This window comes from Coregonus clupeaformis, chromosome 18 (genome assembly GCF_020615455.1).
Source record: "Coregonus clupeaformis isolate EN_2021a chromosome 18, ASM2061545v1, whole genome shotgun sequence".
In the NCBI taxonomy this organism is placed as follows: Eukaryota; Metazoa; Chordata; class Actinopteri; order Salmoniformes; family Salmonidae; genus Coregonus; species Coregonus clupeaformis.
This window is the reverse complement of record NC_059209.1, coordinates 12,608,791-12,680,879: the sequence shown is the minus strand read 5'-3', so window position 1 is coordinate 12,680,879 and position 72,089 is coordinate 12,608,791. Positions and strand designations below refer to the sequence as shown.

General features: G+C 44.1%; 2 protein-coding genes across 4 annotated transcripts; both read left to right on the top strand.

Annotated features, from left to right (window-relative positions):
- The first annotated feature begins 31,917 nt into the window (after positions 1-31,917).
- On the top strand, positions 31,918-42,920 carry plpp7a (phospholipid phosphatase 7a (inactive)). Its single transcript, XM_041904156.2, has 2 exons — positions 31,918-32,514; positions 41,867-42,920. Exons 1-2 carry the CDS (start codon positions 32,025-32,027, stop codon positions 42,250-42,252), a joined length of 876 nt encoding a protein of 291 aa, XP_041760090.2. The 5' UTR covers positions 31,918-32,024; the 3' UTR covers positions 42,253-42,920.
- Positions 42,921-67,622: 24,702 nt separating this feature from the next.
- On the top strand, positions 67,623-70,406 carry LOC121587244 (endothelial differentiation-related factor 1 homolog). Of its 3 annotated transcripts, none has more exons than XM_041904158.1 (4): positions 67,637-67,714; positions 68,057-68,188; positions 68,353-68,446; positions 70,345-70,406. In XM_041904158.1, exons 1-4 carry the CDS (start codon positions 67,637-67,639, stop codon positions 70,404-70,406), a joined length of 366 nt encoding a protein of 121 aa, XP_041760092.1. The 3 variants fall into 3 exon arrangements, 2 of the variants coding, with proteins under 2 accessions (XP_041760092.1, XP_041760091.1); XM_041904157.1 differs by having other exon boundaries at positions 68,057-68,197; XR_006004023.1 differs by lacking the exons at positions 68,353-68,446; positions 70,345-70,406 and having other exon boundaries at positions 67,623-67,714; positions 68,103-68,193.
- Positions 70,407-72,089: the final 1,683 nt, after the last annotated feature.

Sequence of the window (72,089 nt, the reverse complement as noted above, 5' to 3'; positions counted from 1 at the left end):
TTGTCTGGCTTGCCGTTCCAAATAAAATTGAATATTTTTTTCTCATATAATTTAAAAAACTGTTCGCTAGGCGTAGGCAAGACCATAAGCAAATAGGTAAACTGGGATAATACTAAAGAGTTAATCAGGGTGATTTTTCCACAAATTGACAGGTATTTTCCTTTCCCATGGTAGTAAGATCTTATCTATTTTTGCTAACTTTCTATTAAAATTTATTGAAGTGAGATCATTTATTTCCTTTGGGATATGTATTCCGAGTATATCCACATCACCATCAGACCATTTTATTGGTAAACTACATGGTAATGTAAAAATTGTATTTTTTAGTGATCCAATACGTAATATAGTACATTTGTCATAATTTGGTTGTAATCCAGAGAGGTTAGAAAATGTATCTAGATCCTCTATGAGGCTGTGGAGGGATTCTAGTTGTGGATTTAAAAGAAAACATGAATCATCAGCGTACAATGACACCTTTGTTTTTAAGCTCTGTATTTCTAATCCTCTGATATTATTATTGGATCTGATTTTAATAGCTAACATCTCGATGGCCACAATAAATAGATATGCCGATAGTGGACAACTTTGTTTCACTCCTCTTGACAGTTTAAAACTTTCTGAGAAATAGCCATTATTTACTATTTTACACCTAGGGTTACTATACATAATTTTGACCCATTTTATAAGAGATTCTCCAAAATTGAAATGGTCCAGGCATTTATATATAAACCCCAGTCGAACTTTATCAAATGCCTTTTCGAAGTCTGCTATGAATAGCAGGCCTTGTTTCCCAGATTTTCCATAGTGTTCTATTGTTTCCAATACTTGCCTTATATTATCTCCAATGTATCTTCCATGTAAAAAACCTGTCTGATTAGAATGAATAATATCCGACAATACCGTTTTAATTCTATGCGCTATCCATTTTGCTAGGATTTTTGCATCACAACACTGAAGTGTAAGGGGCCTCCAATTTTGTAAATGGACTGGATCTTTATATTTTCCACTTGTATCCTGTTTCAGTAATAATGAGATCAGACCTTCTTCTTGAGTGTCAGATAATCTACCATTTACATAGGAGTGGTTAAAACATGCTAATAACGGTCCTATGAGTATATCAAAAAAGGTTGGTATACCTCGACTGGTATGCCATCCAACCCTGGAGTTTTCCCAGACTTAAAGTCTTTAATTGCATCCAGAAGTTCCTCCTCTGTAATTTCACCTTCACATGAGTCTTTCTGTGTGGCTGTTAATTTGACATTATCAATAGAAAAAAAATCTCTACAATTAGCTTCAGTTAGAGGAGATGGAGGCGACTGAAAAGAAAACATATGCTTAAAGTACTTTGTTTCTTCCTTCAAAATATCATTTGGTGAATTATGGGTGACTCCGTCAATTGTAACCAGTTTCATTAAGTTCTTTTTGGTAGCATTCCTATGTTGAAGATTAAAAAATAATTTTGTGCATTTTTCCCCATATTCCATCCCGTTTGCTTTATTTTTATAATATATTACACTTGATCTTTCTTGAATAAGTTTCTCCATTTCTTTTTGTTTTTCCTCTAATTTATTCTGAGCCTCTATGTTACAGTTTTTATTGCCATCTATCTGTTCTGTTAGACTTTCTATTTCCTTTCGTAGTATAAACTCTTTTGACCTAAATTGCTTTTGTTTTCGAGATGAGTACTGAATTGCATGGCCTCTAAAGGCACATTTAAAGGTGTCCCATACAATAAGGGGATTCTATGTTATGTTGGAAAAAGTCAGTTATAAATTCCTTTGTTCTAATTATAAATAAATTATTATCCAATAGGCTTTGATTACATTTCCAATATCCTCGCCCACGTGGAAATTCAGTAAGAATAATGTATATGCCTATTATATGATGGTCCGACCGCTTTCTGTCCCCTATCAACACTTTTTTTTTACTTTTGGTGCCAACGAGAAAAGATAAGAAAGAAGTCAAGACGACTAGCTTGATTCAGTCTCCGCCATGTATATCTCACTAGATCAGTATATTTAAGCCTCCATATATCTACTAGTTCTAATGTATCCATGACATACACAATTTCCTTAAGAGCATGTGGGTGATTGTTTGTGGTGTGATTTCCTTTACGGTCCATTGAGCTATTTAAAACAGTATTATAATCCCCCACCATAATAATATTGTCTTGAGTTGCTTGCAGGCTTGATAATTTATTATATATATTGTCAAAGAATTGTGGATCATCATTATTTGGTCCGTAAAGGTTAATGAGCCATATCTGTTTATGGTCCAATAACATATTTAAAATAATCCATCTACCTTGTGTATCTCTTTGTACAATTTGCACATTCGGATCGAAATTACTATTAATTAATATCATCACCCCTTTTGAATTTCTTTGCCCATGGGAGAAGTATATTTCCCCCCCCCATTTTTTTTCCCACGCTACTTCATCTCGAATTGTTGAATGAGTTTCCTGTATACAAGAGATATTATATTCCTTCTCTTTGAGCCATGTAAATATTGTTCTTCTTTTGTTATTATCAGCTAAGCCATTACAATTATAACTGGCTATACTTATTTCACCATACACCATAATGAGATACAAGTTTCAAGTCTATTTATCATTATATATGTTTGTAAATTTACCAATAAAAAATAGCGTAATGATTGAGTGTCCATATAGCTGTACCGTGATATTTGCATTGCTACGGAGTAACCCTTCAATTGTTCTCCACTAATTCCCCCGCTAAAGCCCCTCCCCATCCCAAGTTGAGCCGTCATCCCAGTGATCAGCATCCCACCCACGTCCCTCCGTATCCCTAAGGCCCCGAGAGGCCAGGACCCATCCATCGAAAACAGCACACAGTGCCACCCACAAAACAGAAGCAGATTAACCGCCAAAAGCATTTCCAATGCATTCACCTCTATGTATATATATCTATATAACTATTTTTTTTAAATTATGCATATCCTATTTTCCATCATTATCAATTAATATGCGTAATAATGTCGGCAGTTCACGCGTAGGATTCTAACATATAACCCGGATTGCCATTGTATTACATTTAATTCATTGACAAGCAATTATTATCCGAGCAAATAATTCCCGTGGTCCATCCCATACCCTCCCCCCAACATCCCCACCCCCACAACAGATGCCAGACAAGCACACACGCACATACTCACATACTCCAACACACTCAACCCCCCTCCTCCACAGTCCACCATAAAATCAGATACTCAACGGCTGTTATATCCCAGAGCCCAACTCGAGAAATAACTTGATTTACGAGTGCACATACAGTTAAAGCTGATTAAGAAAGCATGCAGATTGAGCAGAAATTGATAACAATGTGAGATTTGATTAATCTACTTAATCTATGTCAAGTCCTAGGTGATGGAGATCAAATCCACGCTCTTCACCTGAGACACAAACACTCTGATCCCCTGTTGTAACCATTTTCCAAAGCATCTCCAGTCAGACCTTTGATTATTTTGTGCCACCTGGGCTACAATGATAAACCCCCTCTCTGATTGTCCGAGTGTGACCCCCTCCCCATGGGTTACTGCAGCCAGTGTTGCCAGCACTGCCACTACCTGGGTGGGCGTACCCCACCGGAATCCCCACCGGCTAGGTAAAAGGTCGTCAAGGTTCTCATTAGCAGCTTTGAGAATTTCCTTGTATATTATGCTCTCCCATCAGGGGGCTCTGGCTTTGTAGGACCTACCCTGCCAGGCAGGCTCAGAATCTTGAGGGGGCGGTGCTGCTCAAGTAGGTCTCTGACCGCATTTATTTCTCTGTTTAGGCTGCATATTCACAGCAGGTCCATAAAAGAGATGGGAACTTCTCTTTGGTGCATGGGTCGCTCAGGTGGGTGTCCAGGTTATAGGGTTAGGGATCTTTCCATCATGATAGGACAATGAAAAATTAGATTAGATGTATACTATATTTAAAAATGTATATCCCTCATCTACACAAAATTGAAAGCTCTCTCTCAGTACCCCTGCTCATAGACCCCCGGTCGGCTCTGGGATATGCAACCATTTCCCCTCTCACTCACTTAACGCCGCACCTTTTCAAACACAAAAATGCACACCACATGGTTGACTGGGGAAGAAATGGGCCGAGCGTGCAAACGCACCCGGATCCACATCTGCCGCAAGGGGAAAAGGACGCCAGAGAGAACACAGGACCAACCACAACAACCATCCGCCAAAACAACAACCTCCCGCCAAAAAAGCCATGTTCTAATTATTTGTATTAAAATATGTATTATTCTGCTTGTTATATCGTTTTATCCTTTTATAAAATACTATACTTACTATAAATGTTATTTAATATTACAATCCCTATCATTGCTAGTATCAGGTGCTCCAATATTTGACTCTATTACAACTTTTAGAATAGCCATGGAGTAGTCTTTGTGTCTCTGAACATTTGGTTGTCAATATATAATTTATCCACCACTAGTGCAACACGTTTCCCTTTTAATCTGTTTTCCTTGAAGATTGGATACAGAACTTTGCGCCTTTCTACAATCTCCCTCAGGAACTGATTATTCATGCCTATTTTCGTGCCAGCAAGTCTTTTTCCTAGGCTTTTCACCATAGCTTTATCCTTAAAAAAAGAAAATTTGGCAACGATTGGGCGCTCATATTTCTGTCCTCTTTTTCCGAAACGATGTACACGTTCGAGTTGGATTTTATCGACAGCCTCGAGTGGGATTTGTAGCGCTGTATGCAGGAAGTCCTTCATAATATTCTCTGTTATTTCTCCCTCCTTTTCCTGAATACGCGTAAGTACTAGATTTTCCCTCATCGATCTAGTTTGGATGTCTAGTAAGGCTTCTCTCAGAAGATTGTTCTCCTTTTTTAGTTCCCTAACGTCCGTTTCCATTTTAGAGACTGTCACTTTTAATTCTTTGGTTTCTTTCTCCATTACCAAAGCTTTTTCGTCACTCATTTGAAGACTCGCTTTCAACTCTTTTACGTCTTTATTGACCAATTCTAGTATGCCCAATTTGTCATTTATCGACTTCAACAGGTCGCTTTCCACACTTACCATACCCAGTGGTGAAAAGCATATATCATCTGTATCAGTCGATGAGTCGCGTTTCCTTTTGGGGATCGGCTCTCCACGCTTGTCTTCAGTCATGTTTGGGTGTTGCGTGTTGTTGTAATATTTGTCGATATATTTCTCTAGCCTTATGATCTGTTTTGTGTTATTATCCAGATTGAATTATATTAACTGCAAATACATGAAATGCTAATATTTAGTCTAACTTACTGATTTTGAATATTATGTTTTTAACTTGAGGTGTTTCGTACCGATTTCTATTCAATACGCCATCTTGTCTACGCGTGCCCCGCCTCTCCAGCAATTGTTTACAGACAGATTATTTCACTTATAATTCACTGTATCACAATTCCAGTGGGTCAGAATTTTACATACACTAAGTTGACTGTGCCTTTAAACAGCTTGGAAAATTCCAGAAAATGATGTCATGGCTTTAAGAGCTGCTGATAGGCTAATTGACATAATTTGAGTCAATTGGAGGTGTACCTGTGGATGTATTTCAAGGCCTACCTTCAAACTCAATGCCTCTTTGCTTGACATCATGGGAAAATCAAAAGAAATCAGCCAAGACCTCGGAAAACAAATTGTAGACCTCCACAAGTCTGGTTCATCCTTGGGAGCAATTTCCAAACGCCTGAAGGTACCACGTTCATCTGTACAAACAATAGTACGTAAGTATAAACACCATGGGACCACACAGCCGTCATACCACTCAGGAAGGAGACGCGTTCTGTCTCCTAGAGATGAACGTACTTTGGTGCGAAAAGTGCAAATCAATCCCAGAACAACAGCAAAGGACCTTGTGAAGATGCTGAAGGAAACAGGTACAAAAGTATCTACAGTATATCCACAGTAAAACAAGTCCTATATCGACATAACCTGAAAGGCCGCTCAGCAAGGAAGAAGCCACTGCTCCAAAACCGCCATAAAAAAGCCAGACTACGGTTTGCAACAGCACATGGGGACAAAGATTGTACTTTTTGGAGAAATGTCCTCTGGTCTGATGAAACAAAAATACAACTATTTGGCCATAATGACCATCGTTATGTTTGTAGAAAAAAGTGGGTTGATTGCAAGCCGAGGAACACCATCCTAACCGTGAAGCACGGGGGTGGCAGCATCATGCTGTGGGGGTGCTTTGCTGCAGGAGGGACTGTTGCACTTCACAAAATAGATGGCATCATGAGGAAGGAAAAGTATGTGGATATATTGAAGCAACATAAGGACAACAAAGTCAAGGTTTTGGAGTGGCCATCACAAAGCCCTGACCTCAATCCTATAGAAAATATGTGGGCAGAACTGAAAAAGCGTATGCGAGCAAGGAGGCCTACAAACCTGACTCAGTTACACACCACCTCTGTCAGGAGGAATGGGCCAAAATTCACCCAACTTATTGTGGAAAGCTTGTGGAAGGCTACCCGAAACATTTGACCCAAGTTAAACAATTTAAAGGCAATGCTACCAAATACTAATTGAGTGTATGTAAACTTCTGACCCACTGGGAAGGTGATGAAAGATATAAAAGCTTAAATAAATAATTTGCTACTATTATTCTGACATTTCACATTCTTAAAATAAAGTGGTGATCCTAACTGACCTAAGACAGGGAATTTTTACTAGGATTAAGTGCAGGAATTGTGAAAAACTGAGTTTAAATGTATTTGGCTAAGGTGTATGTAAACTTCCGACTTCAACTGTATATATACTGAGATCATGTGACAGATCATGTGACACTTAGATTGCAAGTTAACACTGCCCGTCTCATTGGTGCGTTATCATGTCAATCTTTGGTGGGCTAATACCTTTTGTTTAGCCAATGCGTCATGCAGAATCATGAAACTAGTTCGGTCGCCTTCTAGAGTATCTGAGGATTGCAGAAAAAACGATCTTGACTGGGTGAAACAACGTGTAGCGTTTATATTAAGTTGAAATATTTTGTTGCAAGTTCACCTAACGGTGACTTACCCCAATCCATACACATTTGCGCAACCGTGGCATTCAAACAAGGCTGCAATGAAAACTAATGGGACTGTAGCGACTGTGTTGGCATCGAAATCCGGGGTGTGAACTACGTTTCTATTCAAGTGTTGATTGACATGGTAATAGCCCAATAGCATTGGAGTAAAGTTGAAAAAACGGACCCCTCTGACCCTGTACGTTAAATTGTGGTGTCACGATGTAATGTACAGCACGCATAATGAAACTCATTCTGTGCCGTACAGCCTCTTTCCACCAGGTGTAGCGCTTCTCTCGCAGATTAAAAACAAGAAATGATCACTGGTGAGTATAATGGTGATTTGTAAAGTTAATTGTGATTTGTGGAGTTCATCAATAGTTGATTAAATCAATTTTTTGCGTAATCACTGCGAGCCATCATGAATCTCAAAAACCGTGACAGCCGCAGTTTAATTGTGAATATAAATTTAGCCCCGCCCTAAAAACCCTATTCAAATTCGACACAAACCTTCAAATAGGTATCAGAGAAAGACACCTCCGATGACTACATCCCTCATTTTTGTGTGAGGTAGGTCTAAAAACCTTGTTTGTTTTTTGAACATTATATTACCTACTGATTGAGTAAATGCTTTCCTTATTAAAATTAACTTATGAGCTTCGTTCAAGTGTTGTACCCCTTCAGAACCCAAAATATACGCTTGTTTTACTCCAATGTTTGAAGAACTGACAGTGCCTCAGCAAAGGAGGTGCAATTATTCCCAGTCCTTAGCCTCAATAAGTCTGTGCTCTCTGAAGACACATGATTTGCATGGGAGGATGATGAAATGTCACAAATTCCCGAGTATCAGGTCCTGTGCGAAGATGACATTGTTTGAAAACATGCATCTATTGCATATGACCTGAACTTGAGGAAATTGGTGACATTTCGCAGACTTTCCCTTTCTAATTGTTAGAAGAGGGCAAGCCACAGCACCCTTCGAAGTGAGAGTTAGATCAAGGGGCACAGCAAATGTGATAAAATGGGTGAGAATTCCTTTCTTTGGGAGTGACATGTTCAATAACAATGCCTCAAAGATTTCAGATACGTTCTGATGGTCACACAGTATGGAAGTGGAACTTCCAGACAATGTTTAAGTTGTGGATGCAGGCTGGGGATTTCATGCTGGCGTTCAACATCCTGCTTTCTGGGAACAACTACGGAAAGATCTCCCTATTGTTCAAATTCATGAACATGGGGGTTGTTTTCAGAGACTCCTTCTTCAAGGGAGAGCAGCTGTACTGTGTTGGTGCCATCAATGAGTTTTGGCAGCACAAACATAATGAAATCATCGACTGACTGAAAACAAAATATGCAATTGTCATACTTGGTAAGTTAACAATTTAAATAAAATAAAAAGTAAATAAAAAGTAACACAATAAAATAACAATAACAAGGCTATATACAGGGGGTACCGGTGCCAAGTCAATGTGCGGGGGTACAGGTTAGTTGAGGTAAAGTGACTATGCATAGATAATAAACAGCGAGTAGCAGCAGTGCAAAAACAAAGGGGGGGCCATTTGATGAATTGTCCAGCAGTCTTATGGCTTGGGGGTAGAAGCTGTTAAGGAGTCTTTTGGACCTAGACTTGGCGCTTCGGTACCGCTTGCTGTGCGGTAGCTGAGAGAACAGTCTATGACTTGGGTGACTGGAGTCTTTGACAATTTTTTGGGCCTTCCTCTGACACTGCCTAGTATATAGGTCCTGGATGGCAGGAAGCTTGGCCCCAGTGATGTACTAGGCCTTACGCACTACCCTCTGTAGCGCGTTACGGTCAGATGCCGAGCAGTTGCCATACCAGGCAGTGATGCAACCGGTCAGGATACCCTTGGGGGTGCAGCTGTAGAACCTTTTGAGGATCTGAGGACCCATGCAAAATCTTTTCAGTCTCCTGAGGGGGAAAAGTTGTTGTCGTGCCCTCTTCACTACTGTCTTGGTGTGTTTGGACCATGATAGTTTGTTGATGATGTGGACACCAAGGAACATGACACTCTCGACCCGCTCCACTACAGCCCCATTGATGTGAATGGGGGCGTGTTCGGCCCTCCTTTTCCTGTAGTCCACGATCAGCTCCTTTGTCTTGCTCACGTTGAGGGTGAGGTTGTCTCATCGTTGTCGGTGATCAGGCTGTTGTGTCATCAGCAAACTTAATGATGGTGTTGGAGTCATGCTTGGCCACGCAGTCGTGGGTGAACAGGGAGTACAAGAGGGGACTAAGCACGCACCTCTGAGGGGTGCTTGAAATGTAGATATTACAGACTCGGTCAGGGAGAGGTTGAAAATGTCAGTGAAGACACTTGCCAGTTGGTCCACGCATTCTCTGAGTACATGTTCTGGTAATCCATCTGGCCTGCGGCCTTGTGAATGTTGACCTGTTTAAAGGTCTTGCTCACAGTGGCTACAGAGAGCATGATCACACAGTCGTCTGGAACAGCTGGTGCTCTCATACATACTTCAGTGTTGCTTGCCTCGAAGCGAGCATAAAAGGCATTTAGCTCGTCTTGTAGGCTCGCGTCACTGGGCAGCTCGTGGCTGGGTTTCCCTTTGTAGTCCGTAATAGTGTGCAAGCCCTGCCACATCTGATGAGTGTCAGAGCCGGTGTAGTAGGATTCAATCTTAGTCCTGTATTGACGCTTTGCCTGTTTGATGGTTCGTCTGAGGGCATAGCGGGATTTCTTATAAGCTCCCGGATTAGTGTCCCGCTTCTTGAAAGTGGCAGCTCTAGCCTTTAGCTCGGTGAGGATGTTGCCTGTAATCCATGGCTTCTGGTTGGAATATGTACGTACAGTCACTGTGGGGACAACGTCGTCGATGCACTTATTGATGAAGCCGGTGACTGAGGTGGTATACTCCTCAATGCCATTGGATGAATCCTGGAACATATTCCAGTCTGTGCTAGCAAAACAGTCCTGTAGCATCCACGTCATATGACCACTTCCGTATTGAGGGAGTGACTGGTACCTCCTGTTTTTGTTTTTGCTTGTAAGCAGGAATCAGGAGGATAGAATTATGGTCAGATTTGCCAAATGGAGGGTGAGGGAGAGCTTTGTATGCGTCTCTGTGTGTGGAGTAAATGTGGTCTAGAGTTTTTTTTCCTCTGGTTGCACATGTTACATGCTGGTAGAAATTAGGTAAAACTGATTTAAGTTTGCCTGCATTGAAGTCCCCGGCCACTATGAGAGCCGCTTCTGGATGAGCATTTTTTTGTTTCCTTATGGCCTTATACAGCTCGTTGAGTGCGTTCTTAGTGCCAGCATCGGTTTGTGGTGGTAAATAGACGGCCACGAAAAATATAGATAAACTCTCTTGGTAAGAGGAAGGATGTTTGTTAATGTATGTATAAAATAGGTAGTATCTTCAAAAGTTCATGATTATCTCAAATTGTTTGTGATACAAATGTAAAAAGCATATCAGACATCCTTCCTCCCAATTACGTTTCAATGTGAGAATTGCCAGAACAATCTGGAATACCAAAATATATTCAGGGCCTTTCTGGTGTGAAATCACCCTTATTACATACAGAACAATAGACATTTTAAAATCTTATTTGGTGTTGCAGCTGATTTGTCATATGGACAGTCCTGGACATTGTGCCCAGTACTGTTCTTATACAGCAATGGAGAATGAGACCAAGGAAATCCTCTCCATCGTGACCATCGACAAAAGGGAAACGCAGCGGAGCTCCTGCAAAATGGAGAAAGAGGGCTTTATAAGGACGATGGACAAGCTGGTGACCCAAGTCCCACTGACTGAAGTCTGTACTGATGCCCACACCCACATTTCTGCCCTAATGAGTAAGTTCTGTTTATTTTGAATTTAACAATACACAAACACAACTAGACAACAGACAATACATGGCTCCAGTAGTATCAACTCATAGTAATTCAACAATAGTAATTTCATCTCTGAATGGAATTCAAAATCGTGTAATTGCACAGACTTGAGTTCTCAAACATCATGTTTTTTTCCTCAGAACCAGAGACAGGCCGATACAAAGAAGTGAAGCACTCGCTTGATATGTGGCATGGGGCAAAGAACTTGGGCAAAAATATTTATGCTGCAAGTTATTTATATTGAGGAAGAAATGCAATCCCCACTTTGCTTGTTTTCTCTTAGTTTGTGTTTCAATTGAAATGCCTAATTGAGAGAATTCTCTGTTAACCCCCTCTCAAAACATTCGCTCAAAAAAGTCTGGGAAGCAGGCAGAGTACTCCATCCGTCTCCAGGGGAGTAAGGACATTGTCAAACATTTCTGGTGGTGCTGTAAGAAGGTTGGGACATATGAAGATTTCATTGTAAGTGAAATACTGTGGCACTAAGAACATCCAACTATTGGATGATTTATATTTGAAATGTATATTTGTAATGGCTGGTATCATACTTGACTGTAATCACAGCACTGTCATTACAGGGATTAATCATATGGCAGGCTATTGTGTAGTAAATAAATGGTTACTGATAAATGGTTCTCACTGCTATAGAACATGTGGAGAGGCATCCTGCACCATGTTGTAGGGGTACACGAATGGGCCTTCGGGCAGCTGTCAGCATGACAGTTTGCCTGAGTTTTGCCAAAATCATGGATGGAGAGAGATTCAGCAGCCCACAAGACTCTGGCTGAAATTGTGCTCAACAAGACGTGGCTTAAAGATATCCCCAAATACCTGGCTTTTAGGTACTGTAAATCATATACAATATGCGTCATATTTTTATATGTTTGATGAGACGACACACAAGTGTCACGTTCGTTGTGTACAGGATCAGACCAAGGTGCAGCGTGGTATGCGTACATGTTTAATAAAGAAGTAAACACTCTACAAAACAACAAAAGCAATGTAACGTGCAGTTCTAATGGCTACATAAACAAGCCGAAACAGAAACAGAAACAAGATCCCACAACTAAGGTAGGCAAAATGGCTGCCTAAGTATGATCCCCAATCAGAGACAATGATCGACAGCTGCCTCTGATTGGGAACCACACCCGGCCAACATAGATATACACATACTAGAATTACACATAGATATTCACACCCTGACCAAACCAACTAGAGATCTCTATGTCAGGGCGTGACAGTACCCCCCCCCAAAGGTGCGGACTCCGGCCGCAAAACCTGACTCATTAGGTGAGGGTCCGGGTGGGCATTTAGCCTCGGTGGCGGCTCCGGCTCCAGGCGCGACGTCAACCTTACTGTCCTTTCCTTTTCTGGCTCCCCGTTGCACACCTGGTCCGGTCTGGACCCCGGTGCGATGCTTCCCCTCTCAGTCCTCCCACGATGCACCAAGCCCTGTCTGGACCCTGGTGTGGGAGGCTCCGACCCTAGAGAGGGGCTGACGTCTGGGCCTGGACCGGCAATCCTCCCGTGATGCACCAAGCCCTCTCTGGACCCTGGTGTGGGAGGCCCCTACCCTGGAGAGGGGTTGACGTCTGGTTCTGGCTCTGCAGTCCTCCCACGATGCACCAAGTCCTGTCTGGACCCTGGTGTGGGAGAGTAGACGACCGGACCCGGACTAGGCACCGGTGGAGCGGACACCTCTGGCATTGGATTGGAGCAGCTAACCGGAGCTGGGGAGACGCACCGCTAGTCTGGTGCGAGGAGCAGGTACGGGGCGTACCAGGCTGGCGACACGCACCACTGGTTTGGTGCGAGGAGCAGGTACGGGCTGTACCGGGCTGGGGATACGCACCACTGGTTTGGTGCGAGGAGCAGGTACGGGGCGCACCAGGCTGGCGTCACGCACCACTGGTTTGGTGCGAGGAGCAGGTCTGTGAAGGCGCACTGGCGGCACAGTGCGTAAAGCCGGCACATAGTCAGTGTTGTACTGGATAGTACAATGGAAATGAAATATTAAACACACTTTGCTATTTCTTTTTCAAATTGGCAGGCATTATGCATACTCAATCATGAAAATTATAATGAATTCGAATTTTGTCACAAAAAATGCATACTTATTTAGGAAAAGGAATTGCAAACATAATATTGATCTATCATTTGCCTATTAAAATGAAAGATTGAATTAAGTCACTCATAGACTTACATACCCTATCCTTTGGAATGACTTTGATAGCAACAGTGAATCTATTAAGTGGAGATTTCTCAACAATCACTCTCTTGATAGCACATTAGTTATAGTCAGTGACAACTGTCAAAGCTAAGCAGGACAGGGCTTGGTTAAAACCCCGGATGGGAGACAGAAGGGATAGCTGTACATAGATCAACTCTCCAGATCTGATGTTGTTCCAAAGGTACAAATTAAACATGTTTTGTCTAGGTTATAAATTGGTTACCATGATGAGAATCCTGTGGTTGAAATTTTACCCTCAAAACAACAGTTTACATTGCATCCAGTGCATTTTCCACGTAGATTCCACGTCACAATACGTTGACAAATTATGTTGAAACAATGTTGAGTTAACCAGTTTGTGCCCAGTCAGCATGTTTAAGAAGTTTATTTCTCCAATATCTGCAAAATGTACATTATTTTCATTGTTTAACAATAGGCTAAATTCAATGAACAGTAATTGAAAGCCACATTCACAATGCTTTTGGTGTAGTGCAAATTTAAGTGAATATAAAAATAGTATTTTACATAAGAACTTCAGTCAGTTTAGTCTAGTGACATATCTGTTGCTGGTGTCTGACGTCCTTTTATGGCTTGGAAAAACTGTCCAAATACAGCTATGAAACTATTGTTAAATGAGGCAGTGTGGGCCATCTCAGCCACCCTGGCTGCCCTGCTTCTGCTGCACTGGCTGCTGAATCATCTTCACACAGCTGATTGAAGTGCTGATCCTGCTGCTGATGCTGGGCCTCAAGTGTCTCCAGATATGAGGCCTCGGCCTCGAAATTCAGGTATTCACTGATTGTGCTCGCAGTGTGTTTTCTCTTCCCTGGGAAAATATATAGGCAGAAGTAATGACATGTACAGTACAGGAATGATAAGACTCAAAAGCAACCCTGAGGGCAGCCAGTGTGAGTGCAGTTTTCTTCTCCAACCATGTATTGTTTCATAAAATGTATTCAATCTTATCCAGCAAAGGCCGGTGTGGGGCCAACCAGATCTACCAACCAGATACACCAATGATGCAAATAATAAAGGTCTTGGGTCAGAATATGATTAATTGAATCAGTGTGACAGTTTTATATATAAATATAAATTCCTAGATCCACACTGTCGTCTTGAAAAATGGCTGTTGTCGTTGGCTAATTACCATTGCCCCTTAGCAAGCACCAGTTAGCCTTGAGCTAGCCTCGAACCAGGCCCATCTCCCGGCTATCTACCTCTCTGTCAACCAGACGGGACCTCCTAGTGTTGACACGGAGCTCCGCCGATCCAACACGACTGGTTTGTCGACGAAATCATCTGATGTGGTTTCAACAGGCTTCCCGTTACGACGTCGACCACGAAGATCCATCTGCTAGCTCCGGCCCGCTAGCACACGCAAGCAGGGCCTCTTGCTCGCCAGTGCTGTAGCAGCCCCCGAACTACCTCCGAACTCTCCTATTGCTGTTCACCGGACCTTATGATAACTCAGCTATACAGTTGATGCCTGCTGGACTGTTCCTTTATACGGTACCGCATCCTGTTTATGTTTAGCCTCAGCCCAAACTTTGTCGCCATTACCAGCTGTTGTGTTAGCTCTCTCGAATAACACCTGTGATTGCTTTATGCCTCTCTCCCATGTCAATATGCCTTGCTTATTGCTGTTTAGGTTATTTCTTATTGTAATATTTCACTGTAGAGCCCCCAGCCCAGCTCAACCTGCCTTAGACAGCTCCTTTGTCCCACCCCCCATACAGTGAGGGGAAAAAAGTATTTGATCCCCTGCTGATTTTGTATGTTTGCCCACTGACAAAGTCTATAATTTTAATGGTAGGTTTATTTGAACAGTGAGAGACAGAATAACAACAAAAAAATCCAGAAAAACGCATGTCAAAAATGTTATGTATAAATTGATTTGCATTTTAATGAGGGAAATAAGTATTTGACCCCTCTGCAAAACATGACTTAGTACTTGGTGGCAAAACCCTTGTTGGCAATCACAGAGGTCAGACGTTTCTTGTAGTTGGCCACCAGGTTTGCACACATCTCAGGAGGGATTTTGTTCCACTCCTCTTTGCAGATCTTCTCCAAGTCATTAAGGTTTCGAGGCTGACGTTTGGCAACTCGAACCTTCAACTACCTCCACAGATTTTCTATGGGATTAAGGTCTGGAGACTGGCTAGGCCACTCCAGGACCTTAATGTGCCTCTTCTTGAGCCACTCCTTTGTTGCCTTGGCTGTGTGTTTTGGGTCATTGTCATGCTGGAATACCCATCCACGACCCATTTTCAATGCCCTGGCTGAGGGAAGGAGGTTCTCACCCAAGATTTGACGGTACATGGCCCCGTCCATCATCCCTTTGATGCGGTGAAGTTGTCCTGTCCCCTTAGCAGAAAAACACCCCCAAAGCATAATGTTTCCACCTCCATGTTTGACGGTGGGGATGGTGTTCTTGGGGTCATTGGCAGCATTCCTCCTCCTCCAAACACGGCGAGTTGAGTTGATGCCAAAGAGCTCGATTTTGGTCTCATCTGACCACAACACTTTCACCCAGTTCTCCTCTGAATCATTCAGATGTTCATTGGCAAACTTTAGACGGGCCTGTATATGTGCTTTTTTGAGCAGGGGGACCTTGTGGGCGCTGCAGGATTTCAGTCTTCACGGCGTAGTGTGTTACCAATTGTTTTCTTGGTGACTATGGTCCCAGCTGCCTTGAGATCATTGACAAGATCCTCCCGTGTAGTTCTGGGCTGATTCCTCACCGTTCTCATGATCATTGCAACTCCACCAGGTGAGATCTTGCATGGAGCCCCAGGCCGAGGGAGATTGACAGTTATTTTGTGTTTCTTCCATTTGCGAATAATCACACCAACTGTTGTCACCTTCTCACCAAGCTGCTTGGCGATGGTCTTGTAGCCCATTCCAGCCTTGTGTAGGCCTACAATCTTGTCCCTGACATCCTTGGAGAGCTCTTTGGTCTTGGCCATGGTGGAGAGTTTGAAATCTGATTGATTGATTGCTTCTGTGGACAGGTGCCTTTTATACAGATAACAAGCTGAGATTAGGAGCACTCCCTTTAAGAGTGTGCTCCTAATCTCAGCTCGTTACCTGTATAAAAGACACCTGGGAGCCAGAAATCTTTCTGATTGAGAGGGGGTCAAATACTTATTTCCCTCATTAAAATGAAAATCAATTTATAACATTTTTTACATGCTGTCACGCCCTGGCTCTGGGGACTTTTATATGTTGAGCCAGGGTGTTAGTTTCTATGTGTTAGTTTCTGGGTGTTAGGTTCTATGTTTCGTTTTCTATGTTCTTGTTCTAGTTTATGTGTTTCTATGTTGGCCGGGGTGGTTCCCAATTAGAGACAGCTGTGGCTCGTTGTCTCTGATTGGGAACCATACTTAGGCAGCCTGTTGTGCACTTGTCATTTGTGGGATCTTGTTCCATTTAGGTTTGTGTTGTATGACCGAGGACTTCACGTTTCGTTTTGTTGTTTTGTTGTAGTGTGCAAAGTACGCATTAAAAGATGTACGCATATCACGCTGCGCCTTGGTCCACTTATTACGACGATCGTGACAGAAGATCCCACCATACAAGGACCAAGCAGCGTGTGCAGGAGCAAACGCCGGGTAAGGAGCTGGAGAGGTTGGCGATGGCCCAGGTGGGCCAATGGTGGTCCTGGGAGGACATGTTCGCGGGCAAAGGGCCATGGGCTAAAGTTAAAGCCCTGGCGAGAGAGTAGGTACGGCGCCAACAGTGTCGTCGTCGGACAGGCGAGAGGCAACCCCAATAATTTTTTTGGGGGGGGCACACGGCATGGACGACGGGGCTGCTGGAGGCAGCTACAGGGCGAGATTGTGGACTAGGAGAGAAGGCCACCAGGTTACGGGGGCCATTGGTCATTAGAGGGAAGGAGAGTGTAGAGGCACGGCGAGAGGTACTGGGGTGTGTTACCAGTCCTGTCCGGCCCGTTCCTGATCCCCGCACAAGGCCAGTGGTGTGTGTTCCCAGTACGGTCCGGCCTGTTCCTGTCCCTCGCACCAAGCCTGTGATGCGCGTCGCCAGCCCGGCCCGGCCTGTTCCTGCCCCTCGCACCAAGCCTGTGGTGCGCGTCGCCAGCCCGGCCCGGCCTGTTCCTGCCCCTCGCACCAAGCCTGTGATGCGCGTCGCCAGCCCGGCCCGGCCTGTTCCTGCCCCTCGCACCAAGCCTGGGGTGCGCGTCGCCAGCCCGGCCCGGCCTGTTCCTGCCCCTCGCACCAAGCCTGGGGTGCGCGTCGCCAGCCCAGCCCGGCCTGTTCCTGCCCCTCGCACCAAGCCTGTGGTGCGCGTCGCCGGCCCGGCCTGTTCCTGCCCCTCGCACCAAGTCTGGGGTGCACGTCGCCAGATCGGCCCGGCCTGTTCCTGCCCCTCGCACCAAGCCTGTGGTGCGCGTCGCCAGCCCGGCCTGTTCCTGCCCCTCGCACAAAGCCTGTGGTGCGCGTCGCCAGCCCGGCCCGGCCTGTTCCTGCCCCTCGCACCAAGCCTGTGATGCGCGTCGCCAACCCGGCCCGGCCTGTTCCTGCCCCTCGCACCAAGCCTGGGGTGCGCGTCGCCAGCCCGGCCCGGCCTGTTCCTGCCCCTCGCACCAAGCCTGGGGTGCGCGTCGCCAGCCCGGTCCGGCCCATTCCTGCTCCCCGCACCAAGCCAGTGGTGCGCGTCGTCAGCCCGGCCCGGCCTGTTCCTGTCCCTCGCACCAAGCCAGTGGTGCGCGTCGTCAGCCCGGTCCGGCCCATTCCTGCTCCCCGCACCAAGCCAGTGGTGCGGCGTCGTCAGCCCGGCCCGGCCTGTTCCTGTCCCTCGCACCAAGCCAGTGGTGCGCGTCGTCAGCCCGGTCCGGCCCATTCCTGCTCCCCGCACCAAGCCAGTGGTGCGCGTCGTCAGCCCGGCCCGGCCTGTTCCTGTCCCTCGCACCAAGCCAGTGGTGCGCGTCGTCAGCCCGGTCCGGCCCATTCCTGCTCCCCGCACCAAGCCTGTGGTGCGCGTCGTCAGTCCGGCACAGCCCGTGCCTGTTTCACCGGTGCCTGGTCAGGTACCGGTCAGCTGCTCCACACCAGAGCCTAAGCAATCCGCTCCACCGATGTCCAGTCCAGCTCCAGCCAGCGGGACCAGACCAGGGGCGCTACGGGGGGTTAGTTAGAGGGTGGTGGTCACGCCCGGAGCCGGATCCGCCTCCGAGGCGGAATGCCCACCCGGCCCCTCCCCTGTTGGGTTTAGTTGGCGCGGTCGCAGTCCGCGCCTTTGGGGGGGTACTGTCACGCCCTGGCTCTGGGGACTTTTATATGTTGAGCCAGGGTGTTAGGTTCTATGTTTCGTTTTCTATGTTCTTGTTCTAGTTTATGTGTTTCTATGTTGGCCGGGGTGGTTCCCAATTAGAGACAGCTGTGGCTCGTTGTCTCTGATTGGGAACCATACTTAGGCAGCCTGTTGTGCACTTGTCATTTGTGGGATCTTGTTCCGTTTAGGTTTGTGTTGTATGACCGAGGACTTCATGTTTCGTTTTGTTCTTTTGTTGTAGTGTGCAAAGTACGCATTAAAAGATGTACGCATATCACGCTGCGCCTTGGTCCACTTATTACGACGATCGTGACACATGCGTTTTTCTGGATTTTTTTGTTGTTATTCTATCTCTCACTGTTCAAATAAACCTACCATTAAAATTATAGACTGATCATTTATTTGTCAGTGGGCATACGTAGAAAATCAGCAGGGGATCAAATACTTTTTTCCTTCACTGTACACGCGGAGACCGACTCAATCGGTGCCTCCAGTGATGCTATCTCTTTCATCGTTACCCAACGCTTAGGTTTACCTCCACTGTACTCATATCCTTCCATATCCTTGTCTGTACATAATGCCCTGAATCTATTCTATAATGCCCGGAAATCTGCCCCTTTTTTTCTCTGTACCCAACACACTAGAAGACCAGTTCTTAAAGGCTTTAGCCGTATCCTTATTCTACTCCTCCTCTGTTCCTCTGGTGATGTAGAGGTTAACCCAGGCCCTGTAGCCCCCAGTATCACTCCTACTCCCCAGGCGTTATCATTTGTTGACTTCTGTAACCGTAAAAACCTTGGTTTTTTGCACGTTAACATCCGAAGCCTCCTCCCTAAGTTTGAGTTATTCACTGCGTTAGCACACTACGCCAACCCTGCTGTTCTAGCAGTGTCTGAATCCTGGCTTAGGAAGACCACAAAAAATTAAGAAATGTCCATCCCCAACTACAACATTTTCCGTCTCGATAGAACTGCCAAGGGGGGTGGGGTTGCAATCTACTGTAGAGATAGCCTGCAGAGCTCTGTCATACTATCCAGGTTTGTGCCCAAACAGTTTGAGCTTCTACTTCTAAAATTCCACCTTTCCAGAAATAAGTCTCTCACTGTTGCCGCTTGCTACAGACCCCCCTCAGCCCCGAGCTGTGCCCTGGACACCATATGTGAACTGATTGCCCCCCCATCTATCCTCAGAATTCGTACTGCTTGGTGACCTAAACTGGGATATGCTTAACACCCCGGCCAACCTTCAATCTAAACTAGATGCCCTCAATCTCACAAGAATTATCAACGAACCTACCAGGTACAACCCAAAATCTGTAAACATGGGCACCCTCATAGATATCATCCTGACAAATGTACCCTCTAAATACACCTCCTGCCCTGCCTTTCGAAAGTTTTTGAAAGCCAAGTTAACAAACAGATCACCGACCATTTCGAATCCCACCGTACCTTCTCCGCTATGCAATCCGGTTTCCGAGCTGGTCATGGGTGCACCTCAGCCACGCTCAAGGTCCTAAACGATATTATAACTGCGATCGATAAAAGACAGTACTGCGCAGCCGTCTTCATTGACCTGGCCAAGGCTTTCGACTCTGTCAACCACCGCATTCTTATTGGCAGACTAAATTGCCTTGGTTTCTCAAATGACTGCCTCGCTTGGTTCACCAATTACTTCTCAGATAGAGTTCAATGTGTCAAATCGGAGGGCCTGTTGTCTGGACCTCTGGCAGTCTCTATGGGGGTGCCACAGGGTTCAATTCTCGGGCCGACTCTATTCTCTGTGTATATCAATGATGTTGCTCTTGATGCTGGTGACAGTCGGATCCACATCTATGCGGACGACACCATTTTATATACATCTGGCCCTTCATTGGACACTGTGTTAACAAACCTCCAAATGAGTTTCAACGCCAAACAAAACAGTCCTTCCGTAGCCTCCAACTGCTCTTAAACACTAGTAAAACTAAATGCATGCTCTTCAACCGAACGCTGCTTGCACCCGCCCACACGACTAGAATAACTACTCTCGGCGGGTCTGACCTAGAGTATGTGGACAACTACAAATACCTAGGTGTCTGGTTAGACTGTAAACACTCCTTCCAGACTCACATTAAGCATCTCCAATCAAATGCTAGATCTAGAATCGGCTTCTTATTTCGCAACAAAGCCTCCTTCACTCATGCTGCCAAACATGCCATCGTAAAACTGACTATCCTACCGATCCTTGACTTCGGTGATGTCATTTACAAAATAGCCTCCAACACTCTACTCAGCAAATTGTATGTAGTCTATCACAGTGCCATACGTTTTGTCACCGAAGCCCCATATACTACCCACCATTGTGACCTGTACACTCTTGTTGGCTGGCCCTCACTACATATTCATTGCCAAACCCACTGGCTCCAGGTCATCTATAAATCACTGCTAGGCAAATCCCTGTCTTATCTTAGCTCACTGGTCACCATAGCAACACCCACCCGTAGTCTGCGCTCCATCAGGTATATCTCACTGGTCATCCCCAAAGCCAACAACTCCTTTGGCTGCCATTCCTTCCAGTTCTCTGCTGCCAATGACTGGAACGAACTGCAAAAATCTCTGAAGCTGGAGACTTATCTCCTTCACTAACTATAGGCGTCAGTCGTCAGAGCAGCTTACCGATCACTGCACCTGCACACAGCCCATCTGTAATTAGCCCATCCAACTACCTCATCCCCATATTGTTATTTATTTTGTTAATTTGCACCCCAGTATCTCTATTTGCACATCATCTTTTGCGCAACTATTATTCCAGTGTTAATACTAATTGTAACTATTTTGCACTATGGCCTATTTATTGCCTTACGTCCATAATTTACTACATTCGCACACACTGTATATATATATATTTTCTGTTGTATTTTTGACTTTATGTTTTGTTTACCCCATACAGTGGGGGAAAAAAGTATTTAGTCAGCCACCAATTGTGCAAGTTCTCCCACTTAAAAAGATGAGAGAGGCCTGTAATTTTCATCATAGGTACACAGACAAAATGAGAAAAAAAAAAAAAACAGAAAATCACATTGTACGATTTTTAATGAATTTATTTGCAAATTATGGTGGAAAATAAGTATTTGGTCAATAACAAAAGTTTCTCAATACTTTGTTATATACCCTTTGTTGGCAATGACACAGGTCAAAAGTTTTCTGTAAGTTTTCACAAGGTTTTCACACACTGTTGCTGGTATTTTGGCCCATTCCTCCATGCAGATCTCCTCTAGAGCAGTGATGTTTTGGGGCTGTCGCTGGGCAACACGGACTTTCAACTCCCTCCAAAGATTTTCTATGGGGTTGAGATCTGGAGACTGGCTAGGCCACTCCAGGACCTTGAAATGCTTCTTACGAAGCAACTCCTTCATTGCCCGGGCGGTGTGTTTGGGATCATTGTCATGCTGAAAGACGTGTTCTTTGGATGCAACTCAGCATTCTTTGTCCTCCAAACACAACGAGTTGAGTTTTTACCAAGAAGTTCTTTTTTGGTTTCATCTGACCATATGACATTCTCCCAATCCTCTTCTGGATCATCCAAATGCACTCTAGCAAACTTCAGACGGGCCTGGACATGTACTGGCTTAAGCAGGGGGACACGTCTGGCACTGCAGGATTTGAGTCCCTGGCGGCGTAGTGTGTTACTGATGGTAGGCTTTGTTACTTTGGTCCCAGCTCTCTGCAGGTCATTCACTAGGTCCCCCCGTGTGGTTCTGGGATTTTTGCTCACCGTTCTTGTGATCATTTTGACCCCACGGGGTGAGATCTTGCGTGGAGCCCCAGATCGAAGGAGATTATCAGTGGTCTTGTATGTCTTCCATTTCCTAATAATTGCTCCCACAGTTGATTTCTTCAAACCAAGCTGCTTACCTATTGCAGATTCAGTCTTCCCAGCTTGGTGCAGGTCTACAATTTTGTTTCTGGTGTCCTTTGACAGCTCTTTGGTCTTGGCCATAGTGGAGTTTGGAGTGTGACCGTTTGAGGTTGTGGACAGGTGTCTTTTATACTGATAACAAGTTCAAACAGGTGCCATTAATACAGGTAACAAGTGGAGGACAGATGAGCCTCTTAAAGAAGAAGTTACAGGTCTGTGAGAGCCATAAATCTTGCTTGTTTGTAGGTGACCAAATACTTATTTTCCACCATAATTTGCAAATAAATTCATTAAAAATCCTACAATGTGATTTTCTGGAAAAAAAATTCCAGTTTGTCTGTCATAGTTGACGTGTACCTATGATGAAAATTACAGGCCTCTCTCATCTTTTTAAGTGGGAGAACTTGCACAATTGGTGGCTGACTAAATACTTTTTTCGCCCACTGTATGTAACTCTGTGTTGTTGTTTTTATCGCACTGCTTTGCTTTATCTTGGCCAGGTCGCAGTTGTAAATGAGAACTTGATCTCAACTGCCTTACCTGGTTAAATAAAGGTACAAAAAATAAAAAATGAAATGTTTAGGAACGTAACCCTGCCATGACAAAAGCCCTCTGCGGATGAGATTGCCCACCCATGTTGAAGACAGCTAAATTGATGATGATTAGGGCTAAACAAGTGAACATGACAATCAATTGACATTGAACTGTTAACCAACTGAGAATGGTCTCTTGGCACCTGGGAGTGCAGGGCTCAGGGGTTGCAGGAGTATTGATTGTGTCGATGGACCCTGGATGTCTGCGTGTGCAGGGCTTTGGGGTTGTGGCTTCACTTTTCGATCATGCATCTTCCTCTGAGTCCCTTGGTTCAGGAATGTCCTCTGAAAAGTATACGTTTGTTTGTATAGTGTAAAGACGGATACTCCGGCTAACGTCAAACATGTAGCTAAGTCCAAGGCGTTGGCCTTCCATGGATGTTTATATGACAAGTTATTGACCCTGGTTCATGTCTCGTGCAGAGCTCACTCTCACATGCTACAGATAGCTACGCTGAAGACATTGGTAGCTAGCTAGATAGTAATTTGGCTAAAAACAATGTATTACCGTGCTGATCATCGCTGCTCTGCGTTATCATGGTTTCAAATACCGCTGTTGGATTTACTTTTGTTGTTGTGGTCTTTTCTCTTTTTATATTCTTGTTTGAGTTTCTTATTTTTTTTTACTGACCAATGGATTCCCATCTCGGCTAACGTGTACAATCTTTTTTTGAAGACTTTTAAATTCCTGGTAGAAGAATCAAGTTGCCTCTGGATGCTGGAGTCTGCCCAGATGCTCAAAAGTGCTTGGAAGTCTCCAACTGACCAATTTGATGTGTACATTATTGGTTTTTAGCTTTATAATTATTTGTTAGTGTAGCTGTACTGTTCGTAGTCAGTTTGACCTTCTCTTATAAAAATGGTGCTAGTGACTCGTGCATGAGTATCAACAACATACATGACACTGTGACATCATTGCATGAGACCAGTTATTGAGTATGGACATTTGTAACCCCACCCACCGGCCTACTTGGTTCGAGGTCAGTACTAGATATCAAACGAGGCTGAATATCAAGCGATCCATGGGCAAATGGAAATGATATATGAACCGTGATATTCATGGCCCAGCACAGCATGGCCCTGCAGTGGAAAAGCACCATAACTAGCCCCAGAGATTGGCAATCCAATGTCAAACCAACTTTGTCACTGTCGCACACCATCCGGCTGAAGCTAATTGGCGAAAGAAGTTGGCTATCCTAGGCGACTTCAACATACATGACCTGGTTAGGCTGTTTCAAGTTATCTAGAAGGGTGAATGACTGTAACAGTGTACTGTTTTGGCAGAGTGAATGTACAAACGCTTGCAACGTGAGAATACATACACAAGAGACCCACATTAAACCACCCCCCCCACCCCCCCAAGACAACTATTTTTTGGCTTCAGTCATGACCGCTGCATTTCTTAATGACCAAGCCGAAAAGCAAGGCCAAATCAAGGAGTTCAGATCCAATGCAGATGTTTTTATCTCAATATCAAATCATTTCTATAGAAAAATTAAGTACCTTACTGTGATTGTTTCAATTAAAATGGTCAAAAAGAAACAACATCAAATGTGTTATTGGCAGAGAGGTTTGGATCTCTCTTTCTTATTGGTCTGTTAACTAATTTACCGCATGGTGATGTCATCATCGGGAAGGCCAAAACTCCATCCCACCAAAACAGGCTGAAATTTTCAAACAGCTCTTACACTAAAAGGGCATTATCATATTTTTCACAATTTCACAGTATTATTCCAACCTCATAGTGTGGAAATATATCTAAAACACAGGAAAATGACGTTTTTGACTGCACTGTGACCTTAAACTGATTAGCCACTCTTTAAGGGCAGCAAAAGTCCCTCCAGGTTCCCTTGGAGAGTTCATCAATGAGCTTGACGCCTTGATAAGTTCCTTTCCTGAGGATGGCTCACCCCTCACAGTTCTGGGGGATTTCAACCTCCCTACGTCTACATTTGACTCATTTCTCTCTGCCTCCTTCTTTCCACTCCTCTCCTCTTTTGACCTCACCCTCTCACCGTCCCCCCCTACTCACAAGGCAGGCAATACGCTTGACCTCATCTTTACTAGATGCTGTTGTTCTACTAATCTCACTGCAATTCCCCTCCATGTCTCCGACCACTACTTTGTATCCTTTTCTCTCTCGCTCTCCTCCAACACTACTCACTCTGCCCCTACACAGATGGTAATGCGCCGTCGCAACCTTCGCTCTCTCTCTCCCGCTACTCTCTCCTCTTCCATCCTATCATCTCTTCCCTCTGCTCAATCCTTCTCCCTCCAATCTCCTGATTCTGCCTCCTCAACCCTCCTCTCCTCCCTTTCTGCATCCTTTGACTCTCTATGTCCCCTATCCTCCCGGCCGGCTCGGTCCTCCCCTCCAGCTCCGTGGCTTGATGACTCATTGCGAGCTCACAGAACAGAGCTCCGGGCAGCTGAGCGGAAATGGAAGAAAACTAGACTCCCTGCGGACCTGGCATCTTTTCACTCCCTCCTCTCTACATTTTCTTCATCTGTTTCTGCTGCTAAGGCCACTTTCTACCACTCTAAATTCCAAGCATCTGCCTCTAACCCTAGGAAGCTCTTTGCCACATTCTCCTCCCTGCTGAATCCCCCCCCTCCTCCCTCTCTGTGGATGACTTCGTCAACCATTTTGAAAAGAAGGTTGACGACATCCGATCCTCGTTTGTTAAGTCAAATGACACTGCTGGTCCTGCTCACACTGCCCTACCCTATGCTTTGACTTCTTTCTCCCCTCTCTCTCCAGATAAAATCTTGCGACTTATGACGGCAGGCCGCCCAACAACCTGCCCGCTTGACCCTATCCCCTCCTCTCTTCTCCAGACCATCTTCGGTGACCTTCTCCCTTACCTCACCTCGCTGATCAACTCATCCTTGACCGCTGGCTATGTCCCTTCCGTCTTCAAGAGAGCGAGAGTTGCATCCCTTCTCAAAAAACCAACACTCGATCCCTCTGATGTCAACAACTACAGACCAGTATCCCTTCTTTCTTTTCTCTCCAAAACTATTGAGCGTGCCGTCTTTAGCCAACTCTCTTGCTATCTCTCTCAGAATGACCTTCTTGATCCAAACAAGTCAGGTTTCAAGACTGGTCATTCAACTGAGACTGCTCTTCTCTGTGTCACGGAGGCTCTCCGCACTGCTAAAGCTAACTCTCTCTCCTCTGCTCTTGTCCTTCTAGACCTGTCTGCTGCCTTTGATACTGTGAACCATCAGATCCTCCTCTCCACCCTCTCCAAGCTGGGCATCTCCGGCGCGGCTCACTCTTGGATTGCGTCCTACCTGACCGGTCGCTCCTACCAAGTGGCGTGGCGAGAAGCTGTCTCCGCACCACGTGCTCTCACCACTGGTGTCCCCCAGGGCTCAGTTCTAGGCCCTCTCCTATTCTCGCTATACACCAAGTCACTAGGCTCTGTCATATCCTCACATGGCCTCTCCTATCATTGCTACGCAGACGACACACAACTAATCTTCTCCTTTCCCCCTTCTGATAACCAGGTGGCGAATCGCATCTCTGCATGTCTGGCAGACATATCAGTATGGATGACGGATCACCACCTCAAGCTGAACCTTGGCAAGACGGAGCTGCTCTTCCTCCCGGGGAAGGACTGCCTGTTCCATGATCTCGCCATCACGGTTGACAACTCCGTTGTGTCCTCCTCCCAGAGTGCGAAGAGCCTTGGCGTGACCCTGGACAACACCCTGTCATTCTCCGCTAACATCAAGGCGGTGACCCGATCCTGTAGGTTCATGCTCTACAACATTCGGAGAGTACGACCCTGCCTTACACAGGAAGCGGCACAGGTCCTAATCCAGGCACTTGTCATCTCCCGTCTGGATTACTGCAACTCGCTGTTGGCTGGGCTCCCTGCCTGTGCCATTAAACCCCTACAACTCATCCAGAATGCCGCAGCCCGTCTGGTGTTCAACCTTCCCAAGTTCTCTCACGTCACCCCGCTCCTCCGCACACTCCACTGGCTTCCACTGGCACCACCTTCCAGTTTAAGCTCGCATCTGCTACAAGACCATGGTGCTTGCCTACGGAGCTGTGAGGGGAACGGCACCTCCATACCTTCAGGCTCTGATCAGTCCCTACACCCAAACGAGGGCATTGCGTTCATCCACCTCTGGCCTGCTGGCTCCCCTACCTCTGCGGAAGCATAGTTCCCGCTCAGCCCAGTCAAAACTGTTCGCTGCTCTGGCACCCCAATGGTGGAACAAGCTCCCTCACGACGCCAGGACAGAGGAGTCACTCACCACCTTCCGGAGACATTTGAAACCCCACCTCTTTAAGGAATACCTGGGATAGGATAAAGTAATCCTTCTACCCCCCCTTACCCCAACCCACCCCCCCTCCCAAAAAAATAAATAAAATAAAAATATATAAAAAATAAAAATAAGGATTAACAAAATAAAATAATTAAAAATATAAATATGAAATTAAAATAAAAACATTGTAAAGTGGTTATCCCACTGGCTATAAGGTGAATGCACCAATTTGTAAGTCGCTCTGGATAAGAGCGTCTGCTAAATGACGTAAATGTAAATGTAAATGTAAAAAGAGCAGTAACACTGCTGGAGGTGTAAACTCTGTGGATTTGGAAAGTAGAAGAGCTCCTGAGTATAATGGACCCCCTCTTTTACTATGACACAATGTTTAGGAAATTGTGTACGGTACAATATGTATGTCCAATATGAAAAACTTACTGAACGTCGTCCTATACGAATGGGCTAAATAACAAAGGGATTTAAATGTGTTTTCTAAAGCACCACTACGCTCCCGCGAGTCACAACTACTCGAGCACTTGAGTAGTACAGAAGTTGATAGCTACGTTCACACAGCACACGCGAGCTGTCCTGCCTGAGAAAAAGACACGCCCATGAATCTACTTGCTGAGCTTATTTATTTTAGGGAAAGTGATTTACAAAAGTTAACCTTCAATATGCTAGCTACTGTTGATAGTCTACAAAAATCTTTTAAAAAATACACTTTAGCATTCGTCTTGGCTAGTCTACTGTAGCCAGGTCAAGATCTCTTTTGGAACACAATTGTCTTAAAGGGGCAGCGTCCCATTTATAAACTACTCCATGTTCGGGCCAGTAGAAATTCTGTTCGGGCCAGTGAGAAAAAAGTTCACTTTGGACCATGTCATAGCCTACGAATAGGACTCAGAGTTTTACCTGACCAGGTCATGAGATCAGAAAAAAACGTTTGAACCTGCAGCTATAATTTTCATATCTTAATAATCAGCCATGATCGATTGGCTGAGGTTACTGTCAGTCATTTAAAATCAAATCGTATTTGTCACATGCTTCATAAACTACAGGTGTAGATTAACAGTGAAACGCTTACTTACGGGCCCTTCCCAACAATGCCGAGAAATAAAATAGAGAAATAATAGAAAAGTCATAACACGTAATAATAAAAGTAATAGTAAATACACAATGAGTAACGATAACTTGGCTATATACACGGGTTACCAGTACCAAGTTGATGTGCAGGGGTACGAAGTAATTGAGGTAGATACAGTGCCTTCAGAAAGTATTCACAACGCTTGATTTATTCAATATTTGTTTTGTTACAAAGTGGGATTAAAATTGATTTAATTTTTACTTTTTGTCAACTACAGTGCATTCGGAAAGTATTCATACCACTTCCCTTTTCCCACATTTGGTTACGTTACAGCCAGTGGCGACCCGTCATTCAGGGAGAGCCCCACCTGTTTTGAGCCACACATTTTCAGCAACAAAACAAAATAGATACACTACCAGTCAAAGGTTTGGACACACCTACTCATTCAAGGGTTTTTCTTTATTTTTACTATTTTCTACATTGTAGAATAATAGTGAAGAATTCAAAAATATGAAATAACACATATGGAATCATGTACTAACCAAAAAAGTGTTAAACAAATCAAAATATATTTTAGGTGTTAGATTCTTCAAAGTAGCCACCCTTTGCCTTGATGACAGCTTTGCACACTCTTCGCATTCTCTCAACCAGCTTCACCTGGAATGATTTTCCAACAGTCTTGAAGGAGTTCCCACATATGCTGAGCACTTGTTGGCTGATTTTCCTTCACTCTGCGGTCCAACTCATCCCAAACCATCTCAATTGGGTTGAGGTCGGGTGATTGCGGAGGCCAGGTCATCTGATGCAGCACTCCATCACTCTCCTTCTTGGTCAAATAGCCCTTACACAGCCTGGAGGTGTGTTGTGGGTCATTGTCCTGCTGAAAAACAAATGATAGTCCCACTAAGCGCAAACCAGATGGGATGGCGTATCGCTGCAGAATGCTGTGGTAGCCATGCTGGTTAAGTGTGCCTTGAATTCTAAATATATCACAGACAGTGTCACCACCCCCCACACCATCACATCTCCTCCTCCATGCCACACGGTGGGAACCACACATGCAGAGAACATCCGTTCACCTACTCTGCGTCTCACAAAGACACGGCTGTTGGAACCAAAAATCTCAAATTTGGACTCATCAGACCAAAGGACAGATTTCCACCGGTCTAATGTCCATTGCTCATGTTTCTTGGCCCAACCAAGTCTCTTCTTCCTATTGGTGTCCTTTAGTAGTGGTTTCTTTGCAGCAAATCGACCATGAAGGCCTGATTCACGCAGTATCCTCTGAACAGTTGATGTTGAGATGTGTGTGTTACTTGAACTCTGTGAAGCATTTATTTGGGCTGCAATTTCTGAGGCTGGTAACTCTAATGAACTTATCCTCTGCAGCAGAGGTAACTCTGGGTCTTCCTTTCCTGTGGCGGTCCTCATGAGAACCAGTTTCATCATCGCGCTTGATGGTTTTTGCGACTGCACTTAAAGAAACGTTCAAAGTTCTTGACATTTTCCGGATTGACTGGCCTTCATGTCTTAAAGTAATGATGGACTGTCGTTTCTCTTTGCTTATTTGAGCTGTTCTTGCCATAATTTGGACTTGGTCATTTACCAAATAGGGCTATCTTCTGTATACCACCCCTACCTTGTCACAACACAACTGATTGGCTTAAACACATTGAGAAGGAAATAAATTCCACAAAGTAACTTTTAATAAGGCACACCTGTTAATTGAAATGCATTCCAGGTGATTACCTCATGAAGCTGGTTAAGAGAATGCCAAGAGTGTGCAATGCTGTCATCAAGGCAAAGGGTGGCTACTTTGAAGAATCTCAAATATAAAATATATTTTGATCTGTTTAACACTTTTTTGGTTACTACATGATTCCATATATGTTAGAAGTGCCCATCCAAGAAGGCTCAAGGTCATTGGCCACAGATAACATGACATCAAATTACATTAAATGTACAGTAGCTTGATTGGACTGATCATGTCAACATCATACATTCAAAATCTTAGCTAGTAGTCATCATCATGAATCAAGTCAACAATCCACTGGCAAATCCTTTTTAATCAATGTCATATGAAGATAAATAATGAAGATAAATTATAGATAAAACGTATTGGTGCTCATCGGTCATTGGACATAAACACAAGAAGTTGGAAATCGCAAATTCAACAATGAGTGGTTTGGAAGGAATCGGTGACAGCGGCTAACTGCAAGCATTGCAAAGCAATCACTAGCCTGCTATTCAGTGTGGGTGTGTGGTCCCAAATCTGGGATTAAGGGTCTCTTTTCCAAGTTTAAAATGATAAGGATTCAACATTGGCCATGCTGTCAATGAAGCATGATTTGTGCCGCGCTCAAAACAACTGTTATCTCAGAACTGCGAAAACTTGACTTCAATGAGTTCAAGACAACTGGGAAGTCAGGAATAAATGAGCTACGACTCTGAAAATAAGTTTTGAGTGGTCATCCAACTCGGAATTGTAATTCTGGCCTCTTTCTCTTTCTTTGATGACAAAATTTGCTCACGAAGGACCGCCGCGCCACCTTCCTGTTCAGGTGAGCACAGCACAACAGGGTGAGTCCAAAAATGTATTGTATGCTGCTGCATAAATTATGTAATATGTCAGGGAGATATGTATACTGTAGTTAAGAAAGTAATACTAAGTGTAAGTTGTGTAGTAAGATGTTAGTAGCCCATTTGCCTCAACCTAATAATATTTACCCCTCTAAATTTCGCCTACTGTTCTGATTTGGTGGTGTAGCCTATAACCTGTTTTAGAGAAATGTAATCATCGAATATTGTAAGCGCTTTCATTGTCTGCTTATATGCCCCCTTTATTTATCCTACGGTTCTGACTTGGTGTACAGGGAGAACACTGTAAGAACGGCCCATGTTCTGAATTCTGTCACTGTACATTTCAAAAGTGCTAAACAAATAGTTATATTGACTACGTCCGTCCTAGCTCACTCATTAATGTCTTAATCGAAATTACGGATTGCCTCTTATGCGCTTGTCATCCGCTTATGCCATAGTGTGTACATCTCAATTGTCATTAGAAACCACATTTGTTTAAGCAAGTCAGCCATACAGCTATGTTTTTTTTAAAGGCAGTAAATGAGGCTGAATGAACTGTTTCACTGCCAGACAAGGCTCTGCTGAAATGTGGAAAAAGTCAAGGGGTCTGAATACTTTCTGAATGCACTGTATAACTAGCAATAAAGTGACTAGGCAGCAGGATAGATAATAAACAGTAGCAGTGTCGTATGTGATGAGTCAAAAAGGGTCAATGCTTAACTATTTAACTAACTATTTAGCAGTCTTATGGTTTGGGGGTAAAAGCTGTTCAGGGTTCTGTTGATTCCAGACTTGGTGCATCAGTACCGCTTGCCATGCGGTAGCAAAGAGAAATGTCTATGACTTGGGTGGCTGGAGTCTTTAACAATTTTTAGGGCATTCCTCTGACATGCCTGGTATAGCGTTCCTGGATGGCAGGGAGCTCGGCCCCAGTTATGTACAGTCACTTGTCTTGTACGCAAAATAAAAAAGTCTGAAATCGAGGAGCCATGTCCAGCCATACAGATATAGAAGCAAGGCAGTAGATCTATTTATAACTGGCACGGAGTTGGCGCCTCAGAGCAACACTTGATCTCTATGCAGACAACTCTTCACCATATCTGTAATAACGGCCCCGCTACATGAGAAGGAGGAACAGTCAGGTTTTGCTGATTTTATATCAGAATCAAAATGCCTGTAAATCAGACCAGATCCAGGATGAGAGATCGGAATGACCTGATCAACAGACCCGAGTTTTTGTCACTGAACCAGCCTCTCAGAAATAGCAACGAGGCACGGGGGACAGCACGGCGGCCTAGTTCACTGAAACGCCAGCCAAGCCAACAGCAGCAGCAGCAACCTCAAAATGTGCAGCAGGAGCCGCTTGAAAATAACACTGAGGACCGCAAAGAATCTGTTAAACTTCCAGAGGATGATTGCATACAACTCAACCCCTCCTTTAAGGGCATTGCAATGAACTCTCTTTTGGCGATTGATATTTGCATGTCCAAAAGGCTTGGGGTTTGCGCATATTCTCACTCCTCATGGGGCGGTATGCGCTCCATGGTCAACCTGCTTGCAATCACTGGTCATGGCATCCCTTGGATTGTTGGCACAATTATATGTCTCACCAGAAGCAACACAATGGCAGGACAAGAAGTTCTGGTCAATTTGCTTCTAGGTAAGTTATTTATTTTTTCGATGTACCTTTTCATCATCAAATGTCACAGGCTCGAATCATTCAAGCATTAGGGACACGTCTTCACAGTGGTTTTTACTGTCTGAATTTAGTTTTCATTCCCACCACTCCTGAGGTGTATTAATAAGCAGTTGTCAGTGCATTTAATTCCATCCCTTGGGTATAGCTTATTAAAATCAAATCACATTTTATGTGACACATGCAATGAATACAACTGGTGCAGATTTTACCTCCAAATTATGGACTTTAAAAAATAAAATAGGAACATGAGGAATAAAAAAAAAACACAAGAATGGAGCTATGTACAAGGAGTAACAGTACCAGATCAATGTGCAGAGGTATTTCAGGTAGATATGTACATAGGGCTGTTGTGGTGACCGTATTACCGCCACACCGGCGGTCACGAGTCATGAAGGCAGTCAAATTCCACATGACCGTTTAGTCACGGTAAGTAGGCTTCTCCAAGCTCTGATGCTGCTGCTGGTCATTAGTAGCCTACCAAACTTTCTAACTGCCTGGTACTCAGCACTCTATTGTCCCTCTAATCACTCTGACATCAATGCAAATGGTTCGAAAATCTAATCAAACACTTCATGAGAGCCCATGAGCTCATGTTGTCCAACATTTCTACAGGCTATGCAATTGCGGGAGAAAACAGAGTGATGGCAGCTAATAAAAAGAGGAGGATCCTATCAGCTTTCTATAGGCTAGGCCTACTATATTTATTACTCAACTTTCCTAATATTAAGCACATTGCTTATATTTACAACAGGAGTGTAGCCTACCTGGCTGGCATGAAAATAAACCATGTCCTCCATTCGCTATTTAAGTGCATAGATGACATGTATCTTTTCCTGCTGCTCCTGTTTCGATACAGGTGCATGATATTGGTCCATTCTAAATCAAAACAAATTGAATGATGCCCAGCATAAGAACAAAGCCTTTTTTGTGTGACTTTTTCGAATCATAGTCGCACACCTCATGTAGCCTAGCCCATAGGCCTATATGTTTATATAAGGTTTGTATCACAACTAAAGTGCCAAATAACTTCTTAAAATTAAGCACATTAATCCACTTTACAAGGGGTCTAGAGCCCAACTGGCATACATCAGCAGTTTGGGGAAGATAATTTTCACCATAAAAATGCACCTTTATAATTTTAGCAGACGCTCTTATCCAGAGCAACTTACAGTTAGTGAGTGCATACATTTCCATACTGGCCCCCCGTGGGAAATGAACCCACAACCCTGGCGTTGCAAGTGCCATGCTCTACCAACTGAGCTACAGGGGACTAAAAGCATTACATGCATAATTGCATTTGCGGTCACTTTTGATAATGGTGTTTTCCGCTAATGGAACATTCGCGCTTATAGCCTACTACCATGTGCGCATTGCTGAGCTTATAATGTGAAGAAATAGCCTAATAGTTTAATAACATTTTAAGCTAAACGTTCTGATCTGTTGCGTCGGCCACATTGCATAAAAAAGTTTTTTTGATGCTAGTGGTTGTATTAATTTGGGATCTATCCCATCCCACAACTGTCCCAGACTATAGGTCTGCATCAGTGGCTTGTAGGCTATGTGTGGAAGCCAGGAGATGCTAAACGTGTTTATGTTCATTAACATGGGAAACTGTTGAGCATGAGAAACCCAGCAGCGTTGTAGTTCTTGACACACTCAAACCAGTGCACCATACCCCGTTCAAAGGCACTTGAATCTTTTGTCTTGCCCTCTGAATGTCTCCTCCTCTTCATCTACACTGATTGAAGTGGATTTGACAAGTGATCATAGCTTTCACCTGGTCAGTCTATGTCATGGAAAGAGCATGTTTTGTACACTCAGTGTATATAGTCTAGTGAGTGTCAGTGCAGATACCATTACTTGACAACTTAACAGTCTGGCAGTCTTATTTTATTTGAACCTTTATTTAACAAGGCAAGTCAGTTAAGAACAAATTCCTATTTACAACGACGGCCTACCCCAGACGACACTGGGCCAACTGTGCGCCGCCCTATGGGACTCCCAATCACAGCCAGGTTGTGATACAGCTTGGAATCAAACCAGGGTCTGTAGTGACACTTCTAGCACTGAAATGCAGTGCCTTAGACCGCTGACCCACTCGGGAGCCCTTATGACTCGTGGGTAGAAGCTGTCTCAGAGCCTGTTGGGCCGAGAGACGATTTATTTATTTAACCAGGTTAAGTTGACTGACAACATATTCTCATTTACAGCAACTACCTGGAGAATAGTTACAGGGAAGAGGAGGGGGGATGAATGGGCCAATTGGAAGCTGGGGATGATTAGGTGGCCATGATGGTATGAGGGCCAGATTGGGAATTTAGCCAGGACAACGTGGTTAACACTCCTACTCTTACGATAAGTGCCATGGGATCTTTAGTGACCACAGAGTCAGGACACCCGTTTAACGTCCAGTCCTAAAGACGGCACCCTACACAGGGCAATTGGGATATTTTTTTTAGACCAGAGTAAAGAGTGCCTCCTGCTGGCCCTACAAAACCACTTCCAGCAGCATCTGGTGTCCCATCCAGGGACCAACCCTGCTTAGCTTCAGAGGCAAGCCAGCAGTGGGATGCAGGGTGGTATGCTCCGGTATCATTTTCCAGAAGGTGATGCAGAGTGAATGTTCAAGGTTTGGGTGGCTGAGCGCAGTTACATAAAATATCTTAAGGGTTTACCTTACAGAATAATTTTCCCTTACCTAAGGAAATGTTTGAGGGGCTCTATGCAACACGCTCAAACAATTCCCTTAGGTAAGGGCATCATTTAAGGGTTTTATGGTAGTTTGAAGGCATGTACAGCAGAAAGAGTGGTTCCATGGTTACCATGGAAATGACCTGATTCACTGAATGAACATCTCTTCAAATATATTTATTTTTGGAGATCACAAAATAGAACTTCTACATTCAAGACAGAAGAAACAAATTGATTCAGAAGATAATAAAATGTGTTTATTTTACTTACTTTTTTTCTCTACTTGTTTCTATTACTTTCTAGCATGTCAAGCTAACTTACACAGTAGGTAGCTAGCTAGTCATCTAGCTTTGTAGCCATGGATTGTGCATCTTCCATTGTTTAGATAAGTAGCTACCTAGATAGCTAGTGGATGTTTTACTTTTGAAACCAGGGCAGACGAAAGCAACATTCACCTACACAAATGCTGTTTACATTGATTTCCATATTGAATGAAGCACTTCATTTAAGAGGGACATTTACTTCAAATGTTTTGTGCAACTGACTTAAAGTTAAGGAAACTTTAAGGGAAAAGATAAGGGGGAAATGTACTTAAGATGTTTTATGCAACCGGGCCCTGGAGTCTTTGGCAATTTTTCGGGCCTTCCTCTGACACCGCCTGATATAGAGGTCCTGGATGGCAGGGAGCTCAGCCCCAGTGATGTACTCGGCTGTCCACACCACCCTCTGTAGCATTTGCGTTCAAGGGTGGTGCATTTGTCATACCAAGCGGTGATGCAGCCAGTTAAGATGCACTCGATGGTGCAGCTGTATAAATATTTGAGGATCCGAGGGCCCATCCCAAATCTTTTCAGTCTCCTGAGGGGGAAGAGGCGCTGCCATGCTTGCTTCACGACTGTGCGAGTGTTTGTGGACCATGTTAAGTCCTTAGTGATGTGGAAACCAAGGAACTTGAAGCTCTCGACCCGCTACACAACAGCCCTGCCTTGTATGCGTTTTTTGTGGGTAGAATAAAAGTGGTCTAGAGTTTTAGCTTCCTCTGGGTGAGCGGTTTCGTGTTTGTTTATGGCCCCATCCAGACTTGTCTAGGAAAGTTGTCTGTGATATCTGTGTCCTCAGTCAGCTCTCTCATGTTGAAACAGTTGGAATAATGGTCATGAGCAGATTCACAATATAAATAATGCTTTCAATAGGCTACCATCAGTGACAGACTAGCCACAGGGCAATTATGTCATATGCTGAATGGGCTGATACATATTCAGCCCCGTGGGTCTTTCAATTTTTTGTTGTTGTTGTATAATAGTAATAATAAAATGTTAATAATAGGGGCCTTGAGGAAAAAAATTGTCCAGTGTGGGGACCTCGAAAAATGGGACATGTGTTAGGAATCCAAGTCAGATGCTACAGATGCTGGGATAGGCAGCTTGATCAAAAGCCTGCACACAAGGATGCTCACTAGCAGCCTGAATCAACTAGAATAACAGATCCATAGTACCCAAGGTATGACAATGTTAGCCTGGGTATCAGTCTGTTTTGCCATCATGTCCCCCTTGCCACTAAGCTACTTATCATGCCAAAGAGTTGACATGATAGCACAAACAGATCTGGAACCAGGCGACAATGTGTCATGGATGAACTAACGGCTACCACAAGAAGAAACAAATAGTAATTTGATTGAGTTCATTACAATGTTTTAATATCAATAGGAAAAGATGAAACCACATCTGGTTTCACGTCTCCAAACCTGTAACTGAATAAATGGTAACACTTATACTGTATTAGCCTATGGATCATTATAAGCATGTAAGGCCAGGTATTATTAACTTGTTATAAGCATGTATGAGGCCTTAGAATGTTTTATAAATCAACTTATAATATGTTACAACTTTAAGGGATTCTTGAAAGATGGGACAATCGCTACTTTTTTTCACAAATATTTTTCTTAATATTAACACAATTTGAAATATAGATTTTGATAGAGCAAAATATCAGCTATCACAACATGTAAACGAACAACCTCCTAATACCTTTTTTTCTCTTTATAAAACGTAACTAACTGGATTCATGTCAACTCCATCAGAGGCATTTCATTTTTAAATGTATTGTCCAACAAATATTTGAAGGCCTTGCTGAGGTCCCGTGTAGCTCAGTTGGTAGAGTTGGTGCTTGCAACGCCAGGGTTGTGGGTTTGATTCCCACGGGGGGCCAGTATGAAAAAAATTATAATGTAGCACTCACTAACTGTAAGTCGTTCTGGATAAGAGCGTCTGCTAAATTACTAAAATGTAAATGTTTAATTCTATGATAAGATTATTCAAATATGTAATACAAATCTCCAAACTTCTTTTTGTTTTGTTTTATAGCACTATATAATGCTCCAGGGCTAATTTCATTAGCATTTTTTGTTAGCATTTTTTTGATATTCAGAAAATAAAACAACCTTTATAAAGCAAACATCATCCCTTCGGTCTAGCACAGCAAATACTTCAATAGTTTAAGTATATGTTGCAGAACAGTGATTCAAATAAGTTTTCTGAATATTGACAAATAATTAGCCATCAGTGACAGAGTTGAACAGCCACTGACGGAGTTGACAACGAATACTCAAAACAGACATATTTTTGCTTCTAAAAAAAAGTAAAATACAAACATTTGTAAAATATGGAAAATATATTTTTTGAAAATCCCCAATAAAAACATAACAATTCTATCAGATGTTTCAGCAGTCTATGATTTACAGAGTTGATAAAAGTGACATTTTCCTTATTAATTCAAGTGGTATACAAAGTAGCAATTTAGTTTTTCCTCAGTCGCTTTATGATTCTAAAACCAATTTAAAATAAACATATTTGAACCAAAATGAATATCCTATCTTAAACTATCAGGGAGGTGGAGTTGACAGTTTATGATTGTGACCTTGGTGAGTTCAATAGTGTTTGTTTAAATCTATCAAAAGTAGAGAACTTTACAGACAATGAGCGGTCTTGTTGCACTACATGTAATTAGGACATGAAGAAGGGGTCCTTATGCTGTAGCTGACCCTGCTCATTCCTGAATAATTTAGGATTTTAGACAAATCGGACACATTTTTTGGGAATCACAGAAATATTATTTAAAGTCACAGTAAGCTATTGCAAGAAACTACATAACATCCTTTTCCAGTTAATATTCATTATTGTCAGTTCTTATCTTTTTAAACCCTTTTTATTGGGCCGAGTTTTAAATTGGGCTCCTCTGCTCAGGACAACAGTATTTCCGCGCATAAAGCCGACATGAAAATGAATAATATAGAACATATTTTTTATAATTTCCCAAATAAATCTTTCCCCTTTAAAATGTCCCTTAGTGTAATTTTTAAGATCAAATAATGCAACAAAATTCATTATTTTCTACTATAAAAATAAAGTTTCCGTTGGTCAAGAATCCCTGCTGTCTATGAGGCAATTTTCTGACTTTCTCAAAATACAGTGCCTTCATAAAGTATTCATACCCCTTGACATATTTTGTTGTGTTACAGCTTGAATTCAAAATTGATTAAATAGTTTTTGCAATACCCAATAAATACAGAAATATCTCATTTACATAAGTATTCACACCCCTGAGTCAATACATGTTAGACTCGCCTTTGGCAACGATTCCAGCTGTGAGTCTTTCTGGGTAAGTCTCTAAGAGCTTTGTACACATGGATTGTACAACATTTGCACATTATTCTTTTAAAGATTATTCAAGCTCTGTCCAGCTGGTTGTTCATCATTGCTAGACAGCCATTTTCAAGTCTTGCCATAGATTTTCAAGCCGATTTACATCAAAACTGTAACTAGGCCACTCAGGAACATTCAATGTCGTCTTGGTAAGCAATTCCAGTGAATATTTGGTCTTGTTTTAGGTAATTGTCCTGCTGAAAGTTGAATTTGTCTCCCAGTGTCTGTTGGAAAGCAATCTGAACCAGGTTTTCCACTAGGATTATGTCTGTGCTTAGCTCTATTCCGTTTATTTTTATCCTAAAAAACTCCCTAGTCCTTGCTGATGACAAGCATACCCATAACATGATGCAGACACCACCATGCTTGAACATATGAGGAGTGGTACTCAGTGATGTATTGTGTTGGATTTGCCCCAAACATAACACTTCGTATTCAGGACATAAAGTTAATTTCTTTGCCACGTTTTTTGCAGTTTTACTTAAGTGCCTTATTGCAAACAGGATGCATGTTTTGGAATATTTTTTATTCTGTACAGGCTTCCTTCTTTTCACACTGTGATTTAGGTTAGTATTGTGGAGTAACAACAGTTGAAGTCGGAAGTTTACATACACCTTAGCCAAATACATTTAAGCTCAGTTTTTCACAATTCCTGACATTTAATCCTAGTAAAAATTCCCTGTTTTAGGTCAGTTAGGATCACCACTTTATTTTAAGAATGTGAAATGTCAGAATAATAGCAGAGAGAATGATTTATTTCAGCTTTTATATCTTTCATCACATTCCCAGTGAATCAGAAGTTTACATACACTCAATTAGTATTTGGTAGCATTGCCTTTAAATTGTTTAACTTGGGTCAAACGTTTCAGGTAGCCTTCTACAAGCTTCCAACAATAAGTTGGGTGAATTTTGGCCCATTCCTCCAGACAGGGCTAGTGTAACTGAATCAGGTTTGTAGGCCTTCTTGCTCGCACATTTCTGCCTATACATTTTCTATAGGATTGAGGTCAGGGCTTTGTGATGGCCACTCCAAAACCTTGACTTTGTTGTCCTTAAGCCATTTTGCCACAACTTTGGAAGTATGTTTGGGGTCATTGTCCATTTGGAAGACACATTTGCGACCAAACTTTAACTTCCTGACTGATGTCTTGAGACGTTGCTTCAATATATCCACATAATTTTACTTCCTCATGATGCCATCTATTTTGTGAAGTGCACCGGTCCCTTCTTCAGCAAAGCACCCCCACAGCATGATGCTGCCACCCCCGTGCTTCACGGTTGGGATGGTGTTCCTCGGCTTGCAAGCAACACCCTTTTTCCTCCAAACATAATGATGGTCATTATGGCCAAACAGTTCTATTTTCGTTTCATCAGACCAGAGGACATTTCTCCAAAAAGTATGATCTTTGTCCCCATGTGCTGTTGCAAACCGTAGTCTGGCTTTTTTATGGCAGTTTTGAAGCAGTGGCTTCTTCCTTGCTGAGCAGCCTTTCAGGTTATGTCGATATAGGACTCGTTTTACTGTGGATATAGATACTTTTGTACCTGTTTCCTCCAGCATCTTCACAAGGTCCTTTGCTGTTGTTCTGGGATTGATTCGCACTTTTCGCACCAAAGTATGTTCATCTCTAGGAGACAGAACGCGTCTCCTTCCTGAGTGGTATGACGGCTGCGTGGTCCCATGGTGTTTATATTTGCGTACTATTGTTTGTACAGATGAACGTGGTACCTTCAGGCATTTGGAAATTGCTCCCAAGGTTGAACCAGACTTGTGGAGGTCTACAATTTCTTTTCTGAGGTCTTGGCTGATTTCTTTTGATTTTCCCATGATGTCAAGCAAAGAGGCACTGAGTTTGAAGGTAGGCCTTGAAATACATCCACAGGTACACCTCCAATTGACTCAAATGATGTCAATTAGCCTATCAGAAGTTTCTAAAGCCATGACATCATTTTCTGGAATTTTCCAAGCTGTTTAAAGGCACAGTCAACTTAGTGTATGTAAACTTATGACCCACTGGAATTGTGATACAGGGAATTATAAGTGAAATAATCTGTCTGTAAACTATTGTTGGAAAAATGACTTGTGTCATGCACAAAGTAGATGTCCTAACCGACTTGCCAAAACGATAGTTTGTTAAAAATAAATTTGTGGAGTGGTTGAAAAACGAGTTTTAATGACTCCAACCTAAGTGTATGTAAACTTCCGACTTCAACTGTACAATGTTGTTGATCCAGCCTCAGTTTTCTCGTATCACAGCCGTTATACTCTGTAACTGTTTTAAATTCACCATTTGCGTCATGGTGAAATCCCTGAGCTGTTTCCTTCCTCTCTGGCAACTGAGTTAGGAAGGACCCCTGTGTCTTTGTAATGACTGGGTGTATTGATACACCATCTCAATTTAATCAATTTTAAATGAAGGCTGTAACACAACAAAATGTGTAACTGATAATAACTGATTTATTATAATATGATACTAACAGATTATAAACAGTTCATGGATACTGACAAGGTTTACAATGGATTATGAGCTCATCATAATGCATTATACCTGTACACCTTAAAGGGATAGTTCAGCCAAATTACAAAATTACACTTTGGTTTCCTTAACCTATTAGCAGTCTATGGACAAGGTAAGACAGCAATTCACACTTTGGTTTTGTATACCTGCCCACTATCTGCAATGCTAACATTATTTTATGTTTTTGGCATTTTTGTATGCTAGGCTAGATGGGCTGGAATCTACGAACAGGGACAGATTTGGGGCATGCCGACTTTAAAAACAAGTGTTTGGCACTGGTAAAACATGTACAGGTCCTGACTCAGATACACATGCTGTACATACCCTACTGTCTATCATCTCGGTCTAGGATGTTTTCGGTTAATCCTTTGCGCTAACACATAATTTCCTCACCCTCCTCAGCACTTTTACTGGACGTGATGACCGTCGCTGGTATGCAGAAACTCGTGAAGCGCAAAGGACCCTGGGAGATGACGCCTGGCCTGTTTGATTACATAGCGATGGATATTTACTCTTTCCCAGCAGCACATGCAAGCCGAGCTGCCATGGTATCCAAGTTCCTTTTGTCACACTTAGTGCTCGCTGTCCCTCTGCGCATTTTACTGGTGCTGTGGGCTTTCCTGGCCGGCATGTCCCGCATCGTTCTGGGCCGCCACCACCTGACAGATGTGGGATGTGGTTTTGCATTGGGCTATCTCCATTTCAATCTAGTTGAAATGGTGTGGCTGCCCTCCAACACTTGCCAGACTTTGATCTCCATCGGGACACTCAGTTGGATCCCCTTCTAATAACAATATCAGCATTTTAGGCAACCCACAAAAGCTTGACATCCTCTTATCCCTCAGTCCCTATTTTTGTTATGTTTTTCTGTCACAGCCACTCACTGGCCCTCATGTCATTTTAAATAGAAGTCAATGCAGACATAATGTTTGTTAATCACATTTACACCTAGATAATAAGGTTATTTTCAGCTTTGACTTGAATTTCTTTCTCCAGTGTAAGTGCAGCATGCAAGGAAATGAATGCATCCTTGTGAAACATTTCAGATGCCTTTCTGACTAGCGTTTATATATTACATTTTGATCTGCTATTTTTAGTTTTGTCAACATTTATGACAATTAATGTTTTACTATGAAAAACATTATGTTTTTAACACTCATTCTCTGGACCTGAAAGTGTATGTATTTATAAATTGCAAGTATAAGTAAAACAATCATAAACTATCTGGGATTTTGTGAAAGACACACTTTTACATGACTCACTGTCAAATATCAGATATTTTGTGTACAGTATGCACACGAAGATACAGGTAACTGCCAAAATAAACACTTGAGTAAATGAGGGATACAAAGTATATTGATAGCAGATGCTTCCACATAAGTGTGGTTCCTGAGTTAATTAAGCAATTAACATCCCATCACGCTTAGGGTCATGTATAAAATGCCAATTTTAAGGTGTTCTGGCTCGTGGTGGCCCAATGCCCTATTAAGACACTTTATGTTGGTGTTTCCTTTATTTTGGCTGATACCTCTAGGTATCCTTAGAAGCGGATCTTGTCTGGTTTATTGTATTGCTTCTCAATTGGCTGCATGAGTCCAACACTGTTCTAATTGCCTCAGATGCTATTTTTTACATGAATGGAAATACGTGTTTTACATTTTATTTACAATATTTCAGCAACACAATTTTATATTGTGTTTAATTTGTGGGTTTTGCCTTAAATATTGTCCCTTTCAAATGTGTAAGCGATAGCTTCCTTATAAATTATATTCAGAACAAAATATTTCTATGCAGTAATTTTTTTTCATGCCACAACATATTGAAATTGCTTTCCTTTGTAAGACAGTCTGCAGTTACTGGTTAAAACAAAAGTTAAGATTGAAAATAGATTGTTCAATAGATCAATGTTTTGGATAAGTAAGGTGTGGTACAGGGTTGCATAATAATAAAGCATTCAGTAATCAAGCATTCACTGAACATATTGATTTGAATTCTGATGGATGAAATTCTACTGGGTTAGGGTTAGTTTAACTCTATTACAAAGTGGGTCATTTATCTTTGAACAATGAAATGTTACCACTAATCTTTTCATGTACTTTCTGATCTTGAATAGTGTATACATGCATGTGTATATGTATTGGCATATCCATTAAACATAAATTATATCCTCAATTGATTTGCTGAAATGTGTGACATTTTGTATGGATGAGAACATAAGGGATAGTGCTTCGAGATGCAGGTGCATTTTATGCAGGTGTGTTCTATTTTTACTGAGGTGTGCTCCATCTAGGACACTTTCAACAATACCCTCTGCACCATACAGTAGCTATACACTTTGTCTACATGGCAAATCATTGTTGTATGTGCCTGAACCAAACACAATTTAAATATGTAAATTAAACGATTTATTCAATGGTATTCATCAACATAGTGTGTTATTTATTTAATGAAATGCTAAATTATGGACCATTATCCTGTATATACACTACATGGACAAAAGCACTACATGCTCGTCGAACATCTCATTCCAAAATCATGGGCATTCATATGGAGCTGTTACCCCCTTTGCTGCTATAACAGACTCCACTCTTCTGGGAAAGCTTTCCATTCCAAATTGCTGTGGGGACTTGCTTCCATTCAGCCACAAGAGCATTAGTGAGGTCGGGCACTGATGTTGGGCGATTAGGCCTGGCTCAAAGTCGGTGTTCCAATTCATCCCAAAGGTATTCAATGGAGTTGAGATCAGGGCTCTGTGTAGGCCAGTCAAGTTCTTCCACAACAATCTCGACAAACCATTTCTGTGTGGACCTCGCTTTGTGCACGGGGCATTGTCATGCTAAAACAGGAAAGGGCCTTCCCCAAACTGTTGCCACAAAGTTGTAAGCACAGAATCGTTTAGAATGTAATTGTATGCGTTAGCGTTAATATTTCCCCTCACTGGAACTAAGGGGCCTAGCCCTAACCATGAAAAACTGCCCCAGACCATTATTCCTCCTCCACCAAACGTTACAGTTGGCTCTATGCATTGGGGCAGGAAGTGTTCTCCTGGTATCTGCCAAACCCAGATTAGTCCGTCGGACTGCCAGATGGTGAAGCGTGATTCATCACTCCAGAGAACGCGTTTCCACTAGTCCAGAGTCCAATGGCGGCGAGCTTTACACCACTCCAGCCGACGCTTAGCATTGCGCATGGTGATCTTAGGCTTGTGTGCGGCTGCTCGGCCATGGAAACCCATTTCATGAAGCTCCCGACCAACAGTTCTTGTGCTGACGTTGCTTCCGAGTTTGGAACTCGGTAGTGAGTGTTGCAACCAAGAACCGGTGATTTTTACGTGCTACGCGCTTCAGCACTCGGTGGTCCCATTCTGTGCGCTTGTGTGGCCTACCACTTCGCGGCTGAGCCATGGTTGCTCCTAGACGTTTCCACTTCCCAATAACAGCATTTACAGTACAGTTGACCGGGGCAGCTCTAGCAGGGCAGAAATTTGACAAACTGACTTCTGCCATGTTGAAAGTCACTGAGCTCTTCAGTACGGGCCATTCTACTGCCAATGTTTGTCTATGGAGATTGCATGGCTGTGTGCTCCTTTTATACACCTGTCAGCAACGGGTGTGGCTGAAATTGCAGAATCCACTACTTTGAAAGTGTGTCCACATACTTTTGGTCATGTAATGTATTTGTGTGTGTCAGTGAGAGAGAGAGAGAGATAGAGAACAGGAGCGAGAGACATCAGCGTATGTTTCTTATGCCTGTCATGTGATGTTAGTCTGACAGTTGCAATGGTAAGTATCTTGTTGGGCAATTAAAACGGCCGTCAAGGGAATGTTGTTGTAGCTGCAGCAGAGGCAGTCTGTGTTTCACAGAAGGCGTCACTAACACAACGTTGTTGTGCTGTCTCTCCTGCCTGGTCACATAGACTAAACGTAACATAGTAACTGAAAATCCAGGACACTCCAATTAGTATGATATGTTACATTTGGTCCGGTTATTTAAGGCTAATACGAAGGTAGGGTGGTTGATCAGGGGGGGTGGGTAGGTGTATAACGCCAACGTTTTGTAACCCAAAAGTTGCATGTTCAAATCTCATCACAAGCAACTTTGCAAGTACTTACTACTTTTTAGCTACGTTGCATCTACTTAGCATGTTAGCTAACCCTTCCCCTAACCCTTTAACCTAACTCCTAACCTTAACCCCTAGCCTAGCTAATGTTAGCCACCTAGGTGATGTTAGCGTTAGCTACCTAGCCACCTAGCTAACGTTAGCCACAACAAATTGGCATTTGTAACATATCATACGTTTTGCAAATTCGTAACACATTGTAGAAATTGCAATTCTTAACATATTATACAAATTGTAACATATCATACGAAATGGAATTACATTACATTTGAGTCATTTAGCAGACGCTCTTATCCAGAGCGACTTACTATTTAGTTTTTTTTTTCATACTGGCCCCCTGTGGGAATCGAACCCACAACCCTGGTGTTGCAAACGCCATGCTCTACCAACTGAGCTACACGGAGCCCACTGAGTCCAAGTTGCTCTTTACAGACTGAGGCACATAAAGCAGCTGCCTTTGTCAGTCCAACCACCACTCCTCCGCCTCCTCATGATGGTGATCCAGTAACTTTACTGGAGCTCAAGTCTGACTCAGCGCTCTATAAATATCTGCCTGGGCTCAGACCATCACATCTCTGGAGCTGCATGCCTCATCGTTGTAACATCAAACCTTTCCCTTACACCCCACCCTGGCAAATGCATTCGTCACATGGTCACTGTTGTGGCAGTACACTGTAAGACTTTTCTGTAATTTCAACAGTAAAACCCTGTAGAATGCACAGTAAACTGTAATTTCAATCGTAAAACACTGTAGAATGCACAGTAAAATACCGTAAATGTGTTTTACAGAATGAATTATGGTGCATAGTGGTAAAATGTTAGAAGAATCCCTGGCTCATTAACATATTTTAATGTTGTAATTGTAAGAGGCTATATTTATTGCACCCGTGAGTGAGAATGCTGCACACCACAGAATACAATAATATACTGTATTAGGAATTCTACAATCTTGTCCTGAAACTTTAGAATACAGTATCATACTGCATTTTTGGAGCGCCAAAAAAACGTTGGAACACTAGTGGGTGCATGGTATTGTTATTTCTGACTCATTAACATATTTTGAGGTGTGTCTTGTAAGAGGCTATATTTGCTGCACCCGTTAGTGAGAGTGCTGTACCAATTTAATTTATGACAATTTAATTTATGAAGGGGACAGATCAGAGTGGTAGCAAGTGTCAAACCTGTAATGGTTGAGTGGCTAGCAATGTCCTTTTGATCTGTTTTGCCCTGTAGTCACTGTCAGTTTAGAAGCCTTTGTTAAGGCCTAAAGTGCAAGTATTAGTTGATATGCTGTAATATATCAGTACATATTCACTATTAGCAGTTGCTGAATTGGTTTTTCAATACAATTCAACAATAAAGTACTGTATTGCTGTTTTGCTGTATATTTACTGTAGCATACTGTAAATTATGGTGTATTGTGGGAAAATATTGTGGGAGGGGAAATAATTGCTGGCTCATTTACATATTTTAAGGCATGCCTTGTAAGTAGCTATATTTGTTGCATCCGTTAGTGAGAGTCCTGTACCAATTGAAGTGATATGTGGTAGTAGTTCCCTAACAATTGAATGTATGTAGGGAAGAGAGCAGAGTGTCAGTAGGTCTTAATGGTTGAATATTTAACTGTGTCTGTTTGTTCTGTTTTGCCCTGTAATCACGGCCAGTTTAGAAGCCTTTGTTTAGGCCTCTAGAGGTGCAAGTGATAAAAAACGGAGAATTTGTTAATATGCTGTTATATGCAAATGCCTAGCAGCCAACCTGCGCACTCCAATCCCTTGTAATTACAGTAAAATACTGTAAAAATAACTTTCTTACAGTTTAATAGCCACTTTTACGGTATAGTACTGTGTTCCATTGCTTTGACTTTATAGTAAAATACAGCAAGTTGGCATCAAGTTACAGTATATCTAAGTGAATATCTCAGTAATGTATTGGCACTATCCAGCGATATACAGTGTTAGTCTGAGATATATTTAAAGATATCTTGTTGTAATTACAATTTTCTTGAAGACCAGTGTATACTTAACTACATTAACATTTTCAGTAATGGGTGCAGAAATGTTTTATTTGCTATAACTGTGATATGTCTTTTTTTATCCATCTTGGTTGAATGCCTCGACTAGTAAGTTGATAAGGACAAGAGTGCCCGCTAAATTACCAAAATGTACATGTAAAAATAAAAACTCACAAAGAAAACTGGATAATATGTCACTGAGTACTTACAGTTTTACAGTAATATGCTGTAATTGTAATTGGTACTGTAAATTAGATAGCAGTAACTGACTTGGTACTGTGAATTAGATTACAATAACATCTTTGGAACTGTAAAATGTGTTACCGTAAAATTTATTACAGTAGCTGTACTGTAAAATACATTACTGTAACTTACTGGCCAATTTCTGCCAGTAAGTTACTGTGAATTTTACAGGAAATGTTTTACAGAGTAGGCTAGGAGAGAGACTGGAGTTAAACAGAATTGCATAATAATGTTGCCATATTTTTTATTTATTTTTTATTTTTAAATCACCTTTATTTAACCAGGTAAGCCAGTTGAGAACACGTTCTCATTTACAACTGCGACCTTTGACAAGATAAAGCAAAGCAGTGCGATAAAAACAACAACACAGAGTTACATATGGGGTAAAACAAAACATAAAGTAAAAAATACAACAGAAAATATATATACAGTGTGTTCAAATGTAGCAAGTTATGGAGGTAAGGCAATAAATAGGCCATAGTGCAAAATAATCACAATTAGTATTAACACTGGAATTATAGATGTGCAAGAGATGATGTGCAAATAGAGATACTGGGGTGCAAATTAGCAAAATAAATAACAATATGGGGATGAGGTAGTTGGGTGGGCTAATTTCAGATGGGCTGTGTACAGGTGCAGTGATCGGTAAGGTGCTCTGACAACTGATGCTTAAAGTTAGTGAGGGAGATAAGAGTCTCCAGCTTCAGAGATTTTTGCAATTCGTTCCAGTCATTGGCAGCAGAGAACTGGAAGGAATGGTGGCCAAAGGAGGTGTTGGCTTTGGGGATGACCAGTGAGATATACCTGCTGGAGCGCATACTACGGGTGGGTGTTGCTATGGTGACCAATGAGCTAAGATAAGGCGGGGATTTGCCTAGCAGTGATTTATAGATGTCCTGGAGCCAGTGGGTTTGTAGTGAGGACAAGCCAACAAGAGCGTACAGGTCACAGTGGTGGGTAGTATATGGGGCTTTGGTGACAAAACGGATGGCACTGTGATAAACTACATCCAATTTGCTGAGTAGAGTGTTGGAGGCTATTTTGTAAATGACATCGCCGAAGTCAAGGATGGGTAGGATAGTCAGTTTTACGAGGGCATGTTTGGCAGCATGAGTGAAGGAGGCTTTGTTGCGAAATAGGAAGCCGATTCTAGATTTAACTTTGGATTGGAGATGCTTAATGTGAGTCTGGAAGGAGAGTTTACAGTCTAACCAGACACCTAGGAATTTGTAGTTGTACACATACTCTAGGTCAGACCCGTCGAGAGTAGTGATTCTAATTTCACTATTGCAATAGCCAATCCGTTATAGAAAATTGAAAAAAGCCTAATTAAAAATAATTGAACAATTCCAGAATGTTAATGGTTTTGGTAAAACAGCTGAGGGATGGGGATAGAGAAATGTAACGTCCACTCTCAAATTCCTAGATGGAGCTATGGATGGAAGGACTGCCCATCCATGACATCAAAAATGATAGTTTTAACCAGGGGCGCAACTTTCACTGGGGACGGGGAGAACGGTGTGCTTTAGGACCATGCGGATGCCTCTGAGCCATCGGTTAGGCTGTTTGGAGTGTTTATCCGACTGGAAAAAAAATACAATAATTATAATTACAGTGGGGGAAAAAAGTATTTAGTCAGCCACCAATTGTGCAAGTTATACGGTACACGTCAACTATATAGGTACACGTCAACTATGACAGACAAAATGAGAGAAAAAAAATCCAGAAAATCACATTGTAGGATTTTTAATGAATTTATTTGCAAATTATGGTGGAAAATAAGTATTTGGTCAATAACAAAAGTTTCTCAATACTTTGGTATATACCCTTTGTTGGCAATGACACAGGTCAAACGTTTTCTGTAAGTCTTCACAAGGTTTTCACACACTGTTGCTGGTATTTTGGCCCATTCCTCCATGCATATCTCCTCTAGAGCAGTGATGTTTTGGGGCTGTCGCTGGGCAACACAGACTTTCAACTCCCTCCAAAGATTTTCTATGGGGTTGAGATCTGGAGACTGGCTAGGCCACTCCAGGAACTTGAAATGCTTCTTACGAAGCCACTCCTTCGTTGCCCGGGCGGTGTGTTTGGGATCATTGTCATGCTGAAAGACCCAGCCACGTTTCATCTTCAATGCCCTTGCTGATGGAAGGAGGATTTCACTCAAAATCTCACGATACATGGCCCCATTCATTCTTTCCTTTACACGGATCAGTCGTCCTGGTCCCTTTGCAGAAAAACAGCCCCAAAGCATGATGTTTCCACCCCCATGCTTCACAGTAGGTATGGTGTTCTTTGGATGCAACTCAGCATTCCTTGTCCTCCAAACACGACGAGTTGAGTTTTTACCAAAAAGTTATATTTTGGTTTCATCTGACCATATGACATTGTCCCAATCCTCTTCTGGATCATCCAAATGCACTCTAGCAAACTTCAGACGGGCCTGGACATGTACTGGCTTAAGCAGGAGGACACGTCTGGCACTGCAGGATTTGAGTCCCTGGCGGCGTAGTGTGTTACTGATGGTAGGCTTTGTTACTTTGGTCCCAGCTCTCTGCAGGTCATTCACTAGGTCCCCCCGTGTGGTTCTGGGATTTTTGCTCACCGTTCATTTTGACCCCACGGGGTGAGCACTTGCGTGGAGCCCCAGATCGAGGGAGATTATCAGTGGTCTTGTATGTCTTCCATTTCCTAATAATTGCTTCCACAGTTGATTTCTTCAAACCAAGCTGCTTACCTATTGCAGATTCAGTCTTCCCAGCCTGGTGCAGGTCTACAATTTTGTTTCTGGTGTCCTTTGACAGCTCTTTGGTCTTGGCCATAGTGGAGTTTGGAGTGTGACTGTTTGAGGTTGTGGACAGGTGTCTTTTATACTGATAACAAGTTCAAACAGGTGCCATTAATACAGGTAACGAGTGGAGGACAGAGGAGCCTCTTAAAGAAGAAGTTACAGGTCTGTGAGAGCCTGAAATCTTGCTTGTTTGTACGTGACCAAATACTTATTTTCCACCATAATTTGCAAATAAATTCATAAAAAATCCTACAATGTGATTTTCTGGATTTTTTTCCCTCAATTTGTCTGTCATAGTTGACGTGTACCTATGATGAAAATTACAGGCCTCTCTCATCTTTTTAAGTGGGAGAACTTGCACAATTGGTGGCTGACTATAATAATATAATAATAATATGCCATTTAGCAGACGCTTTTATCCAAAGCGACTTACAGTCATGCGTGCATAATTTTTTTTGTGAATGGGTGGTCCCGGGGATCGATCCCACTACCTTGGCGTTACAAGCGCCGTGCTCTACCAGCTGAGCTACAGAGGACCACTGTATATCCCCCCCCCACTTCTAAAACCAAAGTTGCGCCCCTGGTTTTAACCTTGTTTTGATTGAAACCATACAGTGTTTGTTACATTAGATCATTTCTACACTGGAGTAAAACAAGATTATATTTTGGGTTCCGATGGGGCCAACAGTTGAACTAAGCTCATGAGCAGTGTTGGAATTTGTTACATGAAAGTTAATCTCATTACTTTACAAAATCACTTTGCATGGAAAGTAATGTATTAAATATTACTCATTACATTTTTTGAAAATTACCCTGTCCATTCAGGAATGAGCTCCACTATAGCCTACCTGTAGGCTATCAGATGAGGGAATGTGTAGATTGTCCTTAAGTATTTCGTGATTTTCGCCATTGTTTGGTCAATTTTGTTTGACTTACATGCGTCCTTGATGATAAGTAGGCCAAATCCCTTTGATTATATGCCTTTTATTTCAATGCATTATAATGTGTAGGATTTATGTGACAGTTTGCATTTGTGCTTCGGTCAGTTCAGGGCCGGCATTATGGGCAGTCCTTAGGGGGTATGGCCCACCCTACCGTAACTCCTTGCCCATCCAAATAACCTATTGAAATATTGATAATTATTAATTATTTGACTGAGACGCTAACAACAGAAAGACGCATCAATCACAGATAAAGCATCCAAGCGAGCGAAACAGCGTGTCTCAGTATGTGTAGATCATGTATCTGATTCTGTCTGGACCAAAGGAGTATGGCATGTCATGCTATTTCTGGCCAGACAGCATCAGATACAGAATGCGTTAAACCCAATGCGTTTCTGTAGGCATAATATGCAGAACTAAGCTTGTCTCCTGCCTTTCCGCCTTTGGGACAACGACTCCCATTGTTAGGGCGGAAACATGAGCATCTTGTCATTATAGACCGATCTCTGTTTTCAGACTCTTGCAAATTTGAAAGGAAAGTTGGCGGGTGCACAGCGCACTGTTAGTAATGGTATAACGTTTTGCCAAAATTATATAATTACTACTGTCTAAATAAAAACATTCAAAATACTTCACCAGAAAGCATGACTTAGCCACAGAGGATCATTACCAGGTTTAAAAAAAAGAGCTGTGGGTTGTTTCAAATCACAAGTGGGAATCCGACGATTTGGGTAGCGTGAATGGCAATATGTCTAGCTGAGTTGCGACTATCAGTGAAAAGCATCTAAAATATGTGTGAAGATAATGTGTCTTGAGTATTATTTAAAATGTTGCAACAAGAAGGAGGGAAGGGGTGTGTGGCGAAGATATGGCATGTCTCTCTCTAGAATGCATGCACTCAGCTCTACAGAATGCGCTCAGTGGTCTCCCGCCAATTCTTGTGCATTCATTGTTTCATTATGTGAATTGTTTGCCCTTTGATTGTTTATTTTCAACTATCAATTCCCCATTACATACTATATGTCACCAGTAGGCCTAGTAAAAGTATGGGTAATCCCCTGTCATTTGGTTACATACATTTCTGTTAATGCATGTATTCATTATAGTAATTTACTGTTCTCATTCTCAGAGTGGAAATGTTATCTGCAAAGTTCACCACCTGCTACAGTTGTGAGAAAAAGTTCATGTAGGAAAGTGCCCATTTGGCAATGTCTGACTTCTGATTGTATTTACTCACCACGTCCACCACTAATAAGCTGGTCCACCTTCAACTTCACCTCACACAGTAAGTCAATGAAGTTAGTTTATTTTTTACATCCTTTGCGACTGATTTTGAAACAACAAATATTTCCAACGCTCCCGGCCTCGATAATCACCAAGCCTTGGTATGAAAAAGCAAAATATCATGATCCCATTTATCGTGGAAACGTCATAAAAACAGCTGTCTGTCCCGAACTCACTGGTGCTGGAAACTCTGAGGGCCCGGAATAGGCTAGTTGATACAATGTTGCAAGTTCGCTAGCGACAACTTCGGGCCGCACCCAGTTGATGATTTGATACAATGTTGCACTTCACTAGCAATAGCTCAAATCAAGACAGATAGAAAGGGAGGCAGACAGGCTGAGCAGAGTGATGAATGTGATTGAAAGAACCAGAATTTTCATCAGGATATTTTTTGCTGTTTTTATTCGTCGGCTTTAGGACTATGTATTTTACTTAGTGGACATGGAAGTTATAGGCCTACTGGTACATTGGCCTATAGGCTATCTCTGAGTTCTATGCGCTCATTTCTTTAGCCACCAATGGACCACAGTGTATCAATGTGTCTATATGGAAGAGGCTGGTGCTCTCACCTTAGTTACATTTTAACTTTTCTATTTTTATCATTTTACTTCAGATTTGTATGATTAACCACGTGATTTTGAGAAACGAAAACGTTATTATTGAAATGAAACGGTTCCACGAAAATGTGCATATAAAAATAATCATAACTGTCATGCAGATCGCTAGAAATGGTAGGATAAATTGTAAGCTTCTCCAAACTTGAAATCACGAGCTGCCTATGGTCTTTACTATAACACCCCCAAAAAATTATTTTTACGGGCAAGCGCGTGCAAACATAGGATATCCCGTGACAAAATGTGCCCGCCTATGGAAATGGAAGGCCTGTCCAATGGATTAATTCAGGCGCCAGCCCTGGTCAGTTAATGCGCTGTTTTTTTTATTTTGATGTCAGCATTTGACATCGGCCTTGTTGTGACTTGGTAGCCGGTATTAAATGGCTTTAATATGTATATTTCGTTTCGTAAAGCTGCCTGAATGTTTACGAACAATATTCCTTTGATGCGTTAGATTTATCAAGATAGAACTCTGTTGTGCCGTTTTGAATTGCATTTATCATTTCATTTGTTTATATGGAAATTTCGTTAGAACACTTGGAAATATCATTTATGATCTATATGTATTATCATAATGAGTATAAATGTCTCCACTTTCACGCATCTTTGTGGAACAATTCCATAGGCGTATAGGCTACCAGCATTTCTCTATTCAGCGATGCAGAAAATGTATGAAGAATAGTGCTCTATTTGAATTACAAAAGAATTGTCCCAAAAGAAAAAAACAAAGTAAATTAAAAATATAAAAAAGTGAAGTAATGTACGTTGAAACTTAAAATAAAATAAAATGTAAATACAAAATATTGAATTGTATGACATTTTTAGAAATTCAAACATATTGAAAATTGTGTTTTTCCTGGTAATAATGTTCATGGCGATCTGTGTCTTATTTTTTCCCAAACGAGGTTAGCCGAAACCAAGTCCCGTTTCTCCTAGGGGCGTATTCCAGCCTCATTGGTCAACAGCATGAGAGCGGTGATTTGATAGATTCAGAGAACCTCAGCCAGGCTCATAATGTCAAAAATCACTAGTTACCGTTGCTAACAAACCCTCATCCGCGCTCATAGAGCGTGCGAGCGAGCGGAGCGTCTTCCAAGCGTGAGTTTTCTCACCTCATCTCAAAATAATGGATGCCAATAGTACTCCAGCTAGGTAAGATAACAGCAATTTACATATAAAATAGCTTAAATATTAGTTTTTATGAGTGGAACATTTTGAATTATGATTGGTACTTCCATTCATCATTTTCATCTTGCTGGTCTCATAGTTTCAGAGCAAGTCCCATTGACTTGTGCCAATGTGAGAGAAAACACTGATGAGTATCCACAATAGAAGGTTAGCAGTAGTTTTGACAAAGATTGTTATTGATCATTTTAATGAATGTAATAAATTCATGATTAAAAAAACTAGTTGTTAGCTGGTATGCTTGTAACATTTCTTTCAATTCATAGAGTTGGTTAAATCCTGGGTATAAGTACCTTGTCTGTTCCTATGATGAGAGGCCCACACAAATGGACCCCTGTGCTTTTGAGGCATCCTTTCGAATGGCCATTGAAGGAGTAAGTCGGTTTAAAGATGAGTCAGAAGTCACTTGGAGGGTCGCTGTCACAAAACCAAGTAAAGGACACAGTGTGCATTTTAAGGTAAGGCCACACCAGCCAACAATGTCATGTCACACACATTCCTCTCTCTCTCTCTCTCTCTCTCTCTCTCACTCTCTCTCTCTCTCTCTCTCTCTCTCTCTCTCTCTCTCTCTCTCTCTCTCTCTCTCTCTCTCTCTCTCTCTCTCTCTCACACACACACACACATTTCTTGTTTGTTTAGTCTCTTTGTATTTATGGTCTCCTACTCTATCCCAGTAAACAGTTTTGCAGGTTTTGTAGAAATTAGAAGAATAAACTCCATATATTTTGTTCAGGCACATTATAGGTGTAAACACAATGTGGCCGTCAGGTCCTAAATAGCCAATGACAGAAGACGGTCCAAGAACACCTGATGACCTGTACCATGCTGATGTGCCGACAAGACCGGAAGATAGAGCAGGTGTCTAATAAGTATTTTTGTCAATCCAGTTATCCCCTCTGTTCTATGACTCAATTTGACACAATTTTGTGTGTGGTTGGTCCCAGGAGTAAAGACCCTCATCTTCCGGAATATTCGGCTGCAGAGTTTTTCTTCTCCTTACCCACACCTGTGCTGGCGGTCTCCCCCTTGGGGTTATCCTGACTAAGTCTGAGGATGAGGCCACAATTCTTAAGGGCCTTCAACTGTTGAAAGGCATCCTGAGGGAGTACGCCTTAGTATGCCAGGGAGAGGTCAGGCTTGTCCTCGCCTATTCATTACAGATGACTGCAAGTCAGAGAGGAGAGCATTAGGGAGGGCATTTCCAGGGGCCAAACTGCTTCTCTGCACCTTCTACCCCCCACTCCAGGCATTGTAGAGGTGGCTGTGGAGCAAGGAGAGTGGAGTAAACCTGAGAGACAGGCAGACCCTCTTTGCTGTTGTCAAAGACATGTATGCCAGGGAAGAGATAGTTGAGCCCCTCTATCAGCAGGTTTGATTATACCAAACATTAGGAACACATTCCTTTTTGAGTTGCACCGCCTTTTGACCTCAGAACAGCCTCAATTCGTTGGGGCGTGGACTCTACAAGGTGTGGAAAGCGTTCCACAGGGATGCTGGCCCATATTGACTCCAATGCTTCCCACAGTTGTGTCACGTTGGCTGGATGTCCTTTGGGTGGTGGACCATTATTGATACACACGGGAAACTATGTGGAGGAGGCACTGCAGGAGGCGCGTAGGGAGAAGGAGGATGTAGAGGCACGGCGAGAGGAGCTGGTTAGGCAGCATCAGGAGCGGGGGTTAATAAAGGATCCCAGGTATGCGGAGAAACGCACTGTATCGCCAGTGCGCATGCACAGCCCAGTGCATCCTGTGCCAGCGCCCCGCACGTGTAGTGCGAAAGTGGGAAGCCAGACCTCCAGTCCGCCTTCACAGTCCGGTCCGGCCCGTTCCTGTTCCTCGCACCAAGCCAGTGGTGCGTGTTCCCAGTCCTGTCCGGCCCATTCCTACTCCCCGCACCAAGCCAGTGGTGCGTGTTCCCAGTCCGGCCCGGCCTGTTCCTGCTCCTCGCACCAAGCCAGTGGTGCACGTCGCCAGTCCGGCCCAGCCTGTTCCTGGTCCTCGCACCAAGCCTGTGGTGCGCGTCGCCAGCCCGGCACGGCCTGTTCCTGCTCCTCGCACCAAGCCAGTGGTGCGCGTCGCCAGTCCGACCCGGCCCGGCCCGTACCTGCTCCTCGCACCAAGCTTATGGTGCGTGTTCCCAGTCCGGTACGGCCCGTGCCTGCTCCCCGTACCAAGCTTATGGTGCGTGTTCCCAGTCCGGTACGGCCTGTGCCTGCTCCCTGCACCAAGCTAGTGGTGCGTGTCGCCAGTCCGGCCCGGCCCATTCCTGCTCCTCGCACCAAGCCAGTGGTGCGTGTTCCTAGTCCGGTCCGGCCCGTGCCTGCTCCTTGTATCAGACCAGTGGTACGTGTGTCCAGTCCGGCACGGCCCGCGCCCGTTCCACCGGTGCCTGGTCTGGCACCGGTCAGCTGCTCCACTCCGGAGCCAGAGTAGTCCGCTCCACCGGTGCCTGATCCAGCTCCGGTCAGCGGCTCCACTCCGGAGCCAGAGCAGTTCGCTCCACCGGGGTCCAGTCCAGCTCCCGTCAGCGGCTCCACTCCGGAGCCAGAGCAGTCCGCTCCACCGGTGCCTGATCCAGCTCCGGTCAGCGGCTCCAGTCTGGAGCCTGAGCAGTCCGCTCCACCTGTGCCCGGTCCAGCTCCGGTCAGCGGCTCCAGTCCAGACCATGACGTCAGCCCCTCTCCAGGTTCGGGGTCTCCCACACCAGGGTCCAGACAGTGCCTGGAGGATCGTGGGAGGAAGGAGAGGGGAAGCAGCGCGCCGAGGTCCAGACCAGACCAGGGGCGCAACAGGGAGGCGGAGAGTAAGAGGTCGTCACGCCCGGAGCCGGATCCGCCTCCGAGGCGGAATGCCCACCCGGCCCCTACCCTGTTATGTGAAGGTTGTGCGGTCGGAGTCCACACCTTTGGGGGGGGGGGGGGTACTGTCACGCCCTGACTCAGGGGACTCTTATATGTTGAGTCAGGGTGTGAATATTCTATGTTGTGTATCTCAATGTGTCACGCCCTGACTCAGGGGACTCTTATATGTTGAGTCAGGGTGTGAATATTATATGTTGTGTATCTCTATGTGTATTATCTAGGTTTTGTAGTTCTATGTTTGGCCGGGTGTGTTTCCCAATCAGAGGCAGCTGTCGCTCGTTGTCTCTGATTGGGGAGCATACTTATTGGCAATTAGGGGTGGTGGGATCTTGTTCCGTGTAAGGTTTGTTGTGTGTTCAACCTTTGGACTTCACGTTTCGTTTGTTGTTTTGTCGTGTGTTTAATAGTTAAATAAACATGTACGCATATCACGCTGTGCCTTGGTCTGACCCGTCCTTGAACGAACGTGACACAGAGATTTCTATTGGAGAAGCAGTTTTAGCCTATCTTCATACTGTACTGTCTTTGAACTCATTTCTTGTTGATGATTGATTTGTTTACAAGGTGGTTCTAGTCAAGATGTAAGAGCCAAATAGATATTTGTATGAATTATATTTAAGCAATAAGGCCCGAGGTGGTGTGGTATATGGCCAATATACCACAGCTAAGGGCTGTTCTTATGCACGACGCCACACGGAGTGCCTGGATACAGCCCTTAGCCATGGTATATTGGCCATATACCACAAACCCCTGAGATGCCTTATTGCTATTATAAACTGGTTACCAACGCAATTAGAACAGTAAACAATGGGAATGGCTGGCATGGAATTGGCTGGCAAGAGCCCATACAGTCTTTTGACCATGCTGTCTGTGCATCCGCTATTGTTAGATATTGTTTGATTCAAGGACACGTAAGTTATAGTTCAATGTGTTGTATGTTCATAGATTTATATTAAAAATATATTTATTGTAATAGTATCTACATGTATGTGTGTTTGATATAGAAATGTCACTTCAATGTGTAGAGAACACAATGTAGAATTACTCAAATACTCTTGTCGTAAACTATATTTGCAACTGGGCTAGGACACTCTTAATCAGAATAGGTTTGCTCTAGGAGGATTAATGAGACTGGAATAATGTTTTTTACATAGCAAAACCTAAGCCGACATATTTATTCACAACTGGTAAATGGTAATCAACTGATAATCAAGGTTTAAAATAGCATGTCAATGTCAGTATTACAAATAATTCAAGTATCAAAATGGCATGTCAATGTCACGGTTTCGGCCGAGGCTGCTCCTTCTCCTTGTTCGGGCAGGCTTCGGCGGTCGTCGTCTCCAGAGTACTAGCTGCCACCATTCTATGTTTCTATGTTTGATTGGTTTTGTCTGTTTTGTTACACCTGTTCCTTGTTAGTGTTCATTATGCATCCTATTTAGTTCTCTTGAGTTTGGTCAGGTGTTGTGTGTAATTGTTCGATGTCACGTGTTGTGTTAGTTCGTTGTTCTGTTCTCTCTATATTGTTTTGTTAGAGAGAGTCCCGCACTTTGTGCGCATTTATTTTGTACTTACCATTGTGCGTAAAGTCGCCTGTGGCCTGTTGCCGTGGTTGGCTTGTTCCTTGACTTCACTAAAGACATCTGTTCGAACCTCTGTGTGTCCTGCGTGTGATTCTAATGCTACCTCTACACTCAACCCTGACATAATTACACACCATTACAATGGAATCAGCAGGAGCAACCGCACCCACGGAGATCATCGAGGAGCGCCTTCGTGGACAGGAGGACAGGATTAACCAAATCGGGCACGCTCTGGACAGAGTTATGAACACCCTCCGAATGGAGGAGAATAGACGCCGCAACTATCACCTATGCGGAGTTCTCCCGCCGCTTCCGTGCAGTGTTTGACCATCCACCGGAGGGGAAGGCGGCGGGGGAGCGTCATTCTACTCCGGCAGGGGATGAGGAGCGCTCAGGAGTTTGCACTGGAGTTCTGGACTCTAGCGGCAGATGCAGGGTGGAATGAGCTGGCTCATAGATCACTTCCGCGCAGCCTCCGGGAGGACGCCCAGAGAGAGTTGGCGTGCAGGGATACCACGCTCGCTTTGACCAATTGGTTGACATGGCCATTCGGCTTGACACCCTGCTCGCCACTCGCCGGGCGTCCCGGGTGGGGGGTCGCCCATTCCACCCTCCAGCACTGCCGAGCGAGCCCTATGGAGCTCGGAGGTGCTGGCGCGCTAGAGCACGGAGGAGAAGGAGCCCGAGGGGGGCCGGCCCCTGCACCAACTGTGGCCGTGGGAGGGCACACCGCGGCTAGGTGCTGGGGTGGGTCTCCTGGTGGAAGAGAAGGCAGGCCACACATTGGGGAGTCCTCCCAGGTGAGTAGGCGCCCACTTACCCAGAGCTTTTGTCGCACACATAACCATACCTGTTTGTATTCCACAGGTTGCACCTCGCTCCCAGCATAAGGCGCTAGTAGATTCAGGCGCAGCTGGGAATTTTGTAGATCACAAATTCTGTGTAGAGTTAGGGATCCCTCTCCTTCCGGTAAATAATCCTTTTCCCTGTACATGCCCTAGATAGCCGTCTGCTAGGATCCGGGTTGATTAGGGAAGTCACAGTGCCACTTAGGATGGAGACGCAGGGGGGTCATGAGGAGACGATTCAGCTCTATCTGATCGACTCTCCCTGCGTATCCGGTGGTGCTGGGGCTTCCTGGTTGATTAACATGATCCTACTATTTCGTGGCGAGAGAGGGCTCTTAAGGGGTGGTCTGCCCAGTGTGAGGGGCTATGTTTGGGTGTTTCCGTAGGGGCGACCTCGGTGGAGAGTCCGAACCAAATGCCCGCACTGCACATTCCCCCCGAGTATGAGGATTTGGCACTCGTGTTTAGCAAGACGAGAGCGGCACGGTTGCCGCCTCATAGACAGGGGGATTGTGCGATAGACCTCCAGGCAGGAGCTGCGCTCCCGCGGAGCCATGTGTATCCTTTGTCACAAGAGGAGAAGAGGGCGATGGAGACATACATTGCCGAGTCTTTGAGACAGGGATACATACGGCCCTCCACTTCACCCACATCCTCGAGCTTCTTTTTTGTGAAGAAAAAGGATGGAGGTTTGCGCCCGTGTATTGATTACCGCGGTCTCAATCAGATTACTGTGAAATATAGTTATCCACTCCCTCTGATTGCGACTATGACGGAGTCATTACACGGGGCACGGTTCTTCACAAAATTGGACCTCAGGAGCGCATATAACTTGGTGCGCATTAGAGAGGGCGATGAATGTAAGTGTCACGGTTTCGGCCGAGACTGCTCCTCCTCCTGGTTCGGGCAGGCTTCGGCGTTCGCCGTCCCCGGAGTACTAGCTGCCACCGTTGTATGTTTCGTGGTGTGATTGCTTTAGTCTGTCTTGTACACCTGTGTCTGTTTGTGTTCTGATTACGTGTCCTATAAGTTCCCTGTTTTGTATTAGTTAGATTGTGTGTTGTTGTTTGCCTGTCGTGCGGAGCTGCGTGTTTGCGCTCTGTTAGTTTGTTTATTGTTTTACGCATGTTGCGTAATTCCCTCGCCTCCATTTGTTTTCGAGGTCGTGTATTGTTTTGTTGCACTTTGGACTAGTAAAGTCTTTTGGACGAATCCTCTGTGTCCTGCGCCTGACTCCTCCACCACATCCATATCGGTTCTTTTGACAGAACAACACACCCAACTATGGAGTCAGCAGGAGCAGCGGCGGCACCCAAGTCGCTGGAAGAACGGATCAGCTATCAAGACACCATGATCCGGCAACTTGGGGCCGCCATGGACGAGGTGTCCAACACTCTGCGCCGGTTGGTGACTGGAGAGGTGCCCACGCCTTCTTACTCCATCCCATCACCAACGGCCAGTCCTCCTCTCTCAGCACCGGCACCCAGTGGCATTCGGCTCTCGCTCCCGAGGGCATATGACGGTTCTGCAGCCGGGTGTCAGGGGTTCCTCCTGCAGGTGGAACTCTACCTGGCTACCATACACCCAGCGCCCTCAGGATACGAGAGCGTCTCCGCCCTCATCTCCTGTCTATCCGGCAAGGCGTTGGAGTGGGCCAACGCCGAATGGAGGGGGAATAGACGCCGCTACCATCACCTACGCGGGAGTTCTCCCGCCGCTTCAGGGCTGTCTTCGATCACCCACCTGAAGGGAAAGCGGCGGGGGAGCGTCTGTTCCACCTCCGACAGGGGGAAGAGGAGCGCACAGGAGTTCGGCACTGGAGTTCCGGACGCTAGCGGCGGATGCGGGGTGGAATGAGAGGGCCCTCATCGACCATTACCGGTGCAGCCTACGAGAGGATGTTCGTCGTGAGCTGGCCTGCAGGGACACCAACCTATCATTCGACCAGTTGGTGGACATCTCCATACGTCTCGACACCCTGCTGGCCACCCGCGGACGTCCCGAGTGGGGGCCGACCATTCCACCCTCCAGCACCTCCGAGCCGATTCCCATGGAGCTCGGGGGTGCTGGCGCTAGAGAGAGGAGGAGAGAGAACCCGAGGGGGCCACCCCCTGCACCAACTGTGGCCGTGGAGGACACACCGCGGCCAGGTGCTGGGGAGGGTCTCCTGGGAGAGGGGACAACAGGTCACGCACTGGGGAGTCATTTCAGGTGAGTAGGCGCCCCACTTACCCAGAGCTTTCTGTTGGTCACATGAGTATTCCTGTGAGATTTCCACAGGTGGCACCTCATTCCCAGCATAAGGCGCTAGTAGATTCAGGCGCAGCTGGGAATTTTATTGATCGGGCATTTTGTTATAGGTTTGGAATTTCCCCTTCGGCCGGTAGAAGCCCCCTTTCCTGTCCACGCCTTAGACAGCCGGCCGTTGGGGTCGGGGCTGATCAGAGAAGTCACAGCACCACTTACTATGACGACGCAGGGGGGTCATGAGGAGATCATTCAGTTTTATCTGATTGACTCTCCTGCGTACCCCGTGGTGTTGGGGCTTCCCTGGTTAAGCACCCATGATCCTACCATTGCGTGGCAACAGAGGGCTCTTATGGAGTGGTCTGCCCAGTGTGTAGGGAGATGTCTAGGTGTTTCCTTAGGGGCGACCTCGGTTGAGAGTCCGAACCAAGTGCCCGCAATGCGCATTCCCCCTGAGTATGAGGACTTAGCACTCGTGTTCAGCAAAACAAGGGCAACACGGCTACCACCTCATAGACAGGGGGACTGTGCGATAAATCTCCAAACAGGAGCGGCTCTTCCGCGGAGCCGTGTGTATCCCCTGTCTCAAGAGGAGACAGCGGCTATGGAGACTTACATAGCCGAGTCCTTGGCACAGGGATACATACGGTCCTCCACTTCCCCGGTTTCCTCGAGTTTCTTCTTTGTGAAGAAGAAGGACGGGGGTTTGCACCCGTGTATTGATTACCGTAGTCTCAATCAGATCACGGTTAAGTACAGTTACCCTCTTCCACTGATTGCGACTATGACGGAGTCATTACGCGGAGCGCAGTTCTTCACAAAGTTGGATCTCAGGAGCGCGTACAATCTGGTGCGCATTAGGGAGGGGGGATGAATGGAAAACGGCATTTAGCACCACCTCGGGTCATTACGAGTATCTCGTCATGCCATACGGGCTAATGAATGCTCCTTCAGTCTTCCAATCCTTTGTTGACGAGATTTTCCGGGACATGCATGGGCAGGGTGTGGTAGTGTACATCGACGACATCCTAGTGTACTCTTCTACACGAGCCGAGCATGTAGCCCTGGTGCGCCGAGTGTTGAGAAGACTGTTGGAGCATGACTTGTATGTCAAGGCAGAGAAATGCCTGTTCTTCCAGGAGTCCGTCTCCTTTTTGGGTTATCGGTTGTCCGCCTCTGGTGTGGAGATAGAGGTAGACCGTGTGTCGGCCGTGCGTAATTGGCAAACTCCAACCACTGTAAAAGAGGTGCAGCAGTTCTTGGGTTTTGCTAAATACTACCGGAGGTTTATTCGGGGCTTTGGACAGGTTGCAGCGCCCATTACGTCCCTGTTAAAGGGGGGTCCGGTTCGTCTGCAGTGGTCAGCTGAGGCGGACAGGGCATTTGTCAAACTGAAGAACCTGTTCGCCTCGGCCCCGGTGCTGGCGCATCCGGATCCCTCTTTACCATTCCAAGTAGAGGTAGACGCGTCCGAGACCGGTATTGGGGCAGTCCTGTCACAACGGTCCGGCACGCCACCTAAGCGCAATTATGACGTTGGGGACAGGGAGCTGTTAGCTGTAGTCCAGGCCCTAAAGGTGTGGAGGCATTGGCTTGAGGGGGCTCAACACCCTTTCCTCATTCTGACCGATCATCGTAACCTGGAGTACATCCGGGCAGCTAGGAGATTGAACCCTCGTCAGGCTAGGTGGAACATGTTCCTGACCCGGTTTGTTTTTAAGATCACATACATCCCAGGGTCCCAGAACGGTAAGGCAGACGCCCTGTCCCGGCGGTATGACACAGAGGAGAGGTCCATTGAGCCCACTTCCATACTGCCGGAGTCTTGTCTGGTGGCTCCGGTGGTATGGGAGGTCGATGCGGAAATCGAGCGGGCACTGCGTGCCGACCCTACTCCCCCCGAGTGTCCTGTGGGGCGGAAGTACGTTCCGCTCGAGGTTCGTGATCGTCTTATTTATTGGGCTCATACATCACCCTCCTCTGGACATCCAGGTATTGGCCGGACAGTGCACTGCCTTAGCGTGAAATACTGGTGGCCAACGTTAGCTAAGGATGTGAGGGTTTATGTCTCCTCCTGCTCGGTGTGCGCCCAGTGTAAGGCGCCTAGACATTTGCCCAGGGGTAAGTTACATCCCCTGCCCGTTCCACAACGACCATGGTCCCACCTCTCGGTGGATTTTGTGACCGACCTACCCCCTTCCCAGGGGAATACCACCATTTTGGTCGTTGTGGATCAGTTTTCCAAGGCCTTTCGTCTCCTCCCAATGCCGGGTCTCCCTACTGCCCTACAGACCGCCGAGGCCCTATTTACCCACGTGTTCCGGCACTATGGGGTCCCCGAGGATATTGTGTCTGACCGAGGTCCCCAGTTTACCTCCAGAGTCTGGGGGGCGTTCATGAAACGCTTGGGGGTCTCCGTGAGCCTTACCTCGGGGTACCACCCAGAGAGCAATGGGCAGGTTGAACGAGTCAACCAGGATGTGGGTAGGTTTTTGAGGTCCTATTGCCGGGACCGGCCGGAGGAGTGGTCCAGGTATATCCCCTGGGCAGAGATGGCCCAGAACTCTCTCCGCCACTCCTCCACCGGTTTAACACCTTTCCAGTGTGTTTTAGGGTATCAGCCGGTCCTGGCACCGTGGCACGAGAGCCAGATCGAGGCCCCTGCGGTGGACGAGTGGATTCGGCGCTCGGAGGAGACGTGGGACGCTGCCCATGTCCATCTGCAGCGGGCCATCCGTCAACAAAAGGCGAGCGCCGATCGCCACCGCGAGTGAGGGACCGGTGTACGCACCGGGAGATCGAGTCTGGCTCTCGACTCGAAACCTGCCCCTCCGCCTGCCCTGCCGGAAGCTGGGTCGGCGGTTTGTGGGGCCCTTCAAAGTCCTGAGAAGATTGAACGAGGTGTGTTACAGGTTACAACTGCCTATTGAGTACAAAAATATTGACCCCTCGTTCCATATGTCTCTTCTCAGGCCGGTGGTAGCTGGCCCACTTCAAGAAGATGAGATAGGAGAGACCCCTCCGCCCCCTTTGGACATCGAGGGGGCCCCGGCGTACAGGGTCCGGTCCATCTTGGACTCGAGGCGCCGGATGAGTGGTCTCCAGTATCTCGTGGAGTGGGAGGGGTACGGTCCGGAGGAACGGTGCTGGGTGCCTAGGAGGGACATCCTCGATCCATCCCTCCTGACTGAGTTCCACCGTGGGCATCCCACGCGCCCGGGTCCGCGTCCTCCTGGCCGTCCCCGAGGCCGGGGTCGGCGCACGGCTGGAGCCGCGCGTCAAGGGGGGGGGGGTACTGTCACGGTTTCGGCCGAGGCTGCTCCTTCTCCTTGTTCGGGCAGGCTTCGGCGGTCGTCGTCTCCGGAGTACTAGCTGCCACCGTTCTATGTTTCTATGTTTGATTGGTTTTGTCTGTTTTGTTACACCTGTTCCTTGTTAGTGTTCATTATGCGTCCTATTTAGTTCTCTTGAGTTTGGTCAGGTGTTGTGTGTAATTGTTCGATGTCACGTGTTGTGTTAGTTCGTTGTTCTGTTCTCTCTATATTGTTTTGTTAGAGAGAGTCCCGCACTTTGTGCGCATTTATTTTGTACTTACCATTGTGCGTAAAGTTCGCCTGTGGCCTGTTGCCGTGGTTGGCTTGTTCCTTGGACTTCACTAAAGACATCTGTTCGCACCTCTGTGTGTCCTGCGTGTGATTCTACGTTACCTCTACACTCAACCCTGACACATATAAATTATTAAGCATAAGCATAAACGATGAGTAGTTGGATTTTGCTGTTTTTCCCTCGACGCTGAAGCAAACAACTGATTGCACAACGGTGTCATCACACCAACCGCACGGGTCTGAATCTCACACCTCCTTGGCCCATTTCTTGACAAGAGCTCTACACTGGTAGTTGGAGAGCAGACATGCCACAGTGAAGAGCTGGTTGATGCTTCCTGCAATAGCTAGGGGAATGTTGGTGTTGAACAACTTGTTCTCCTTCACCCTCCGAATCACCCGCTCCATATGGATCCTCAGGCGTGCGATCTCTTGTGTCTGATGTACTTCTGCTGTTGGCATTTGGCTCTATTTTGAGAGTAATGGGGTACGGTAGACCTTCACTGGTACATGGTCATCGATGAGGAACCCTTTGTTGGCCATTACTGCCATGTCCTCGGTGAGAAGGTGTTTGATGCCAGACTGTATGAACATGTATTTGTCACTGATGGGGCCTTTGTACAGTGAGGACACAAAGGTGATCGGTCCATGAGGAGCTATTCCCACTAATGCCTTCATTGTGCAGTGGGATTTGTAGTTGGAGAACATCTCACTCTGCAGCAGAAAAGAGGATGGTGTCTGACACCTAAGCTCGGTGCAGTCAACAATGACATGCGTGTCTGCGTAGATTTTAAATTCCATCGGCAAGTTGGCCTTCACTTCCTCTTGTGACATCGATGTTACAGAGATGAAAAATATTCCTGGACTGGTTGATGCACGTCGAATGAATCGTGTGGTGAATGAAGAAAAAGTGAAGAGTCTATCTGTTCTTTTGTTTTTTGAAATTGAGTCTCTCCCTACTCAAGTGCAGTTTGGGTATATCAACTACAGAGTCAGAGCATTTATCCAAAGCTTTTGGACGTTTCAAGTGTTTGCAGAAGGGAGAAGCCGAGATGTCCAAGTTGTGGTAAAGATCATATCATTTGTTTTAAAAGTGATGTTGCACTTGTAGTACCTTCTTCTTCTTCTTCTTCTTCTTCTTCTTCTTCTTCTTCTTCTTCTTCTTCTTCTTCTTCTTCTTCTTCTTCTTCTTCTTCTTCTTCTTCTTCTGTGGGTTTTATGGCGCACTACAACTCAAAAAGGCAATGGGGTTGAAAAAACAAGGTAAAAAGAAAATCCATGCATGATAGGTAAAACTAACTTAATTCACAATAGGACATTGACAAAAACAAAACTCCCACTTCTTCCTTCTTTAAAATCTCCATATTTCCCTTCTCAGGTTCTAGGGCCTGAGAGGGTGGTACGGCTTGTGACAATACTCCATGCAACTCCTCCGCCGAGAAGTCTTTCATTCCTATCCACCACCATGGACTCTTCAGGAGCACCATTCGAACCCTCAACCCATTTAACAGCCGCTGCATATGAAATGCTCTGAACAGCCCTGACTTTGGCCACGTCAATCTCTTTGACACCTTTTCCAGTTGTAGTCCGCCATAAAACCCACAGAAGAAGAAGAAGAAGAAGAAGAAGAAGAAGAAGAAGAAGAAGAAGAAGAAGAAGAAGAAGAAGAAGAAGAAGAAGAAGAAGAAGAAGGTAGTATGACTATTTGGTGGAGTACGGTATTTTCATACCACGTTTATTAGTGAGCTCTAAAGTTATCAAATATCATACTGATGTTACATTTGCATCAAAGCCAACCTGTTTTCTACATTGTTGCCATCAAGGTAAACTCAAGAACATGGCAGAAAGTGACTGGGATACAGTGACCGTATTGAGAAAGAAGGGACCAACTACTGCACAGTCCAAGTTGAAACAGGTAGCCAGCTAGCTTGCTAACATTAGCTAGTTTTAAACTAGCTCAGTCTGGCTAGCCAGCTTCTGAACTCGTTTGTTTGTCATTGTCAGTGAACTGGGAGATAGCTAGCTGGCTTGGCTATGTTATCTTGCAAACTATTTAGCATGCCATGAATAATTTTCAGACTTAAGCTAGCTAGCTGTCTACCCTGCTAGCTTATTTGCATTCGAGCTTGTAACAGCCGATGTTAGCCAGCAATGGTTCCGAATACTGAGGGTGGCCCTTTTGTTTGTCTTGTATCTTAGAATACATTTAGATTGTGCTGCATTAGCATGATATTCCCAAGAATTAGATTTTGTTGAGTTTGTGTTAGCCTATTTACCTCTCTATCCTTATCTCCCTCTCTCAGGTGCTGCAGGACAAATGATCACCAAGAATACAGCCAAGCTTGACAGAGAGACTGAAGAGCTTCATCACCAAAGAGTATCGCTGGATGTGGGCAAGGTCATCTAGCTAGGCCGGCAAAATCAGGGCCTGACACAGAAGAACCTGGCCACTGTGAGTACACTCTCCCAAACATGCATGAATAAATACAAATATAGGAAATCAAATTCATTTTCTATACCAGTCATGGATAGGTTGTTGGTCTATTTTTGTAGAAAATCATTGAAAAACCACAGATAATCGGAGACTACGAATCTGGAAAGGGTATCCCCAATAAACAAGTCATGGGAAAGATTGAAAGAGCAATTGGTGAGTGTTTTTATTTAGTTTATTTTTCTGGCATACTCTAACATTGTACACTGAGCAAAAATATAAACACAACATGTGAAGTGTTGTTCCCATGTTTCCTGAGCTGAAATTAAAGATCCCAGAAATGTTCCATATGCACAGAAAGCTTATTTCTCTCAAATTTAGTGCACACATTTCTTTACATCCCTGTTAGTGACCATTTCTCCTTTGCCAATCTAATCCATACACCTGACAGGTGTGGCATATCAAGAAGCTGATTAAACAGCATGATCATTACACAGGTGCATCTTGTGCTGGGGACAATAAAAGGACACTCTAAGTTTTGTCACACAACACAATGTCACAGATGTCTCAAGTTTTGAGGGAGTGTGAAAATTTGCATACTGACTGCAGGAATGTCCAACAGAGCTGTTGCCAGATAATTGAATGTTCATTTCTCTACCATAAGCCGCTTCCAATTTCGTTTTAGAGAATTTGGCAGTACGTAAAACTGGCCTCACAACCGCAGACCACGTGTGACCATGTGTAACCACGCCAACCCAGGACCTCCTCATCTGGCTTCTTCACCTGTGGGATCGTCTGAGACCAGCCACCCGAACAGCTGATGAAATTGTGGGTTTGCACAACCAAAAAATGTCTGCACAAACCGTCAGAAACTGTCTCAGCGCAGCTCATCTGCTTGCTCGTCGTCCTCACCAGGGTTTTGACCTGACTGCAGTTTGGCGTCATAACCGACTTCAGTGGGCAATGCTCACCTTCGATGGCCACTTGCACGCTGGAGAAGTGTGCTCTTCACAGATGAATCCTGGTTTAATCTGTACTGGGCAGATGTCAGACAGCGTGTTTGGTATCGTGTTGGTGTGCGGTTTGCTTATGTCAATGGCAGGTAGCTTAGTGGTTAAGAGCGTTGTGCCAGTAACCGAAAGGTCGCTGGTTCTAATCCCTGAGCCGACTAGGTGCCTTGAGCAAGGCACTTAACCCTAATTGCTCCTGTAAATCGCTCTGGATAAGAGCGTCTGCTAAATTACAATAAAAAAAAAAAAAAGGATTCATCCAGATTCACCCCATGGGGGTGGTGGGCAGGCATAATTATAGACAATGAACACAATTTTATCTATGACATTTTGAATGCACATAGAAACGCCGCCATCACCTCATGTTTCAGCATGATAAAGCACGGCCCCATGTTGTAAAGATCTGTACACAATTCCTGGAAGCTGAAAATGTCCCACTTCTTCCATGGCCTGCATACTCGCCAGACATGTCACCCATTGAGCATGTTTGGAATGCTCTGGGTCAATGTGTACGACAGCGTGGTCCAGTTCCTGCCAATATCCAGCAACTTCGCACAGCCATTGAAGAGGAGTGGGACAACATTCCACAGGCCACAATCAACAGCCTGATTAACTCTATGCGAAAGAGATGTGTCGCGCTGCATGAGGCAATTGTTGGTCACACCAGATACTGACTGGTTTTCTGATCCAATCCCCTACTTTTTTTAAAAAAGTAATCTGTGACCAACAGATGCATATATGTATTCCCAGTCATGTGAAATCCATAGATTAGGGCCTAATTTATTTATTTCAATTGACTGATTTCCTTGTATGAACTGTAACTCAGTAAAATCTTTGAATATTTTTGTTCAGTGTACATTTTCTGGCATATATTAATATTCTGTGATGGCTCATCTATGTGTAGAGCTTCATATGTATTTGTGGTTGTCAAATCACCCTTCTTGCAGCATGGGCCTGTTTTACACCATTATTGGGTTATTTTTTTTACAAACTAGTCATCATTACAATCATTATCAGTATTACTAATGGAACAATAAAGCCCAGGTGTTTATTATAGATGGTGTCAACAGAAATGTGAGCATTTTCCCTTCATGATATCCTTAGGACTAAAGTTGCGTGGGAAGGACATTGGGAAATCCTTGGAGGCAATTCCAAAGAAAAAGTGAAAGCAATGCCTCGAAGCAGCTTAACCTACATACTACCACCACGGCTGACGGCCTCGTAACTTCTCTGGAGAGCTAGCACACCTTAACCAGTTTAAGCGACTTTCTTTTCCCCAATGCTGGACCTTGTGTCTCTTTTACTGCCCTGATTCCGTTAATGAATGTCAAGCTTGTAAGATCTATTTTTTTCAGGATTTCGGCCCTCATAATTCTAGACTTTTATTTTAACCAGTTATGGTATTAATCAGTACTGCTTTATCATCTTGTAGACAAGAAGTTATATTTATTTGCTCTGGTCAAAAGTGTTGTTGTATGCCAATGGTAGCTTGTTGGTTCCCTTACTCGCTGTTATGATTTATGTAAAAAGACAATCAATAATATCAATCGTGTAAGCACATGGAAATACAATACCAGTCAAAAGTTTGGACACACCTACAAGGGTTTTTCTTTATTTTTACAATTTTCTACATTGTAGAATAATAGCGAAGACATCAAAACTATGAAATAACACATATGGAATCATGTAGTAACCCAAAAAGTGTTAAACAAATCAAAATATATTTTATATGAGACTCTTCAAAGGAGCCACCCTATGCCTTGATGGCAGCTTTGCACACTCGTGGCATTCTCTCAACCAGATTTCTTAGATTTTTGGTTCCAACCACCGTGTCTCTGTGAGATGCAGAGTAGGTGAACGGATGATCTCTGCATGTGTGGTTCCCACGGTGAGGCATGGAGGAGGAGGTGTGATGATGTGGGAGTACTTTGCTGGTGACACTGTCTTTGATTTATTTACAATTCAAGGCACACTTAACCAGCATGAATGAGTAGGTGTGTCCAAACTTTTGACTGGCACTGTATATATACTGCAACATTCTAACAGTGTAATTAATACATACAATATATATGCTATTGCAAAAATAATAATTTGGTTGTGTTTATGAAGGCCTTGGGTAACATTTGAATATGATTAGTATTTTATTTCAAATAACGCAATAGTATTTCCATTAGTTTATGTTACTGTAGGCTACACAGTGCCTTCAGGAAGTAGTCACACCCCTTGACTTTTTCCACATTTTGTTGTGTTACAGACTGAATTTTAAACAGAGATTTTTTGTCACTGGCCTACACACAATACCCCATAATGTCAAAGTGGAATAATGTTTTTCGAAAATTTTGCAAATTAATTAAAAATCAAAAGCTGAAATGTCTTGAGTCAATAAGTATTCAACTCCTTTGTTATGGCAATCCTAAATAAGTTCAGGAGTAAACATTTGCTTAACAAGTCACATTATAAGTTGTAATAATACTGTTTTTGAATGACTGCCTCATCTCTGCCACACATACAGTACAATTATCTGTAAGGTCCCTCAGTCGAGCAGTGAATTTCAAACACAGATTCAACCACAAAGACCAGGGAGGTTTTCCAATGCCTCGCAAAGAAGGGTAGATGGGTAAATCATTTAAAAAGCAGACATTAAATATCCCTTTGAGCATGGTGAAGTTATGAATTACACTTTGGAAGGTGTATCAATACACCCAGTCACTACAAAGACACAGTTGCCGGAGAGAAAAGAAACCGCTCAAGGATTTCACTATGAGGCCAATGGTGAATTTAAAACAGTTACAGAGTTTAATAGCTGTGGTAGGAGAAAACTGAGGATGGATTAACAACATTGTAGTTAC

Coding starts and splice junctions, on each gene's coding strand:
- plpp7a (XM_041904156.2), top strand. CDS start 32,025: ATGCCTGTAAATCAGACCAGATCCAGGATGAGAGATCGGAATGACCTG. Junction 32,515..41,866: donor TCTGGTCAATTTGCTTCTAG/GTAAGTTATTTA, acceptor CACCCTCCTCAG/CACTTTTACTGGACGTGATG.
- LOC121587244 (XM_041904157.1), top strand. CDS start 67,637: ATGGCAGAAAGTGACTGGGATACAGTGACCGTATTGAGAAAGAAGGGA. Junction 67,715..68,056: donor CACAGTCCAAGTTGAAACAG/GTAGCCAGCTAG, acceptor GATTTTGTTGAG/TTTGTGTTAGCCTATTTACC. Junction 68,447..70,344: donor AAAGATTGAAAGAGCAATTG/GTGAGTGTTTTT, acceptor TGATATCCTTAG/GACTAAAGTTGCGTGGGAAG.